The sequence below is a fragment of the Monodelphis domestica genome, chromosome 2 (genome assembly GCF_027887165.1).
Source record: "Monodelphis domestica isolate mMonDom1 chromosome 2, mMonDom1.pri, whole genome shotgun sequence".
NCBI classification, from domain to species: domain Eukaryota; kingdom Metazoa; phylum Chordata; class Mammalia; order Didelphimorphia; family Didelphidae; genus Monodelphis; species Monodelphis domestica.
In genome coordinates, this window is record NC_077228.1 from 10154187 (window position 1) to 10226275 (window position 72089).

The window sequence follows — 72089 nt, forward strand, 5'->3', positions numbered from 1 at the left end:
GGTGATACCTCAGAGTTGTTTTGATTTGCATTTCTCTTAATTATAAGAGATTTAGAACATTTTTTCATGTGCTTATTAATAATTTTGATTTCTTTGACTGAAAATTACCTATTCATGTCCCTTGCTCATTTATCAATTGGAGAATGGCTTGATTTTTTTGTACCATTAGTTTAGCTCTTTATAAATTTGAGTAATTAGATCTTTTTTAGAGGTTTTTGTAATGAAGATTGTTTCCCAATTTGTTGCTTCCGTTCTAATTTTGGATGCATTAGTTTTGTTTGTACAAAACCTTTTTAATTTGATGTAATCAAAATCATTGATTTTACATTTTGTGGTTTTTTTTCTAGCTCTTGCTTGGTTTTAAAGTCTTTCCTTTCTCAAAGATCTAACAAGTATACTATTCTGTGTTTGCCTAATTTGCTTATATTTTCCTTGTTTATATTCAGGTCATTCACCCATTCTGAATTCATCTTGGTATAGGGTGTGAGATGTTGATCCAAACCTAATCTCTCCCATACCGTCTTCCAATTTTCCCAGCAGTTTTTATCAAATAGTGGGTTTTGGTCCCCAAAACTGGGATCTTTGGGTTTATCATAGACTGTCTTGCTGAGGTAATTTACCCCAAGTCTATTCCACTGATGCTCCTTTCTGTCTCTTAGCAAGTACTAAATAAGACATTATTTTCTTGAGGGAGTTTTGTATTTCCTTTTTTATTTGCTTAATTCAACTTTTTAAAGACTTCTTTTCCTCAGTGAATATTTGTACCTCTTTTTCCATATGTCCAATTCTGCCTTTAAAGGAGTTCTTCTCTTCAGTCCATTTTTGTTTCTCTAACCAATTGGTATATTCTATTTTTAAGGTTTTAATTTCTTTAGTATTAATGTTGATTTTACCAAGATGCTGACTCTTTTTTCATGATTTCTCTGTATCACTCATTTTTTTAACCAATTTTTCTTCTATCTATCTTCCTGAATTTTTATATCCTTTTTTGAGCTCCTCCATGAATTCCTTTTGGGCTTGAGACCAATTCTTTGGAGGCAGGAGTACTTACTTTGTTGTCTTCTGAGTTTGTGTTTTAATCTTCCCTGTGACTAAAATATCTTTGTATATTGAATTCTTTTTGGTATTTTGTTCATTTTCTAACCTTTTTCTTTTTTTAATAATAAAAAAGCCTGTGAAAGGTGGGTCCTGTAATGATGGGGCAGGGAGGGTTGTTCCAAGCTTCAGGTTCTTTATGTAGCTACCTTCAGAGCTAGTTCTGGGGGGTCTGTGTGATTTTAGTTCTTCCAAAGTGGTACGATGAAAAGAGAGGTGTTTTTAATACTCTTCTGGCCTGTGCTCTGGTTTGAAAGTAATCACAAATAATCTTTTCTATATTGGAAATTTGACCAAGGTTCCCTGGTCCTTTGGGGCTTTTATGTGCTAATGCTTCTTCTTATCTGTGATTGAGACCCAGACTGTGACCTAAGTCTACGTATGGTCAATGTAACAAGAGTCTTGCACCCACAGTCAGCCAAGGGATCCCTCTAATCTGGTTCTGAGCAGTTGTCCAACCCCACCTGTCCCTTACTATCTGTGCCTGAGAGCCTGAATAGTCTTTGCTGAATCTCAAGGTCTGTTGCCAGGGTTGGAGTTTTGTGTTCCACTTCTGCTCTGGTGCAATAGACCTTTTGTGCTGGACTTTTAAGTTGTTTGGGCTGAAAAATTATTTTACCCCATCTATGCTACTGCAAAATTAGTTTTGAGGCATTGTATCATAGATGTGAGGAGGGTAATTTGGTAGAAATAAAATGGGTCTGTGTACCTTCATCATCTTGGCTGGACCCTTTGGTATCAGTTCTAAGACAGAAGAATGGCAAGGGCTGGGCAATTGGGGTTAAGTGACTTGCCCAAGGTCAACTTAGGTAGGAAGTGTCTGAGGCCAGATTTGATCTCAGGTCCTCCTGATTCTAGGTCTGACACTCCTAACTGAGCCACCCACCTGCTCCAAAGTTAACATCCTTTCACAAAAGGTCATGCCAGGCTCCACATTTTACCATGTTCTTCTCTTTCCTATCTTCTCAACACCCTCCTCCCCAAAGTCAATCATCATATTTGCTTAATGCCAAGATGTCTAACATATCAAACATCTTCAGAAACATAGCACATTTACTAAGTCATTAATAAATATTTTCTGAGGTTAGCATTCACCTCTTCTGAGGAAGTTTAATACCTATCAGGTATCTGATCTTCCTGGCATTAGATGCAAGCATCAAATGTTCATTAAAACAAATTCTGCTCAAGACTTTTGTCAATTAAACCCCAAAGGAAACCTACATTTATTTTCTTTTAAGGTATTTTTTCCTAATTACATGTAATAACAATTTTAATATACATTTCTGAAATCGTAAGATACTAATCATCTCCCTTCCCTCTCCCATTTCATACAGGGTAAGCAATTTGTTCTGGGTTATACATGTATTATGGTGCAAAGCATATTGGTCATTGTTGTAAGAGAATGCTCATATGAAACCGTATGCCCCAAATAAAAACAGAAATAAATGAAATTGGAAAATAGTAGGCTTTGATCTGCATTCTGACTCCTCCAGTTCTTTCTCTGGAGATAAAAAGAATTCTTTGGCATAAGTCACTCAGAATTGTGCTGGATCGTTTTATTGCCGAGAGTAGGTAAATCTTTCTCAGTTGATCATCTTGCAATATTGGTACTACTATGTACAATGTTCTCCTGGTCCTGCTTATTTCACTCTGCATCAGTTCATGTAAGTCTTTCCAGCCCTTCTTGAAATCACTCTGCTAATCATTTCTTACAGAATGGGAATATTCCATCACCATCATATACCATAGTTTGTTCAACCAATTCCCAGTTGATGGACATCTCAATTTTCAATTCTTTGCCATCACAAAAAAGAGCTGCTATAAGTATTTTTGTACAAGCAGGTCCTTCCCCTCAACCTTTTTATGTCTTTGGAATACAGCCCTAATAGTTGTATTAATGGATCAAAGGGTATACACAGCTTTATAGCCCTTTGGACATAGTTCCAAATTGCTTTCCAGAGTGGTTGGATCAATTCACAATTACACCAACGATGCATTAGTGTCTCAATTTTGCCACAACCCCTTCAAAATTTATCACTTTACTGTGATAATGGCCAATATGATAGGTATGAGGTGGTATCTCAAAGCTGTTTTAAATTTGCACTCTCTAATCAAGAGTGATTTAGAAAGTTTTTTTTTTTCATATCATTATTGACAGCTTTGATTTCTTCATCTGAAAACTGCTTGTTCATATCCTTTGACTTTGTCCATTGGAGAATGGCTAATTTTCTTGTAAATTTGATTTATTTCTCTATAGATTTGAGAAATGAGACCTTTATCAGAAAAAATCTGTTATAAATTTCCTGCCCCCCACCAAGTTTGTTGTTTCCCTTCTAATTCTGGTAAAATTGGCTTTGGTTATACAAAATCTTTTAAATTTAATAGAGTCAAAATTATTTATTTTATATTTTGGGATGTTCTTGTCTCTTCTTTGGGCATAGATTCTTTCCTCCTTCATATATATGACAGGTAAACTATTCAATGTTCCTCTAATTTGCTTCAGGTACCATCCTTTATGTCTAAATCATATACCCATTTTGACCTTATTTTGGTATAAAGTGTGAGATATTTGTGCTAGTTTCTGCCATACTGTTTACAAGTTTTCCTTTGTTAAATAGTGAGCTCTTATCCCCAAATCTTGGATTTGGGGGTTTATTAAATACTAGATTACTAAGGTCATTTACCCCTGTGAATTGTGTATCTTGTCTATTCCACTGATCCACCATTCCATTTCATAACCAGTACCAGATTGTTTTGATGATTATTGCTTTACAGGATAATTTAAAATCTGGTACTCCTAGGCCACCTTACTTCACATTTTTTTATGCATTCCCTTGATATTCTTGAACTTTTGTTTTTCCAAATGAATTTTGCTATTATTTTTTTCTAGTTCCATATAATAATTATTTGGTAGTTTAATTGGTATGGCACTGAATAAGCAAATTAACTTCAGTTGAATTGCCATTTTTATTATATTAGCTTAGCCTAGTATGAGCAATAAACATTTTCCCAATTTTTAAAATTTGACTTTATTTGTGTGAAGTGTTTTATAATTGTGTTTATATAATTCCTATGTTTGTCTTGACAAGTACTTAATTTTGTTTAGCGTTATTTTAAATGAAATATTTCTATTTATTGCTGCTTGACTTTGTTGGTAAAATATAGAAATGCTAATGATTTATATGGATTTATTTTGTATCCTGTGACTTTATTAAAGTTATTATTTCTACTAGTTTTTTAGTTGATTCTCTAGGATTCTCTAAGTATACTATCCTATCATCTGTAAAAGTGATAGTTTTATTTGTTCATTGCTCACTTTATTCCTTTAATTTCTTTTTCTTCTCTTATTGCTAGAATTAGCTTATATAAATTTTTATTCATCTCTTTGGCTTCTTTATTATTTATTTTTGGTTAGATTTATATTGTTCTGAGAGAGGAAGGCAAAAATCTCCCATTATTATAGTTTTGTTATCTGTTTTCACCTGTAACTCCTTTAGTTTCCTTTTTTAATTTGGAAAATTTTATTTAATTAATTTAGAAAAATTTTCCATGGTTACAAGATTCAAGTTCTTTCCCTCCTCTCTTCCCAACCCCCTCCCATAGCCGATGTGCAATTCCACTTGGTTTTATGTGTGTCATGGATCAAGACCTATTTCCATATTATTGATATTTGCATTAGGGTGATTGTTTAGAATCTATATTCCCAACCATATCCCCATCAACCCAAGTGATCAAGGAGTTGTTTTTCTTCTGTGTTTCCATTTCTACAATTTCTTCTCTGGGTGTGGATAGTGTTCTTTTTCATAAGTTCTCAGAATTGTCCTGGGTCTTTGCATTGCCACTGGTGGAGAAGTCCATTACATTCGATTGTATTACAGTGTATCTGTTTCTGTGTAAAATGTTCTCCTGGTTCTGCTCCTTTCACTCTGCATCCACTCCTGGAGGTCTTTTCAGTTCACATGGAATCCCTCCAGTTTATTATTATTTTGAGCACAATAGTATTCCATCACCAACAGATACCACAATTTGTTCAGCCATTCCCCAATTGATGGGCATCCCCTCATTTTCCAGCTTTTTACCACCACAAAGAGGGCAGTTATGAATATTCTTGTACAAGTTTTTTTCCTTATTATCTCTTTGGGGTACAAACCCAGCAGTGCTATAGCTGGATCAAAGGGAAGACAGTCTTTTAGCACCCTTTGGGCATAGTTCCAAATTGCCATCCAGAATAGTTGGATTATTTCCCAACTCCACCAGCAATGTATTAATGTCCCAATTTTGCCACATCCCCTCCAGCATTCATTACTTTCCATAGCTGTCATGTTAGCCAATCTGCTAGGTGTGAGGTGATACCTCAGAGTTGTTTTGACTTGCATCTCTCTGATTATAAGAGATTTAGAACACTTTTTTCATGTGCCTATTGATAGTTTTGATTTCTTTATCTGAAAATGCCTATTCATGTCCCTTGCCCATTTATCAACTGGGGAATGGCTTGATTTTTTTTTTGTACAATTGATTTAGCTCCTTATAAATTTGAGTAATTAGACCTTTGTCAGAGGTTTTTGTTATGAAGATTTTTTCCCAAGTTGTTGCTTCCCTTCTAATTTTAATTGCATTGGTTTTGTTTATACAACACCTTTTTAATTTAATGTAATAAAAATTATTTATTTTAAATTTTGTAATTTTTTCTAACCCTTGCTTGGTCTTAAAAACTTTCCTTTCCGAAAGATCTGACAAGTATACTATTCTGTATTCACCTAAGTTTCCTTGTTTGTATTCAAGTCATTCACCCATTCTGAGTTTATCTTTGGGTAGGTGTAGGGTGTGAGATGTTGATCTAATAATTTCTCCCATGCTGTCTTCCAATTTTCCCAGCAGTTTTTGTCAAATAGTGAGGATTTGTCCCCAAAGATGGGATCTTTGGGCTTATCATAGACTGTCTTGCTGAGGTCACTTGCCCCAAGACTATTCCACTGATCCTCCTTTCTGTCTCTTAGCCAGTACCATATTGTTTTGATGACCACTGCTCTATAGTATAGCTTAAGAACTGGTACTGTTTGGCCACTTCCTTACATTTTTATTTTCATGATTTCCCTGGATATCCTTGATCTTTTGTTCTTCCAGGTGATCTTTGTTATGTTTTTTTTTTCTAATTCAGTAAAAAAGTTTTTTGGTAGTTCAATGGGTATAGCACTAAATAAGTGAATTAGTTTGGGTAGGATTGTCATTTTTATGTTAGCTCGTCCTACCCATGTAGTTTTTCTTTTTCAAATCTGGATGGTATAACATTTGGTGTATATAGGTTTAGTATTGATCATGTTTCATTATCTATGGTACCTTTTAACATAGAGAGTTCTGAATCTTGACTGTCTCTTACAAATTCTATAATCTTTGATTTCACATCTCTATTCCTGTTTCCTTATTTGTAAAATTAGGGAGTTGGGTTGGATGACTTCTAAGAACCCTTCTAGCTCTATGGTTAGGATTCTAGGATCTAGGAATGTCACTGAATTGTGAATGACTTAGCCATATGGGTCAATCACCCTTTCATAGTTCTAAAAAGAATGATGGTCACCAGAAAAGTGCTGAAAGTTTCTGGCTCCTTGACCTTTTCTTTTTTTATCTGTGACCAGAAGGAGCATGACAGAGAGTGAACCACAAAGTCAGGGTGTCCTGGGTTTCCAAGCTGTCCTTGATAGTGACAGGATCTGTGATTGTAGGCAAGTCATTTAAATTGTCATTGCCCCCGGGCATCTCTCCTAGCTACCAGGAGGGTCCTTTCTGATCTATGTTTGTAGAAGGAGTTCCTTATAGATGACAACACTCACACATGTGCATGTGGACACACACACACACACACACACACATACAGAAAATCCTTGAGATCTTATCCAGTTGTCAAATTGTCCTTTTAAGATTAATAAAAAGTTGGGGAACTAAATTATGATCCAGATACAGTCTTTTCTAACAGAGAAATGACTATTGGACCTTGCCCATTAGGAGAAATAAAAATGACTTTAAAATCACAGCAGACAGCAAGGGAGCAATCAGAATTCATACATTTCTGATTGTATATTGCCCTGCAGCCCTGCACAAATCCTTGGAGTTATAAGTGCATCTTTCCATTTGTGGAGCTCTTTGGGCTTAGATGCTATTTTCCCAACATCAACCCTTGCCTGATTTCCTACTCCTGGTGTGCTGTCTGTTTTTGACCTTCAACATCTCCTCACCCCAGAGCAACGACCCCCGGTGCATCCCTAGACACAAGCAGGGAGTTGAAAGCCCCATAAAAGAAATGATCCAGAGCCCACAAATAACAAGGCACTTTAGCACTATAAATGCTCAGGGCCAGGCTTTCAAAAGCACCCGGGTCACCTGGGGAGAGAAGCACACATGCTGTATTTATTAAAGTCACAACGACATGTTTGCTTTAAAAGCCATTTGGGCTGGTAAGTCAACTCAAAAATGCCTCGGAGCATGGCTCTTTTAGAGCTCAATAGGCGGTTTTATGTGCTAGAAACGTATTTACTGCTTAGTGCTATGTATATTTAATGCCCCGGCTTTACTTTAGTGCCTTGCAAAGCTACTGATGGATTCCATTATGGAAGAGCCGCCACCAGCAATCATAAGATTTCGTCCACTGCATGCAGCTCCTGAGAGTTTCTGGTGGAAGCCCGATGACCCAAGGGAGTCCGCAGGCCGGCTGTCATGAATCTCACCCCAGTGCTCGGGTCTGTCCCGTGTGTAACGCCAGACTTAGTAAAGGATGGCAATGTGGAAGCCGGCACCATCACCGACGGGCACTGAGGTGTGCTCACTTTGTCCCCAAGGTTAATGTTCCCAACGGCCCCTGGCTGGGTGTTTGCTGGCCCCTGAGAAGGACCATCTTCCCAGGCTCTGCCTTCAAACCAGATTGGGATGAGTGCTCTCAGAGTTTAGGGAATACTGAAAGTCGTCTGGTTTTTAACAGCTTTTTCTGGTAGGAACCGCCGTCTGTGAAAGACGTAAAACTAGCCATCCAGCCAAAGCCAGACGTTTAGAAACAGGAGTCAAGCCCATCTTCCCTGTTCCTGTCTGGCACCACCGCCCCCCCCCCCCCCAAAGGGATGGCAAAAACAGAGACCTGAAGCTCGGTTCATTCATTCATTCATTCATTCATTCATTCATTCCTTTTCTGAAGGCAGCACGGCAGGGTGGGAAAGACGCTGCATTTGATAGCAAAGATTCTGTCTTTGGCTCCGCTCATTTACTGTGTGATCTTGGGTGACTTTCGAGGGAGGAATAAAAAAAGGCAAACAAATAGATGTAAATCGAGTTATGTACAGGATAAATAGGAGGTCATTAAACGAGGGAAAGCACTGGAACTGGAATAAGCAAACTTTAGGATGGGGCAGGGCATCAGGCTAAATGGCTTCTAAGCTCTTTCCCAACCCTCTATCCAGAATCCTGGGAGCCTTTCATGACCAAGCAAGCATTTATTAAGCTCCTGCTACATTCAAGGCTCTGTCCTTGGTGCTGAGCATACGAAAAGAAAGAGTTGCCATCCACAGAGAACTCCCGTTCTACTAGGGCACAGGTTTTAAACTGAGATCGCCACAGAAGTCCATAAATAGGTTTTAGAGTGTTTATGAACTTCAACGGGAAAAAGAATATCTTTATTTTCATTTGGCTTCTAACTAAAATCGGGCATTTTCTTGAACTATTTTAATGATTCTGAGAAGGGTCCCATAGAACCCCGGAGACTACTAAAGGAGTGTATGATCTAACAAAGGATAAAGAATTCTTTTATTGGGGAGATATGATATCTAAACATATAAATCAATACAAGAGAGAAAGCATTAACATCTAGGGGAACTGGGAAAGATTCCCTGTTGGAGGAAGAAGCTAGGGATTCTGAGATCTATTTGAAATACGAATTATACAAATGGAGATTGTGAACCTTTGGACTTCATCCCCCAGAAATCCCTTTGTATTTCCCAAAATTCTCTTTAATCTTTCCTGCGCCTCCATGTTTGTGTGGTCACATTATTGTTTTATAAGTTCTGTAGCTCTTTCCTCTTTCTTTCCATGCCATCCAAGCTGAGTTAGTTAGTTCTTTTATTTTAGTTATTATTAATAAAACTTTAAAATATAATACTTAGTTATTGAATATTAATTTAAAAACCCATAGAACATTGACCTGGAGATGGGAGGACCTGAGTTTAAAATCTGGCCTCAGACACTAGCTAGCTCTGTGAACCTGGGAAAGTCATTGAATCCGTATCTGCTTCAGTTTCTTCAACTGTAAAATGGTAATAATAATAGCACCTACATCCTAGGGTTTTGTCGTGAGCACCAAATGAGATCTATTTCTAAAGCACTATGTAAATAACAGTTCTTCTGTTATTATTATTTCTCAGCTTCCCTCTTCCCCAAATGCAAGCTTTTTGAGGAAAGGTATTTTTTGGGGGGGCAGGCTGGGTGCTTTGTATCAATGCCTAGCACAGAGTCCAAAGTCCAGTGGAATTGGTGATCTCATTAATGTGGCTATTTCCTCTCATGATGCAGATTGCAACTCTCATTCCATATCCTCCCATAAGTCCATCACAGTAAGATCAAGCTAAGTCCTAGAGGCCATTTTCAGTTTCTTCTGGCATCATAAGAATTCCTGGGGAAGGCCTCTAGCCATCACTGTGTGACCAGCCCATCTTCTCTTCATACTGGATGGGGTCTTACGTTGGAGTTCCTTGTTGGTTATGTGCTACTGCCTGTGCCCATGGGTGTCTTTTCATTGTTCTGGGCACAATATTACAGTTCTACTTTTTGGAGATTGTTGTACCCAAAGATCTTAATCCAGGATCAAAGAAGCACACAGTCAGTGCTCAATAAATGTTTGCTGAATGGAATGGAAGGCTGTATAGACCCAAAGCATGCATATATCTCTTCATTGAAAAGGGCCACTTGAAGTCTGTTCTTCATTCATGAAGAGATCTCTTTCAGTCATTCGAGATAAATAGCATAGACAGTGGCTAGAGCAAACAGAGAGGTGTTTCTGAAGGTGAAGGAGGCAAAGGTGTCATTTGCTTCATCCCAGAGACATCGGCTCCCGATGTGTAGGCTCTGATTATTCAATTGTCCAATGTGGATAATCACGATGAGTTTGTACCTTGGAATCATGAGATCTTTTACTCTGGCTTTAACAACCTAGAAGCAAATACAAAAAGCAATCATGGAGCTGCTGGCAAATTTGCAAAGCTTAGACCCTTTCTGACACTGGGAAACCAAAGGGACTTAAGCGCCATTGTTACAGGGAGGATGACAACCTGTAGAGATGTTAGTAATGCCATACAAAGAACTTTATCTCCTTGAACTCTTTCTAGTCACAGAACTGCCCTTTAAGGCAAGCCTCACCACAGGCTCCAGAACCTGTGATTTTATCTGCAACTGACCACAGATCACAGCCTTGTGTTAAAATGTAGTAGATTGGTTTTGAGAATTCTGTTTGAAAAGATGCACCTCCCTGAGACTCTCAACTTGGGGAAGGTGGACAACATGGAAAACAGTGTCACAATAATGAGAACAGAGAGGCAGTGAAGCCTAGTGGATAGTGTGAATCTTAAAAACTACTCAGACTATTCTTTAGAAGATTTGGTCTAGCTATTCCCTTATTATAACAATGGAGATACTTGGTCTAACAAGAATCAGGAATGTATTGGGAACTTTTAAAATTACTCCACCCTACTCAGACAGTGCCTTAGGGGAAGATAATGTTGTAAACCCTTGATTGAACAATGAAGGTACTTAACTCATACCTTATAGTAAAGCTAGAACCTTAAGATAGGTCTGTTTTTAGATCTAATACAAAAAGGTATTAAGTACCTGTAAAAGTTAAATTAGTGCCTAAAAAGGTCAAGTAACTTACAAAAGGCAAGCTTAACAAAGAGGTGTGAAGTACTCAGAAGATATAATCTAACCAGAGAAGGTGAGAACCAAAGAAGGTGAGAACTAAGAATGGGCAGTCCTGGAAAAAAGGGTCTACTGTGATTGGTAGACGTGGAAATTTAGGGGAGGTTACATAAGAGAAAATTTCTTTAAAAGGAAGGGATAAAAAGTCAGTTGGAAGAATTGAGTTTGGAATTGAGTTAGATTCTGAACTGAGATCAGGAGATTCAGTGGAGGACTGGAGCTTGCTTGGAGATGGTCTTGTGGTGAGTAATAAGACTGACTCCCTCTCCATTAGGCTCAGGGAGACCACTTTGGCCTAGGTTTTTAACTACTTCTTGGCTCAGCCTGAGCCAGAGCAGTTTAAATTAATTCTTTCTTTCTCTCTCTCTTTCCCTTAATTCCTTCTCTCTTTATTAATTAAAATCTCCATAAATACCCAGCTGACTTAGGTATTTTCATATTTGGGAATTTCCCATGGCAACCACTTATTTAGATTTTAAGTCAAAACACTAAAAATTATCCTTACAGTTTTGGCGTTTACAATAGAGAACCAGTCTCTGAATCAGGAAGGCTGCAGTTCATGTTTTAATTTGGAAACATATCCTTTTGTTTTCCTAGGCAAAGAACTTAAGCATAAGCCTTTGGAGATAAACATAGAAAATACAGCACATCATCATAGAGGAATTCACAATGAGTTGAGGAAACTCAGAGGTTGTCTAGTCTAATTAATCAGTCAATTAACATTTATGAAGTGCCTACTTTGTGTCAGGCACTGCATTAAGTCCTGAGGATATATAGAGGCAAGACAGTCCTTGCCCTTCGATTGTAAGAGAACTTACAGTCTAACGGAGGAACAAAATGTAAACAAATGTATAACAAATGATGAGGGTCTGCACCAGGGTAGGGGCAATGTCAAAGCAGAGAAGGGGACATATTTGAGAGAGGCTGCAGGGATGAAGTAGATGGACCTTGGCCACCATGTTGGATATGAAGAGTGAGAGAATGAGGAGTTCAGGGTGACTCCTAGGTTGTGAACCTGAGGGACTGGGAAGATGTTGGTGCCATTGACAATAATAGGAAAATTAAGAGGGGGAGGGAAAGTGTAGGGGGAAGATAGTAAAAATAAAAAGATATCTATCTGGTATCCAGTTCAAAATGTCTGAAATGCAGCTGAAAATGCAAATTTGTATGCCCTCTGAGTAAAGAAGGACAGGTAGATTTGAGAATCATCAGGATAGAAATGGTAATATAGAGGAAGAAGAGAACAGGACGCAGGACATAATTCTGAGGGCCACCTTCGATTAGAAGGCAGGATCTGGAGGAGAGTCAGGCAAAGGAGACAGGGAAGGAGCAGTCAGAGAGGTAGGAAGAGAACCAGAGATGATCATGTCCTAAAAACTAAAGAGAGGAAATAATCAACAAGGGTGTGTGTGTGGGGGTAATCCATAGTGTCAAAGGCTGCAGAGAGATCAAGGAGAATGGGTATTTTTAAACCCTTACCTTCTGCCTTAGAATCAGTACTAGATATTGACTCTAAGGCAGAAGAGTGGTAAGGGCTAGGCCATGGAGGTTAAGTGATTTGCTCAGGGTCGAGCAGCTAGGAAGGGTCTGAGGTCAAATTTGAACCCAGGACCTACCATCTCTAGGCCTGGCTCTCTATCTACTGAGTCACCCATTTGTCCCCTGAGAATGGGTATTGAGAAAAGAACAATGGATTTGGCAACTAAGAGATCACTGGCAAGTTTGGAGAGAATATGTTTGATGAAATGATGAGGGTTATAAGGGTTTTTTTTAATTTATTTTATTTTATTTTTATTTAATAAATTAATTTAGAATATTTTTTCATGGTTACATGATTCATGTTCTTTCCCTCCCCTCCTCTCCCCCATAGCCAATGAGCAGTTCCCCTGGGTTTTACATGTGCCATTGATCAAGACCTATTTCCATATATAAGGAGTTAGGAAGAGAGTAGGAGGGAGAACATGGAGGCCCCTATTGTATATTCCTTTTCAAAGAGTTTAGCTACAAGGACAGAAAAGATATAGGATAATAATTAGTGAATAAGGAAGGATTGAATGAGGACTCTTTGAAAATAAGAGCGAGATGGGCATGCCTGTTGGCAGTAGGGAATGCACCAACAGAAAATCAGAGAGATCGAAAATTAGTGAGAATTTGGGGAGGACAGAGAGGGCAAGCTGGAGGAGATAATATGGAAGAGGATGACTTGGACAAGTAGAGGGGCTAACCCAAATAAGATGTAAGGCCACAACATCGTATGAAGCAATAGTAAAGGTGGAGAGAGCCGTCGAAGGTACTTGAATGATAGGAGATGAGGAAGAGGAGAGAAGAAGGAGCTCACAGGAAATGCTCTCAATTCTTTCTAAAAAAAATGGAAGCATGATTCTTAGCTGAGAGTGTGGGGGAAGTGGAGCCATGGCACGTTTGAGGAGGGATTAAAAGGTTGTCAGAGCTGGTGTGGAGAGGGAGAGGGAGAGGTGAGAAGGGAGTTATAGGAGGATTGCCTAGCAGCAGTTGAGGTTGGGCAACACAGACTTGTAGTGGACTCAGTCAGAAAGATTGTGTGACTTTCTCCACCTTTGTTCAACAGCACATGTGTAGGCACGAAGATGATGAATGATGGGACTGATCTAAGACTGCGGCTTGGCTGGGTGCAAGTGGTGATACCATAAGGGGGCAAGAGATTGAAGAGAGGAGCATAGCGTCAGGTTGAGTTTGTTCACCAAGGAGCCCAGATGGGGAGAAGAGGAGAGAGGGGCTAGTGCAGGGGAGATGGCCTGCGAGAGTTGAGGGATTGAAGGATGGGACATCACAGGGTGGATGAAAAGTGGGGTTGTGTAAGGAAAGGCAGAGGAGGAGGTGAAAAGGCCAGAGATTATGGTTGAATGAAGGGATTTCAGAAGTTTTGAATGTGGTATTGGTACATTTGGGAGTGATGGCAAGAACAGGGGTAGGACTATTATTGTGTGTGATTGAGCTGGGGTAGACTAGTTCATGGGAAGTGAGGAGACTGAGGAATCGAGTGGATAGGATGCTTGAAGGGGATTTTTTTAGTACCCCTAGTATGAGCGCAGGAGTTGGGGAAGAGAAAAAAGTTGTGAACCATGTACTGTACTCATTGAGCAGGAAGACAGGGAAGTGACCTGGGGATCTGATGAGAATCTTAACTGAGTGATGGAGAGGAGTTATATGAATCTCAAATGATGGAGGTAGGGGGAGAACTTGGGAGCAGCAATGGGGAGCGAGGAGTACTCCAACTCCCCTATCTCAACCAAAATGCTGAGGAGAATGAGTGGAGGTGCAGCCAGTATTGGAAAGGGTGTCACCAGGGCCAGGGAGCCAGGTGTCCATGATTGCTAAAAGATGGAAGGAGTGAGAAAGGAGAGAGTTAGGAAGAAAGAAAGTTTATTGCCTGTGAAACAGGCATTCCAGATGGCATAGTAGAAGTTATTGTGGTGAGAAAATTGAAGGAGATGAAAATAAGGAAGCATCCATTCCAAATTATTCAGTAAAGGACAATCTATTCTCTCTCATTTTACAGATGAAGAAACTGAGGTCTGGAGCATTACGTGACTCTCCCAAAGTCATACAAACAATAAGTATCAGTAGAATTTGAACACAGGTCCTCCAGTTTTAAAACTCTGCTTTCTCCAGGGTATCATTCTGAGACCGCTAGATGGATAGAGCTTTCAACCTGAACTCAGGAAGGCCCTAATACAAATCTGCCCTCCAACTACTAACTCTGTCATCCAGGGCAAATCACTTAACCTCTGCCTACCTCAGCTTCCTCATCTGAAAAATTAGACCAATTAGTACCTACCTCTCAAGGTTGTTTTATGATCAACTGAGATCTAAAAAGTTACTTGAAAGCCTTAAAGCACTATTAAAGCACTAGCTATTATCATCACAATTTAAACATTTGATGATTGCATTTCAGTATCAATGGTTTCCTTTGTAATCCTCTGTTAGTTTATGCATTCAAATATTATTCTGAGAAGGGATACACAGATCTCATTAGATTGCTCAGTGGGTCTGACACACACAAAAGGACAAGACCTCCCATCCGTAAATCATAGACAAGTTGCTAATTTGCTTAAGTAGAGGGGATTTTCATGTTGGCAATTCCTTTTGTGGATGAAGTCACAGGTCTAAACAAGAAAAATAGTATTTTACATACATGATTTCATTTGATCCTTCCAATAGCCTGAAGAGTATTGTTATTGTTTTATAGATGAAGAAATCGTATCTCAAAGAGGCCGAGTGGATTCTCCAGAATCATATAGTAAATCTAAGTGTCCAAGGTGGGATTAGAACCCAGGTCTCTCCTGACTTCCAATATAGCATTCTCCTTACTGTAAACTATTTTATAATCAGAACTTTTAAAAAGCCTTTTCTCTATAGGAGCCAATATTTAGGGTTTAAATAATTCTTTTTCAATAGACAAAAAAATTACATCCAGAATACTCACCTTGAAGATCTGTGATGAGGCATCATCAGTGCCAATAGTGTTAGCATTGTGCTATTGCCTTGTTCATAATGAACTAGACTTCCTACAGAACGTCTGGAGCTATCTAGGGCATCGCTAATGCAGGAAAGATGGCTTAGTGAAGAGTTTATTTTAATGACAAAAGCAGGAATTTTCTGGGGCTCAGTGAAGTCTATAAATCATGGAAAGCCTTCAACTGTGCCAGCACCTTCATGAGTTGTTAAGAACTAAAAATATGTTAAAAATAAGCCCAAATGCTTCAGCTCCTTTGCTTACAGAAGAGTTTTTCTTTTTGTTTTAGAAATGCTCTAAATCAGTCTACCAATGATTTAGATAAAAGCATAAGCAACATCCTCATTAAATTTTCAGGTGGCACAAAGATAGGTGGGGCAGCCAACATCCTGGAGAAAAGAATCAGGGTTCAAAAAACCCCCAACAGGGCTAAATACACATTCTTATACTTGAGTTCAAGAAGTTGATTTTGTGAGAATAATATGGGCGATGCATAGGTAAGGAGTAATTTGTCTGAAAAAGATCTGGGGGTTTTAGTGGCCAGCCAGGCCAATATAAGTCAACAGGTAACATGGGAACCAAGAAGGTGAATGTGAGCACAGAATAACATGCTTCCAGGTACGAGAAGGCGATGGTTTCACTAGAACCGGAAGGACATTGGTAAGATGGAGAGCTTTCAGAGGAGGGCAGTTGGAATGATGCCCTGTGAAGAAGGGTGGAAGAAACTGAGGCTGTTAAGTGGAGGGAACAGAAGGCTGGGGAGGGACAGGGACTTGATTTGTTGTTGACTAATTCTTTGAGCCCTTGTTTAGGGTTTTCTTGGCAAAGATACTGAAATGGGAGGCCATTGCTTTTTGCAGCTCTTCATTTTACAGATGAAAAATCTGGGGCAAACAGGGTTAAGTGATTTGCTCAGGGTCACATAACCACAAGTGTCTGAGGTTGGATTTGAACTCATGAAGATGACCCTTCTGGGCTCCAGGCTGAGCACTGTATCCAGCAGGCCACCTCATTGCCCTGAAGATTTCAGTCATCACTAAGTATGTTATAAGATGTCAGGCAGAGGAAGGATCAGTCTTCTTCAGCTCGACTCCAGAGGGAATATCCAGAAGCAATGGATATTGTTGCAGATATAGAGATGTTGGTTTTAAGCAGCTGAGCCAAAGTGGGGTGGCCTGCCAGGGGGCAGCGTGGGCTCTCCCTCCTCGGGTGCCTTCAAGCAGAGGTCGGATGACCAGCCAGGGCAGTTGGGTTAGAGAAGGGATACAGGTTGCCCTTGACAATTCTGAAATAACTTCCAACTGAGCAAGTCTGTGATTTGGTGATTTTGATCCATTTTAACAGCTCATATGGCAGACTCATCATCTCAGAAAATGGTCCATTGAAAAACGATCTTCAGAGAACTGTTTAATAATGAGGGATGACAAGTGACCATAGGGGTGAGTGCAGTTGGGAGAGGCCCAAGGAATGCAGTGCTGTCACAGAGATGAACCGTGTGCATTCCACAAAGGTCCTTACAGCCAACCTAGCAATCCTCTTTTGACATATTCTTACTATATAACCCAGGACACGTCCCTGAGCTCAATCTCAGGGTTCCTGGCAACTCTCTAGAACTGTAAGTTGCAGAGAAAGGGCAGCCCTGCTTTAGCCAAAGGCATTTCTTCTCTTGGGAGTTCTCAACACCAGTTATAGTGTCATCCAGCTTCCCTTAGGAGCCATCAGTCCTTTCTGCCTCTCTTCTACTTTACAGGCTGGGGTTTGGCATGAGCTCAATTTAATTTTAGCCCAGGGGATTGACCAGCCCAACTGGTCGGCTGCTCTGTCCTATACTTTGGGATCTGAGTCCCTGGACACGTTAAGATATATGTGAGTTGTGACCACTACAGTAATAATGATGGCTGAAGTAGTAACACTACCAGTGCTAGTGGTGATAGAGCTGGTGTAGTGATGAGAGTAGGTAATAGAAGGAGTGACAGCAGGAGTACCGTAGGGGATAGTAGGCTGACTCCAGCAGATCCAGAGCCCTGAATTTCTAGTGTGATACTGTTCCACCGTGGAATCCACACATATAAGTGCATGTTTATGGTTACATACACATACACTCACATGTATGACTTTGTAGGTCTTATAGCAGAAACAGGAAGAAGAGAAATGGCAGCCAGGGAGTGCTTAGATTCAAGGTGTCCTTCCAAAGAAGACAAGATTTTTGCTTAGGAAATTAGCAACCATGCCTGGATCACCATTCAACTGGTACCCTTAGGGAAGTCAGTGCCATGTATCAGGCTCTGGGGACACAAAGATGAATGTTAGTGGACAGAGTGCCAGACCTGGAGTCAGGAAGACCCCGAGTTCAAAAGCCACCTCAGACACTTACTTAGTAGCTGGGTGACCCTAGGCAAGTCTCTTAGCTCTTTTGGCCTCAGTTTCCTCACTTGTAAAATGAGCCAGAGAAGGAAATGGCAAGCCACTCCAGTACCTTTGCCAAGAAAACCCCAAATAGGAAGAGTCAGACAACTGAAATGACTGAACAATAACAAATAGGAGCCAGAGTAGGTTTAGTAATGTAGTAATGGCAATAATGGCCCAGGAATAGAATTAGTGGCAATATTCTAGCTATTGGATGTGTGGATTGTGTAGAAACTATGTGTAGCTGGCATTGACAGAGTGCTTTAAAGTTTGGAAGACCCTTGATAAATATGATTTCATTGATGTGTTTGTGTTTTCTCTTATTACGACTGGGGGCAGGACCAGGTTTGCTTTCTCTGGGCGCATTTGGCTCAGAGTAGGCACTTTATAAAATACTTGCTAATTGTTCTTTGAGCCCATGCCCATTCTGAAGCAGTACTCTCTCAGAGAAGTTGTGCAAAATTCAATTACTCAAGTCTTTCTATTGAGCACCCACTAAATGCCAGGCTCTTCCCTTGGCACAGGGCTTATGAACTAGCTCCTGCCCATCAGAAACTTGTTTTATAGTGGGAGAGGGACACGTGGACACCCAAGTTATATGTCAAGTGCATAGAAAAGGTAATGTGGAGAAGCTCTAAAAGCTGGGGGAGGAGGAAGACAGGTCAAAGAAATGTGTTTTCTGGACTCTGAAGGAAACTAGTGATTCTTTCATTGGTGGCCACAGGCAATCTTCTTAACAAACTCATTTTCTTCCTCACTTGTAAAATGTTTGCCATTTAAATATCATTCAGTGTTCTATAGGATTTGCCACCCAAGCCAGTAGCAATCTTATAGTTTAATGATATCTAATACATTGTTTCCCCAAGAGACATTGGGAAAGCTCCTTGAGGTGAGGTGTGCATCTTTGTATCCCCAGAGCCTAAGCCATGGCATTGGCTTCTCCCATGGTACCCACTGATTAGTGATTCTGGAATGGCTGTTAATTCCCTAAACAAAAGTCTTGTCTTCTTTGGAAGGGCACCGTAAATCATGCATGCAGTTCAGCTAAACCGGCAACCTACCTCAGCTATTGTTTTAGTCATCTGTCTACACAATTCAGGTTCATATTTTTCTTCTTGTAGATAATTAGTTAGTACATCCTTCAAAATGTGTTTGACAGCATCCACAGGAAAACATTTGCTAGGACCTGGAAGGAGAAACGCTGTATTAGTAGCACCCTGAGTACATTATTTTCTCACCATCATTTCAAGAACATTTTGAACATTTTCTTCCCTTCTGCACAGTAAGCAAAGGCATAATAACACCTGATTAGCAGTGAGGACCTTGAGCCTTTGGGGCATTCTCCCACCAAGGAGAGGATCTCCTTTGCTCTCAAAAATCCAAGCTTTAATATGAGTCAAACTGAAGGTAGAGGAGGAGGAGGAAGACCGAGTGTGCTCACACATTGAAATAATCAGTCATCTGTCTATTAAGCTTCCTGGGTGCCAGGAACTATGCTAGGCAATGCAGATATGAATGTAAAATTGAAGCCAGCTTGGTCACATTGCAGGTAAAGTGCTGGGATAGGAGTCAGAAAGTCCTATCTTTGGAATTCATTTCATTTCCCTGAGCCTCAGATTTCTCATCTACTCAACGAGCAATAAATTAACTTGTTTGAAACCTCAAAAGTAGTAAGTAGTAGGGCTAAAATTAGAACTCAGGTCCTTGAACTCCAAATCCAGTTCTCTTTCCTACTGTATCAAGTCCCTTCAGCTCTAAAATCTGAGATTTAGGAGGTTTTGATGCAGGTCTGGGCTCCGTCAATTGTCTAAGTAATGCTGTTCCTAATATATGTATGGAATCTCTATTTGTTCCTCAGAGGCTCTTTATCTTTGTCAAAATACTCCTGAAACTAATATGTCTCTTCCCCATGAGCTACCTTACTATACAAATGCATTGGACACAGATGAAGCCTGTTTGCAGGAAGAATTGATCACAAACTTACAGTGAGCCAGAAATTTAGCTTATTTCCAGACACCTTCGGCTGTTTGCTGGCTGACCCTGCTGAACTGTCCATCATAAACCCTACCTCTAGCCATTCAAGCTGGCTTAAACAAGCCTTTGCTCTGCAGATGCTACCAAAATCACTTGAGCCATTCTGCTTCTGTGTTCCACCTGTTCCTGGAAGAGCCTGCCCATTCTCCACCCCAATTCCACCCCAGACCACCCTCAGGGGATTGTAAGCATCAGTGTCCTTTCCCCTCTTGATCTGGGACACTTCATTCTGAATGTCACTGGCATTCATGTCTAGTTATTTTCCATTTTAATAAATAATCATTTCAACTCAACCAATTCCTTCTATTTGAGAGATTTTTTTTTCTTAATGCTTGACACCTTGCTGAGAGATGGGATTATAATGAATGGAATGGATTCCTTGAGAACTTCTATTTCCTGTGTTTGTTCATGCCTGCTTTTGGGTCTTATGCAAGTCCTGTGGGGGGGGGGGGGGAAATAAGTAGCTGTCCTATCTAACATACCGATATTGAGTATCTTTTTTTTGAGAGTATTCTGTTACCCATATTTGGGGGAGATCTTAGACATGAATTATACCCAAGTGTAGCTTTAAAGATTTCCCTTAAGTGTTATTCTAGATTGAGAGCAGAGCTAGAGGGACCTTCTTTGCCTCAATCTCAACCCCAATACATGATCCTGAGTCCATGGGAGTCTAGAGGCCCTTGCTGAGTCTTTGGAGTCTTGGGGTTGCCTCTATAATGAGAAGGTTGGACAAAATGACTGAACTAGCTCTCAACTTGGGATATGAAAGTCTTTAATAAGTATTTTTATGCCTGTATATAATCAATATAATTGTATTTTATCCTATGTATTTAGTCTTATACATTTAAAAATATTATTCTCAGAAGGCAAACAGAAGTTTCATCAAAAAAAAGAAGTTTCATCAAACTGCCTAAGGGTTAATGGGACACAAACAGATGAACTTTTACTCTTCTGTTCCATCTAGTTCTGAATCAATGTTCCTGGCATCTAATGAATGCTCAGTGTCTGAAAAATGGCCACCTACATGACCAGAAGTGTTCCTTTCTCATTTGGGACTCTATGGACACAACAGAAACTCTTTCAACAGAGAATTTGTGTTTATGTAGGGATAACTCAAATTATTGGAGAGCAAATGATTTCATTTGATAATTGTTCTCAGTTTTCCCTTACACAACAAATACCTAATTAGATTGATTTTCTTTTCATCAAATTGACGAGCTGTCTCCACACCAGGAAGATGGAGCACCAAACTCCTTGAGAACCTTTCTGATAGGCAGATCATGGCAGAAGCAAGGAAGCACGTGTAAAACAAAAATAGAGATGTGTGGATATGTGGAAATACAAGATCGAATTTGGTAACAAAAAGATGGCTGAGCAAACACTTAAAATAACCAACCAAACTAAAAACTTAGCTCTCAAAAAAGGATTGATTCAGGAGAAATTTCTTGTAAGAGGTGATGGAAAAAATTTCTAAATGTTTTATCTCATTTAGTTTACTCCACAGACAGACTTCTCAAATGGATAAGAGATCTCTTTGGCTTCTTATCTTCCATTTGTCTTTTAAGAGAATGCAGTTTAAAGGATACACATAAAAGGCACAGTCTAAACCAGAAATGTGAGTTTCTTTCTGACTGCTTTTGATAATTTATTAAGTGATTATCATTGAACCTCAATATAAGCAACCTGATTTGTCTAGTAACTATCTTATATTTAAATTAATTAATTCTAAAGCATAAAGTTTGAACCACTTCCTCTGGCTCCTTTTCAGGATTCATTCTCTTCCCTGGGTATTCTTTTCCCAGAGGAACCTTGAAATCAGATTCCAAAACCTTTCAGGTTGGCTCTAAGCATTGGACACTCAAGAGGACCAGGGGTTTAGAGGGGGAAAGGTGGCTATCCCACCATGATCCGGGACTATTCTTTGTGGAAAGGACATGTTATAGAATTTCATCGACCCCCCCCCCCCCCCCAGCCCCTGGATTATTTCACCTGTTCACCAGAGGTTGCTGGCCCAAGAATGCTGACATTTCAAAATAAAAACTTACAAATCCAAATGGGGAGAGGGAGGGTGGTGAAACATACCCAGCTGATAGGTGTTCTCCATCTGAACTGCCAAGTGGGAAGCATCATCCCGGTGGCTGGGCTCATCCATGTAAGACACAGTACTCATTGAACTAAGGACAACAGTGGAAGAGAATTTCTCTTGTTATCCTGACAGAAGGAAGCATCTCCAAAAGTTTCAAAGGTCCAGCTTTTGTTAAGAAAGTTTTAAGCAAGAACAGCTCATGTTTCCAATCTGCCTTATGACTTTCCCCACCCAAAACTCACGTATGACTTGTCATGGCTTATTCCATTTCCATGAAATAAACAAGATCATAAATCCTTCTTTAAGCTTTGTTTCCCCATTAGAATATGAACTCCTTAAAACAGGGACTGGATTATCTTTCTACTTATAACTTAAGTGCTCCAAGCAGTGCTCTGCCCATGGCAAGCTCACAAATAAATCCTCTTCTGTTGCATTTGTATAAAGATCCATCATTTATTGCAAAAAAAAAAGGATGATGGTAAAGGATGTCATCAGAGAAATATCTGATAGAAAAAGAAGACAGGTTTTTCCTATGGTAAGAGTAAGAGATAACTACTGGACAGCCTGCATGCTCCCATGATGTTATTAAATGTCAGGAGAAATTGAGAAGAGTTCCTAGTGCATTGGGTGGATTCCCTATGACAAATACATGGGAAGGTCCAAATGAGAGTCCCTCCGGGTGGGCAAAGCATGAAGAGCTTGTGATTTACCCATCCATATTGGGCACATCTATATTGATGAGGTCACAGATCTAGTGTATTATTTGAATATTTTTATTGTTTACAAAACAAATGAGTTAATAGATTGCAAGTGCTTTGTAAACTTTAAGGAAGGGCTGCATAAATGCTAAGTGTGTTGTTAATTGTTCTTATTATTTTTAAACCCTTACCTTCTGCCTTAGAATCAATACTGTGTATTGGTTCCACAACAGAAGAGTGGTGAGGTCTAAGCAGTGGAGGTTAAGTGACTTGCTCAGGGTCACACAGCCAAGAAGAGTCTGAGATCAAATTTGAACCCAGCACCTCCCATCTCTAGATCTCGCTATCAGTCCACTGAGCCATTTAGTTGCCCCCTATTGTTAATTATTAAATATAAAGGACTTTAATTACAGAGACCCAGAAAAATAGTCAAAATATCATTATCCCCATTTTACTGATGGGGAAGTCAAGGATTAGAGAGTGTATGTGACTTGGCTATGGCCACATCATTAGGAAATGGGCCATAATTTGAAGCTAGGGCTCTTAGCCTCCTAGTCCAATATCCTTTCCAATATATTTTTCTATGTAAGGCTATGTTTGTTCCCAAATTATATTTCATACTAACCAGCTTTCAGAAAGTAAATGAGGGTAATTATGTAAAAAAGAAAAAAAATATTATTTCATCAAGTAAATTAGAAATGACCTGAATTCTCTAGCTGAGAGATAACATCTAGTAGATAGATGAAGAGTTGGTTTTGGAGACAGAAGACCTGGTTTTGAGTCATGCCTAACACACATTGGCTCTAGGACCTTGGCCAAACCCCTCAAACTCCTATGATTGAAAAGCTCTCTAATATTAAAAATAGCAGAGAATGTGCCAATCTGTGTTAGTAGAGGATATTTCTTTACCCAGAAGTTTCCTAAACCAGTTAAATCCCAAATCCACTTCCTGCTCTATAGCAAAAAGTTTTCCTTTCTTCTACCTTCTGATAAAATAAATCAGCTTTAGAATTTATACATTTTCAGTTGGAAGGAACCTCAGAGAACATCTAGTTACAAAATCCCCTTTCCTACATGGCCCAAGGAAAGGTCATTTCTCCTCTGCCTGGAGGATGGGAACATTCTCTCTCCTGAGGCAGCTCATGATATTAGTGGCAGTGTGGTCAAATGGAAAGCACTAGTTGTGGAATCAGAGGATCTGAGTTCACAATCCTGCCTTAGATGTTTACCACCAATGTGGTGTTTTTCAAGTCACTTAACTTCCCAAGGCCTTGGTTTCCTCTGCAAAATGAGAAGGTTGGAGGATGGCCTCTGTGTTCCCTTCTAGGTTTAAATCTATGTTCTGCAGTTGGTAGGAAGTCCCCCCTTTCCCATACAGAGCTGAAACTGGTCCTTCTACTTCCATCTAGAGGCAACCAGAATAAACTGTATCCCTCTTTGAAGAGCCCTTCAAGGACTTCAAGATAGCTCTCGTGCTGTCCTGTCCCAAGTCTTCTCTTTTCCAGGCTGAACATCCCCAGTTCCTTCAACCAATCCCCAGATGGTGTGGACTCCAGCTCCTTCAATGACTGCACCCTCCCTGCACCCCAGAAGGCATTAACGGTGCTTTGGGCTGAGATCAACAATAGCATTAGGAGATATAACTGGAAGCACAAAGTAGCTCAGAACCATCACCTGGTGAACAGGGGAGGAATTAAGGTGATTACAACAAATCCTTTGCAAAAACTCTTTGGTGCTGAAAGAATCAGAAACGCCCCCAAAGAGAAGCCACAATTCAACCTAAATCAATAAACATCCAAGACCCCTTTCATCCTCCTATTCATCACCAAGAAAGGCCAATTGCTTGGGCAAAGGGAGGCAATATGAGCTCTCCCAGGTGCTGACCTGGAAGAGGAGATCCAAGGATGGAGGCACTGAGTGGGTTTCCCAAGCTCCACCCTAGTTCAGGTGAGCCCCAACGGACACTGCTTCATGGCAGCCTCCATATGGGCCCTACTGACCCTGCTCCACCTGTGAGGCAATCTAGGGTGTCACTTCAAAGGGGGGTGAGATAATGGAGAGGGGGATGGGGAAAAAAGGCTTTTCAAGATTGGAAAGACCTGTGCTTTCATTAAGTAGGAGGTGGGGAAGATTGTTCTCTGTTATGCTCATGGGCACCCCCCTTCCTATGGGGATGCAAAAGACTTGTTGGTCCTTTACTTCTTCATATTGAGTAAGTTGATTTTGAGTGAAAAATTTAAAAGCTTCAGTTATATACACATATGATCTATAAACACATCTGTGCAAATATGTATACATGTGTATAAGTATATCTAGCTATACATATGCATATATAAAATTAATCCATTGAGAATTAGCAAGCATCTATTAAACACCTGCTGCATGCCAGCTGAGCACCCCAGAACCCAAGTTGGTGAACTGTGGAGCTGGAGAAGACTTCTGAAGGTCTCTTGGACAACAAGGAGATCAAACCAGTACTTAGAGAAATTAATTCAGACTAATAACTGGAAGGTTCACTACTATGGGATTTGCCCCAGCTTTAATCTTTTGGCCACATAATGAGAAGACGGGCCTCATTGGAAAAGACCCTGATGTTGAGAAAGGCTGAAGGCAAAAGCCAAGGGGATGGTAGAGAATGAGATGGAGAGATGGCATCATGGATCCAATGAACACTAACTTGGAGAGACTTCAAGAGACAGAGTGGAGAATAGGAGGGTCTGGTGTGCTACAGTCCATGGGATCCTGAAGAGCTGGACACGATATTAACGACTGCACAACAACAACAAAATGGGCCAGTCTCCATGCTGGCCACTGGAGATAAAAGCACAAGAACAAAATTGCTCTTGCTCTCCAACTTTCCTTGTACACAGATAAACCTCATCACAAAAACATTCGTATACATACACAATTGTTGTTATTGTTCAGTTGTTTCAGCTGTGTCCCACTCTTTGTGACTCCATTTGAGGTTTTCTTGGCAGAGATTCTGGACACTTTTGCCCTTTCCTTCTTCAACTCATTTTACAGATGAAAAGACTGCAGCAAATAGGGTTTAAGTGATTTGCCCAAGGTCACATAGCTAGGGAGTATCTGAGGCTGAATTTAAACTCAGGAGGATAAGTCTTCCCAACTCCAGACCCAGCATTCTATCCACTATACCACCTAGGTGCTCACATACAACACTATGTACATACATAATATACACAGGTACACATAAATTGCAAACATACATGTGTTTATGCCCATGCCTAGCCATAATACAATACGCATGTGACACATACATGCACATTCATGTAGCAGCCCAGCCCTAGACGTTGTGGGGAAGCAAGGAATGTGAGTGAGCACATGGCCATTATGTGCATGGCAATGAGCTTTATTGCCAGCATGGCTGAAGTTTAGGCGCGAAACCTTGCTTTCCTGTGTCCCACTCACCTGAGGAGTAAAACCCCACCTTCACCTTGTCATAGGTTGTATTATCCAATAGGGGTACCCCAGATAACTCATCCATATGTATTGAGGTATCATATAACTGTTCAATATGTATTGAGCTGGCATGACTATAAATAAACCAGCTCCTCTAAGCTCCGCCCACTGGTTCAGGATTCCTGGGTCTGGCAAGTAGCAACTTCTCCCCTGTCCCTCTTCTCTATCTTTCTTACTAAGGCCTGGTCCTTAGACCAGGCCTGCCTTACTAAGGCATGGTCATTAGTCCAGGCCTGCCTTACTTCCTCTCTTTCTCCTAATGCTATCTAGCATTATCTACCTCTTGTAGTTCCTAGTCTCCTTTCCATCTGCACTAGCTTTATCCTCTGACCGGTACGGTGTTAAAAGAGGATCATTGGGTGGTTTCAGCCTGAATATTCACACCCAGTGGTCGGAGCTTAGCTGTGGCTCATACAAATAATATTCGCCTACTGACTCGGTTACTCACATCTCTAAAGTCGGCCCGTTCACGCCCTTCGCGGGTAAAAACTTCTTCTCTATCTCTATCCTCTCAATTCTTCCCCCCATTGCAGCCTCTTGCAGGCCGGGAGGTTGCAATTCATGTATGCCATTTAAATCCACACACACATGAATAGATAAATGTTTAAATTCTTGAATATATATATTTCTATGTAGTATAATACAGAGAATTTGGGATCAGAGGAGTGGGATTCTAATCCTGTCCTATTTACTACAGGTATGATCTTGGGCAAGTCATCTAACTGTCAGAGCCATATCTATGATCCTTTGACACACTGATGGAACTGTGTGTGGGTCCTTTAAGTACTGAAATGTCATTCATTATCTTTCATGGTGGTGAATGTTTGGAACCTGAGGTAGATGTGTATGTATGTATACTAAACCTTTATTTCCCAATGCACAACTAACAAAAATAAAATAGTGGCTGTGACTACTTAAAGAAGACAGACTTGCCATTGTGGAATATGCCTCAAAGGATGGATTGGGTGGAGGAAACTTTGGGCTCCAACCCCAGCTTGGCCACTTAGTGACTCATGAATCTCTCGGCAAGCCACAGCATTTCTCTGGGCCTCAGTTCTCTCATCTGTAAAAAGAGGAGATTGGCCTCAATGACTTCTAAGATCCTCCCAGCTCCCAATTTTTCCTCCTATGAAATACCATTAATTGCCAGTCGTTCTCTGTCCAGAATGCTCTTTGCCTTATCTCTCCTTCAGCATTTTTGACTTCCTGAAACAAATTGTCCCTTGGGTTCTTGAGAGACAGCCTGGCATGGTGGAGAGAGATGGACTTGGTGTCTAAGTCTTGAATTCACTTCCTGGCTCTGCTAATTTTTAAATGGAAGAACCTTAGGCAAGTTTTGCCCCATCTCTGGGCCTTGATTTCTTCATTTGTAAACTAAAAAGCTGAGACTAGGTAATCTCAAGGTTCCTTCTAGGTCTCAATTACCTCCTGAGGCAGCCCCTGTCACTTGGGGTCAGTGCTATTGTTAGGAAGCCTTTCAGGGTCCCCTAGATATTACCACCTTGCTCTCTAAGGTCACCACCCACTGTGTATGGATCTTGTATCTACCACTTTAGGTGCATGTTCCATTCCCCATTCAAAGCTCTGTGAGGAAAAGGGCAATTTTACTTAGGGATACAGGCAGATTTATTTTTAGTGAAGCAGTTAATCAGGAAGACTTGTGTTCAGATCCAGGATGGCCCCAGGCAAACTACTTATCCTCCCTAAACTTCAGTTTTGAATTCTGTAAAATGGGAATAAGTAATATCTTAACCTACCACCCAGCATTATATGGAGATCAAGTGAGATAGCAAAGGTACAATGCTTTGTTAACTAAAAAAAGATATAGAAAGATTGGCTATAATTCCACCAGCTAAAGTGTTGGGTAAAATAAACAGGATATCCTCCTGTCAACCTTTTCCATAAAATACCATTCACTGTCTCTTTCCAAATGGTAGCCTTGAAGACTTTGGACATTGGTTATAGCTACCAGAGAGATGCTGCCATCCAGTGGACTCACTAAAGCCATCACAACTCCTCAGGGAAAATGAAATCTGGCCATCCAGGGGGAATAGTCAAGCACTCTGAAGACTTTGTTCCTGGATATAGTAAGAAGGTTTTGGATTTCTGTTTTCAAACTTGGACAGCAAATAACTTTCTGCTAAATTAATTATGTTGAGAATTACATCCATACCTTCCTCTAAGCTCAACAGAATATCCCTGATTTGCCACCAACTACTAATGTTCTCCTCCCTAAACATATTTATATCATATATATTCTCTTGATATTTATTTTTCACATGCTTATATTTGTCTTTGATTCTACAATTGAAGATTCTCTCATATGTGCATTATTTCATTCTTTGTTGTTGTGCCACCAGTACCTAGTATGAAATTAACAAATGCTAATTAATTAGTTCTTGATTAATTGATTGATTTGAGTTAATCTGGAGCAGTCTTAGTCCTAGGAAAGTCTTCTCTGGGAATTTTATTGTAGTTTTACTGGCAAAGTGAAGAATCCTTACCCCTGACCTCTCTTTATGCCCAATCTCCCATTGGAAAGTGAATGAGAAAGAAGCAAGTTTTGCAAAAATAATTTTAGCAGTATGTTATGAGACATTATATCGGGGGCAGTGAGGTGGGCTCAGTGGATTGAGAGCCAAGCCCAGAGATGGGAGGTTCTAGGCTCAAATGTGGCCTCAGACACTTCTTAACTATGGGCAAATCCTTTATCCCAATTAATCATATTCCTTACTGCTCTCTTGCCTTGAAACCTGTGCTTTGTATCCTTTCTAAGACAGAGAATAAAGACTGAAAAAAAGAGACATTTTGAGTTTCACAAGTAGACGCAGTGTCAGGAGGATATGGGTTCAAATTTCATCTCTAACACTCAACTAGGTGAGTGACCCTGGGCAAATCACTTCACCCCTTAGTACTCTGGGCAGCTCTCAAAGGGTCTAAGTTATAAGTGAGTTTCTGATCTGTCTTGCTGGAGGGGGATTTCTCCACTGGAGAGTTCTGTAAAATGAAGAAATCACAAGTCCAGGTAATAAATATGGAGTACCTCCTTCACAAGGATCAATGGAGACTCAAAGGAGATAATATATAATGGGCTTTGAAATTGGGAAAGAGTTCTGGAAGTCTTTGCAGCATTGGCATAGCATCTCCCACACAAAGTATCTATGAGTCTTAGGGAAAGTTTAGAGAACCATAGGCAACAGATGAATAGAACCTCAAAAAAACCTTGCCTAAGTGCTTTTCTGCCGAGCTCCATTCAAAGACATCTTGTCCTATCCTCTAGGAAAGTGTTAGGAGTGCCTGGTTGTTCTTTTTGGGACCCAACTTTATTTTCTTTGATCGTTAAGATTTATAGCTAGCAGGCTTTCAGAGGCGGAGTCTAGACCTTTCCTGAATTAAAGGGAAGTCCTCTTTTTCCCATGCTTACTCCTTCTCAAGAGAGGTATTATTATTCCACCCTTAGAGATATGAATGACTAACAGTGAAACAGGTTGGGTAGTGATCAGGCCCTAATGGAAAGAACTTTGGATTTAGGGTCATAGTATCTAGGTATAGATCCCATGCTTGGTATTTTTGTGATCTGGGACCAGTCCCTTCATCTCTGTTGGCCTCAGTTGACCTAAATGACTTCTAACTTTCCTTCTAGCTTTAAGTCAGGAGAATCAAATCAACAAGCATTAATTTAGCACCTACTGTATGCCAAGCACCATGTTAATCACAGTCTATGCCCTCAAGTGGCTCTTATTTGTAGGGGAGACAATATGCAAACAACTATAACCAAATAAATTACATGTAGTATCCCAAAAGATAGTGCAGTTTTAAAACTTTAAAACTTAAAAGTATACTAAGTCAAGGACCAGATAGGTGGTTCAGTGGATTGAGAGCCAGACTTATATAACTAGTAATCTCATCTACCACCTGGCATTATATGGGGATCCTGGGAGGTCCTGGGTTAAAATCTGGACTCAAGTACTTCCTAGCTCTGTGACCCTGAACAAGTCACTTAACCTTCACTGCTCAGCCCTTACCACTCTACTGCCTTGGAACCAAGACACAATATTGATTCTAAGATGGAAGGTAAGATTTTAAACAAATAGAAAGTCTTTGGGGACATCCTACATATGCAGGCTAAATTGGAGATTATCCCAGGGAGTGATATCACTATGATCCTAATTCCCCAAAGCCAACTGAATAACCCAAGACTTGCCCAAGGATTCTGTTTCCTCTGCCCTTCCCCTGTTGGACTGGATGTTGTCAGAGTACAGACAGGGGCAGTTCTAAGGAGCCACACTCTTTGTTATAGTTGTGTGACATTCTTGAACAATCCTCCTGGTCTGGGGCCAGACTCAACTGACCATATATGTTTACAGTCATTCATCTGTAGCCTAACCTTGTGGTCAACCCTCTGGGTAAACTTAGGAAGCATTCTCTGACTCCCTACAGATTCATCTTGGGTTACTCTCTGAAGGTAACCTAACCTCTATGTTTCAGATTCCATTCAAGACTATGACAATACCATGGACAGTTCCTGCAGTGTAGGATCTAATACTCAACATTGGCCAAAGACTGAACTCTGCTTCTGTAAAAGGGGTGGGAAATAGGATAGCCCACTTAACAACAACAGCAGCAGCAACAGCAACGACAGCTAGCATTTAAACAGCACTTTCATCTTTGCAAACTGACCCTTACAACAACTCTGGGAGCTAAGTGCTATTATTGTTCTCATTTTACAGTTGAGTAAACTGAGGCATAGAGAGGTTGTGACTTTGACTTTCTCATTGTCATTCAGCTGGTAAGTGCCAGAGCAGGTCTACAAATCTAGATTCTTTAATTCTTAAGTTTTCATTTCCCCCTTCCCATAGCATGTCCCCCACCCCAATTTCTAAATAAACCAAATTGCAATAAAATATACTTCATGCTGAAAATGTACTAAACCTAACTGAATACTTATCTAGTTCGGACCTCCCTTTAGGCTCTATGTTCTGGCATAGAAACATTGCTGTGAATAGCAGTTACATCAATTGTTCTGTTTTAAAGACAGTAACTTGAAAACAGGGCTGCTGTTGGACTGTAACCACCTGATGAGATATCTTGGAAGCTACTTTTCCATGTAATCCATTTTATCAGACTGTTCATTTGGAATTTGTCTATCTTAAAGAAATTAGAAGCAAATCCCTGGCCCTCCGTCCCCAAATTGTGGGTATCTGAGCTTTTCAGTTATATGAATTTTGTGTAAAAGGATACTTAATGCGTTCCACTCCTAGTTAGGGACCTTTGTTTTTCACCTCCTACACTAGTGGTGTCAAACTTGCAACACTGAGGCTTGCAACACTTTTGAGAGCAGCTAGATTAAAATGCAATTGGGAAATATTTAACAAAACAAATAATAATACAATACAACATAGATACTATTATTATGTGGTTTTCCAAGTCAATACACAGCCAGTGCGGGGAAGGAGTATCTTTCTATTTGAATTTGACTCCACTGATCTCTATTACATCACTGCTAAATTGATATTCTTAAAGCTCAGTTCTAACCATGCTATTCCACTGCTTAAGAAGTTTCTGTGGTTCCCTTTTGCTTCCTAGGATCAAATACAAACTCCTCAGCTTGGCATTTCACAACCTAACTCTAACCTTTCTTTAAAGATTGCTCTGGTATCACACTCAATCATAATCTCGTTTTTCCATACTCAGCATGATCGAATTATAGAAGGAAATATATTTTAATCAATACTCTGACTTTGTTTACCTAAAACTGGAAATGGAGCAATTAGAGACATGGATACTCACTCTTTGGCTCTTCCATAGATCTCCTTCATCTTGATGTCAGGGCTGTTCACTGATGACATACTGCCTCTTTTCTTCAGTAACCGAAAAGCCTTGTCTTTGGCGATCTCAGACATCTTGATCAGAAACTAAAAAAGGAAACATCTAACATAGTGTGATAGAAATATGGAAACAGGTGGGTTTGAACCTTGTTGGGGTTGCAAGTGATGGTGGTGATGCTAATTGACATTTCTATGGTGCTTTAATATATTATCTCATTTGATTTTTGCAACAGCCCTGGGAGGTAGGAGAGAAGTTGGTGCTACTATTCCCATGACTTTTCCGATGAAGAAACTGAGGTTTAGGTGATGTGCCTAGGGTCACATACCTAATAATAAGTATCTGAAGCCAGAGAGTACACCATTAACATCCATATCACTTCAATATCTATTCAGTAGTCATCAGGAGATCCTTAGGGCTTCTAGGATAAAATAGAAACTTTCATCTGCTTAGCTCTTCAAGTGCATCACAATTGGCCCCCAAACTATCTTTCTAGACTCATTATTTATCATTTCCCTTCCTGCTCTCCAGGGTTCAGCAAACTGGTTTTCTCTCAGTTTTTTACCCATGATACTCTATCTCTCATCTCTTTACCTTTTGCCTTGGCTTTCCCCTCCACCCCTGGAATGTACTTTCTTCAGTACTACCCTCAGCTCATGGAATCCCACTTGTCCTTTAAGGCAATGACCCTCTCTGAACAAATATTAGCAGCCTCTCCTCTCCTATTTAACTACCTTGAAATTATTCTGCACATGCTTATATGGGCACTTCTTGTCTCTCTCACTGGGATGTAAACTTCCCATGAGTTGGACTTCTTTCACTTTTGGTACTTGTATCCCCAAGGCCTGGAATATAGTAGGAACTTTTAATGAATGCATGTGGACTGTTTGATCTGTAAGTGAAAACACAAGTTGGACATGACTTCAGCGGTCAAATCCAACTTGAAGCTCCTTCATCTATAGCATTTTTGACAGAGAGCCATCCAGCCTCTGCTGGGATCCCCTGCCTCCATCCCAGAGGACTTCCATTTGAGGAAGAATCCACAAAGCCACACTTATTTCAAATTTGACTCAACCCAAGACTGTCTAAACTGCTCCCTCCCTGCCATCTCTCCTCCATCTTAGATTTCTGGTCTCAGAAGGTAAGCTCCTTGAGGGCATCTTTGCTTGTATTTGCATTTCCAGAATTTAGCATAGTGCTTGGCCCATAGGAAGTACTTAATAAATTCTCTCCGCAAATCTGTTTATCTCTCTGTATCTCTCAGTCTCTGTCTCTGTCTGCCTCTCTTTGCCTCTCTATGTCTGTCTGTCCTTTCACAGTGAGGGGAAACCTGTTACCTTCCAAAATAGTCCATTCTACTTTTATCTATTGTTGTTCAGTCATTTTCAGTCTTTTTTGACTCTTTGTGATCCGATTTAGGGTTTTCTTGGCAGAGATACTGGAGTGGTTTGTCATTTCCTTCTCTAGCACATTTAGCAGATGAGGAAACTGAGGCAAGTAGGATTAAGGGTCTTGTTCAGGGTCACACAGTAAGTATCTGAAGTCAGATCTGAACTCAGGAAGATGGGCTTCCTGACTCCATGCCTGGCATTCTTTCCACTGCACCATTTACTTAGTTCTGATTGCTAGAGTCCCCTCTTCCTCATCTCATGAAGTATCAATCTGCAGTCTCAGTCTGTTTCTCTTCATCTTTCACCCAGTCCTACTGATATTGCTTTTGGTTCTGCCCTTGGGTGATGGACAGATTAAGTCTGAGCCCTCTTCCAAATGACAGCCCTTCTAATATTTGAAGATATCTCTGGTACTTCCTGCCATCTTTTCTTCAGCAGGCTCAACATCTCCATTTCCTCACATTTATCCTTGAATGGCATGAACTCAAAGTCCTTCATTAATCTGGTTGCCTTTCTCTGGCTACTCTCTGGTGTAGTTTATCATCCAAAGATATTCTCAATTACTTCATCATAGTAGCAAAAAAATCACCCCATTTCTCAAAAGGAAAATAGACATTTATAAAAATGCCCAGGATTTGAGTAGCTGAGTACATTCTAAAGTCATGGGATTTAAGAGCTTAAAGGATCCTTCGAGATATATCTAGATAACTCCTTATTTTATAAAGAAAGAAAATGACACCTTATAGAAGCAAAGTGATGTGGCCGACACCATACTATTTCTTAATGGCAGAATCAGGCAGAATTAGAACCCTTATCTTTGGACTCCAGGTTGTGTATCTTTCTATTTTTCCACACTGAATGAATGAAAAATGAGAAAGCATTTGTTTTGAGCTTACTAACTTTACAAACTTTACAAGTGGGGTTACCTTAGATGTGCTTCCTTTAAGGAGAGGTAGCCCAGAGTAGTGAGGAACACCAGGTCAAAAGACCAGAGTTAACATTCTGACTATATTATTTATTTGCAGTGTGATCTTTGGCCACTTACCTTAACTTTGTGACCACATGCAGGTAATACCATTTTTGACACTCAGTTTCCTTACCTGTAAAGTGGTGACAACACTTGTTTTTACCTACCCCATGTTTGTTTTAAGAAAAGTGATTTTGACCCATGAAAAAGATTTAATAATGTGAGTGATTATTTAAAATATATGGGATTATTCTGGCTATAGCAAATTAAAAACTGTTTTAAAGTTAAAAATAGAACTGATGCCTCCTAATTCCTCTCAACTACAAGATGAAGAACAGATGCTGTTACTGGCTAGATAACTTGTAGCTTCTTATATTGGTGAGCATTCATATGGAGCTTACATTTCTCTCATTGAGCCTCAGTTTCTTCATCTATAAAATGAGGAAGTTTGACTAAATGACCTCTGAGGATGCCTCCAGCTCTAAATCTTTGATACCATGATTGTTTTCAAATTATATAGTTTTCCATTGTAGAATGAATGTGAATATTCCCATTTTTTACAGTGATGGAGCAGCTACAACAAATAGAAGTTAAATGATTTACTCAAGGACATGCAGCAAAGACAGAATTTGAACCCAAGACTTCTGACTGATTCTAGAGCTCACATGATTTCTGAATGGAAGAAGAAGCCATAGAGTTTGTAAATTTTGTCCCAAGGTCTCCATAAATTCCCAAAATGTGCTCTGAAAGAGAGAAGAATTAGACTCTGATTGCCATTCAATTTCCTCTTTTTGTCCTGTTTTTGTATCTTTGTGATGGTGGAGGGCCCTATTTCCAAGGGGAGGGGATTGCTCTACTTATCATGTTACTTAGGACTCCAGTGTCCAGACCATTAGGGTCCTTTCCCAGAATACCAGAGGATGCAAATGATCTTTTATAATTTCAAGGGATGACACCATTTAAAACTTTCTTATATTAAGTGTTGACAACACATTCGCTTCTTCAACAGTATAAAAATAATTGAATTTAGCACCTACTTAGCAAGAATAATTAGCAAAGAGAGGAAGTTCCCAGATGGTCTGAATTGTTAGTAACACCCCCCTCTATGAGCTACTCTAGGAACCATTCTCTGTCCCTCTCAACTAAATGTGTGTTCATTATCTCTTGTATTATGTGCACATCATGAATTACAAAGTTGATTTGAGGTGTTTGAGGGATGCTTGCTTTAGGGAACTAAGAGGACTAGTTAGTTAATGGATCTATGAATGCCCATTCATTCTGCCATGGTCCCAGTTCTGGCAGGCAGATGTACCTGCTAGTTGGGGAATCCTGGCACACCTCAGAGCACAGGTGCCCCCTATTGGGGAAAGGAAAGACTTAAACATCCCTCAGATGATTGCTGTTACTTCTCTCCTTAGAAGGCTTGTAGCAAATCACATTATATACTGTACAACTCATTAGCCTGATGAGCTCTGAAGCATATTTTCACAGACTCTCAGAAACAAAAGGGATCCCAATAGGTGGTCTTGTCTAATTTGTAAGAGTCCAATGATTCCTACCATAGTATTATTGATAAGTAAGTAGTCACCCAGTTTCTCTCTGAAGACCTCCATGGCTTCTTGAGGTAGCTTGGTCTTCTTCTGGAGACTTCTAATTGGAGGGAAGCTTTTGTTGACATCAAACTGAAATGTACTTATGCAATATTTCTCTTTGTTCTGCTCTCTGGGGCCAAGCAGAAGAAATCTCCTCCCTTTTCCATCCAGAGGACTCTTCAGGGACTCGAAGAAGGTTATTATGAGAACTCCAAATTTTCTTTTTTCCCACAGAAACATCTCAAATTCCTTCAGCTCATCTTCTTATCACATGATTTTGATGTTCTTTATGGCCCTAGTTACTCCACTCTGGAATCCTCCATTTTATCGATGTTTTTTTCCAAAATGTGGCACCCAGAAGTGAACATAATTGTTATATAAATGCCAAAACTGTAAGGATAATTTTTAGTATTTTGAGTTAAAATCTAAAATAAGTGGTCGCCATGGGAAATTCCCAAATATGAAAATACCCAAGTCAGCTGGGGATTTATGGAGATTTTAATTAATAAAGAGAGAAGGAATTAAAGGAAGGAGAGAGAGAGAGAGAGAGAGAGAGAGAGAGAGAGAGAGAGAGAGAGAGAGAGAGAGAGAGAGAGAGAAAGAGAGAGAGAGAGAGAGACGGAGACAGAGAGACAGAGAGAGAGACAGAGAGAGAGACAGAGAGAGTTAATTTAAACTGCTCTGGCTCAGGCTGAGCCAAGCAGTAGTTAAAGGCCTAGGCCAAAGTGGCCTCCCTGAGCCTAAGGGAGAGAGAGTCAGTCTTATTACTCACCACAAGACCATCTCCAAGCAAGCTCCAGTCCTCCACTGAATCTCCTGAACTCTAATTTACCTGAACTCACTTTTTACTCTTCCTTTTAAAGAAAATTTTCTCTTATGTCACCTCCCCTAAATTTTCACATCTACCAATAATAGTAGACACTTTTTTTCTAGGACTGCCCATTCTTAGTTTTCACCACTCTATAGTTCACACCTTCTCTGGTTAGATTAAATCTTCTGAGTACTTCACACCTCTTTGTCAAGCTGACCTTTTTGTAAGTTACTTGACCTTTTTGTGATTAATTTAACCTTTACAGGTACTTAACACCTTTTTGTATTAGATCTAAAAATAGACCTAACTTAAGGTTCTAGCTTTATTATAAGGTATGAGTTAGGGACTTTCATTGTTCAAACAGGAGTTTACAATTTTATCTTCCCCTAAGGCACTATCTAAGTAGGGTGGAGTAATTTTAAAAGTTCCCAATACATTCCTGATTGCCTATGACAGATATGTGCTAACAAATGACAAATCAGAAATAACTGACAGACCCCTGGGCTGTCCTAAGTCAAGCTTAAGCTACCATTGGTACAGATGAGATGCAAGAAAGTGATTTAAAACCTTCTAAATATTTCACGTCACTTCCTCTCTCCGGCCTCTTTGGTGGTGGAGAGGTGGCTGGCAGAGCATGCTGAGAATTTCAGCATCTTGGGTGGCGGCCGCTATTGTCTGGGTTTGGCGGTGAGTTTTCCTTGATACCATATTGGAGGAAACTGAGTAGCCTAGTTCAGGTGAGGCATCTTACTGAGCCCTCTTGGAGTTTAGGCTGATTCTTTCTCCTTTACCTTCCAAACACTATCCTCTTAGAAAGCCATTAATCTTCTTCAGAGATCTTATAGCGGATGACTTTGAACTCCCCCTGGCACAGGCCAGGCAGGAGAAATCCTACACCTTTCCCCTCTCCCTTCCCCTTAATTCATTCCCTCTATATTAATTAAACCACCATAAATTTGCAAACTGACTTGGGTATTTTAGTTGGGATATTTCCTGGCGACCAAAATTAATTTAGATTAGGTCACAACCCTAAAATTATCCTTACAAGGGCCAGGCCTCAAGTTGGGAAGTCCTAGGTTCAAATTTGGCCTCTGATACTTCTTAGCTGTGTGATCCTGGGCAAGTCACTTGACCCCATTGCCTAGCCCTTCCCACTCTTCTGGCTTGGAGTCAATACACAGTATTCATTCTAAGATGGAAGGTGAGGGTTTAAAAAAAGTCTGAAGCAAAGATCACTGGGCTTATCCTTTTTCATCTTTTAGATGAGGAAAGTGACTTGACCAAAGTCCCAGCGAATTTCTATCAGAGTTGGAACTCCTAGAATACAGGCTTGCTCATTCCAGGCAGAGTGCTTTTGTGGGGTGCTGCTGCTGAATTATGGAACAATTCAACCCAGCTTCTTAATAATCTAGAGGGAATGTGGCATAATGGAGATCCAGAGAGAAAGTCAGGAAAACTGGGCTCAAATCTTGTCTCTAAGATATTAGCTGTATGTCCCTGGGCAAGTCACTCTTAGTAGCCCATAGGTCAAGATAGAAGGAAATGACCAACAGTTCCAGTTTCTTTGCCAAAAAAACCTCACATGGGGTCATGAAGAGTCAGACAAGACTGAAAATGACTGAACCACAAATTCTCTAAGACTAAATTATAGAGCAGGCATTAACATGCATTGATGGGTGGAATGTCCTCATTGGGAGCTCCTTGTACTTCATAACATCACAGATTTGATTCAGTTTTGGTACAGATAGAGAGATATCTTCTGTATTCATGTGTGACCTTGTGAATGTGGCCTGGCAGTGATTAGAATCCTCCACGGTCTATGGATTTCAGTGGACACATCAGAGTCAGAGTGGCAAAAGCATGGCACCTGGAGCAGACCTAGTGGCTGAAAGCCTTGGATCAAATTATGTCACATGCTATTGGTGAGGCATTGAAATAAATTAAAAACCCCATTGATTGATTATGGGTCTAGTATATGCCAGGCATAGTGTCAGGTCAGAGATATAATAGCAAATGAAACAGTCCCTGCTCTCAAGGAGTTTATATTCTATTGGATAAATAAAACATGTATACAAGTAAACGAAGATGAGGGTGGCTAGGTGATGCAGTGGAAAGAGCACTGAACTTGAAGTCAGGAAGATCTGAGTTCAAATCTGGTCTCCCTTACTGTGTGTCCTCAAACAAGTCACTTAACCCAATTTGCCTCAGTTTCTTCATTTGTATAGATGGAAATGATAAACCACCCAGGATCTTTGCCAAGAAAATCCCAAATGGGGTCACAAAGGGTTGGATGTGGCTGGATGGCAATCATTCTCATCACCATCTTGTGAGACTGATACAATCATTATTCCAGCTTTACAGATGGGGAAACTGAGGTTAAGTGATTAAGTGACTTGCCGAGCTATTAGTATCTGGACAGGATTCATACCTGAGTCTTCTTGCTACTAAGTCCAGCCTTCTCTCCACTTGACAAGGTTAAACATTTAGCAGCTCTCTTGCTGTATTGTTGAGGTCTAGAAAAGTGAAATCCAGTGTCATGTAGGTCATAGGTGTCAGGGCTGGGACTTGAACTCGGGTCCCCAGATTCCAAATACAGTACCCTTCCTAACATACTATGTGGGTTCATGAACAATTGAGTCTTCAGGCATTTCTGGGCATCCAGATAGTATGTTCTCTTTATTTACCACACCCACCCCAAAGCTCTACAGCTATCTTTAGACTCAGTGTTCTGCAGATTCCACATCCCTGGAGATGCAAAAAGATAACAATCACTCCATCATAGGCTTATCAATTTGGGGCCAGAAGGAAACTTTAGAGATTGAGTCCAATTCCCTCATTTTATAAATGAGGAAATTAATTTTGGTAGGGAAGCTCATAGAACTCTGGACCTGAAGTCAGGAAGACTTAAGTTCAAATATATTCTCCGACACTTCCTAGTTTGTGGCCCTGGACAAGTCACTTCTCTCAGCCTCAGTTTCCTCACTTGTAAAGTGGGAGGAGAATAGCTTATCTTCCAGGGCTCAAGTGAAGATCAATTATCTCGTTTGATTAAGATTTTAAATATTTAAAACTATTTTGAAATGCTATCTAAATGCTTTTTATTATTAAGGGGAATGGCCAGGGTTCTCAGTCTCCAGCCTTAAGGCTCTCCCGGGGTCAGGCTCCACTCCAGGGGTGCTGGGCAGAGGTTCCGCTCAGCTCAGGTTCTCTACTCCCTGACTGGAGCAGACTGGAAGTAAGAGCATCTTTGCTGACTCCCCCCACCCTCTACTGGGGTCAGTGCTCTTCATTTCGGAAGGTGGGGGGCAGGCGGGGGCCCCTGCTTGGGGGTCCAAGCTGGGGGGAATCGATCTCGCCCTAAGGGTCGGGGGTGCCCCACTCCATCCCGACTGGGCCCTCCATGCTGTTCTCCCGGTCGTGCCCTCTTCCCTTCCCCCCATCCCGCTTGGCGATGCGATGAATCCCCGTCTCCAGCCAGTCCTTCCCGCTCCCTCCCTCTTCCCCTCCATTCCAAGGCGAAAATCCTTTCCCAAACGCGTCCTTCCCTCCCTGCCCGTCTGCCAGAAGCGCCGGGTGAGGTGAGGACCTGCGCGGCACACAACGCACCCCTTGCAGCAGCGCCGACTCCTAAGCGCGGGGATGCGGGCTCCCAGGGCCACCCGGAGCCGGCCGGCCGGTGGGTGGGCGGTCGCTCCAAACTTCCCGGTTCCTCCCGAGCCGGGCACTTCCAGCTAAGAGCTTAGCTGCTGTCCAGCGTCTCCAGGGCTACCCGGCCAAACAAGGGGGCCGCAGCCCATCCCGGACCCGCCCGCTGCAGTCAGGTGGTCTGTCTTGGGAGCCTCCCCCTGGCAGCTCACACCGCCCACCCCGAGTCCTGGGACACCCTAAGTACCGCCCAGGCGCCTCTGTTTGGGGAAGGGAGTCCAGAAGCTCTCCTTCTTGGAGCCTCCCCACCCAGCGAGATGCCCGGGGTTGAGCAGGAGAGAGGGTAACTGGACGTCTTAATCTGCCCGGGGCAACTCCCTCAGACCCCCAAATGGTTCAAGGATTTGGATCAAGAGGGTCTGAATTCAAATCCCACCCTGTGGACCTTGGGCAAGCAGCTTGATCTCTGCCTTTCTTTTTCTTAATCATTAACACAACCCAGTCGGTCAACCACCTTTTATCAAGCAACGTGCTGGCTCTACAAAGAAAGGCTAGAGGCTCCCGACTCTCAACCAGCTTCCAGTCTCATGGGGGAGACAACGTGCAAAGAACTGTTCAAATAAGCTACAGACAGCGGAAGGGCTTCTTAGAGGAAGGTCCTGAGATCAAGGAGGACTTCTCGCTGAGACTGGAAGGAAGTCAGAGAAGCCAGGAGGTGGAGATGAGGAGGGAGAGAGTGATTTCAGGTCAGGGAGAAACGGTGGGGTGTTGGTGGATGGGAGACAGTTCAAGGAACCCCAAGGAGGCCAGTGTAAGGCATAAGAAGATTTCAAAAGTGGAAAAAGCCAGGCAGAGGATTATCTCTTTGGGCTTGGAGTTTATGAGCTGGGAGGGTCAGATGGCCAGACCTGGCCTTTAGGAAGATTACTTGGATGGCTGAGAGGAGAATGGCCTGGAGTGGGGAGAGACTGGAGACAGGGAACCCCTCAGCAGGCTCTTGCAGTAGTCTAGAGGCCAGGAAACAAGGATCTACATTTGGGTGATGGCAGTTTCAGAGAGAAGCAGGCTTGTCATAGGAGACATGTTAAGAAGATGGAAAAGGCCAGGGCTTGACAACTGTAGTGTGAAAGGGACAAGAGAGAGGCAATATTAGGAGCCCCGGGGGACTAGCATCTTTACTTTGGCTACATCATACATCCTCCTGGCTGAGAGTGGTCTCCTCTGTAGAATGTAACCTCCTTGAGGGCAGCACCTATTTCACTGTGCCTGGCACAAGAGATGCTTTTATTGGTTAATCTAGTTAACATCCTTGTATGATAACCTGAGGAAGACTGAAGACCTTGGGCTTGTATCCTGCTGCCACAACTGGAGTCTCCTCTCTTTCCTTTGGGAGATGTAGAGGATTACCTCCATAGAAAGAATGTTCAATTTGGAGCCAAGACATCTAGAATGAATGTTAGCTCTGCTGCTTTACAAGTTATGGGATCCTAGCCCAGTTATTTCATTTCTCTAAGGCCTCAGTTTCTTTATTTGTAAAAGGAGGCAATTGAACTCTGGGACTCTTAAGTCCCTTTCAGCTCTTAGTATATGATACTATGATCTGTGAATAAATAGATTAAATTCCAAAAAAAACATTTTTTGGTTAAACTTTTTTCTTTCTTTTTTTTAAACATTATTTTATTTGGTCATTTTCAAACATTATTCCTTGGAAACAAAGATCATTTTCTTTTCCTCCCACCCTCCCACCACCCCTCCCATAGCCGACATGCGATTCCACTGGGTATCACATGTGTCCTTGATTTGAACCCATTTCCATGTTGTTGGTATTTGCATTAGAGTGTTCATTTAGAGTCTCTCCTCAGTCATATCCCCTCAACCCCTGTAGTCAGGCAGTTGCTTTTCCTCAGTGTTTTTTACTCCCACAGTTTATCCTCTGCTTGTGGATAGTGTTTTTTTCTCCTAGATCCCTGCAGATTGTTCAGGGACATTGCATTGATGCTAATGGAGAGGTCCATTACCTTCAATTGTACCACAGTGTATCAGTCTCCGTGTACAATGTTCTCCTGGTTCTGCTCCTTTTGCTCTGCATCACTTCTTGGAGGTTGTTCCAGTCTCCATGGAATTCCTCCACTTTATTATTCCTTTTAGAACAATAGTATTCCATCACCAACATATACCACAATGTGTTCAGCCATTCCCCAATTGATGGGCATCCCCTCGTTTTCCAATTTTTGGCCACCACAAAGAGGGCTGCTATGAATATTCTTGTACAAGTCTTTTTCCTTATGATCTCTTTGGGGTACAAACCCAGCAGTGCTATGGCTGGATCAAAGGGCAGACATTCTTTTATCTCCCTTTGGGCATAGTTCCAAATTGCCCTCCTGAATGGTTGGTTCAATTCACAACCCCACCAGCAGTGGATTAGTGTCCCTACTTTGCCGCATCCCCTCCAGCATTCACTGCTTTCCTCTGCTGTCCTGTTAGCCAATCTGCTGGGTGTGAGGTGATACCTCAGAGTTGTTTTGATTTGCATCTCTCTGATTATCAGAGTGAACTAGCCCCCAAAAGACCAAAGATGGAAAAATTACCCCTGTCCCATTCTTAGGGTATAGACCTGGCTTCCCTTTGGCCAGGAGATCAAACTGTTTATATAGATCATAATCTGGTAGGAGACAAGGAGGAATTTCAGGAATATCAAAGAGTCAGGGAACTGTACAACCCCTGGGATGAACTTCTGGTCTCCAACATAAAATTCCTGCATTAAGGTCTGTTTATTGTCAGATAAGAACCTGTATGTGTAACTTGTATCTGGGAAACCTATATAACCTGTTCCCTAATGCCAAACCTGTGCAGTTTTCCACTAGGGAATTCTGTCCCAGCTGGTAGATTCTTTCTTTCTCTCTTTTATTAATAAATTATGGTTCCAATAATCAATATTCTAGGTGTTTGAACTCATTTGTGAAGTGTCCTGCTTCAAGAGATTTAGAAATCATTTGTTAATTGGTCTAAAGTAACAGACACTTTAATCTAATAAAGAGAAGCTGGGTTGTATAGTGGTTAGAGCCAGAGTCCCATCTTCCTGAGTTAAAAATCTGGTGTTAGACATTTACTGTGTGACATTGGGCAAGCCACTTAACCTTTTCTTTTTTTACCTCAGTTTTCTCATCTACAAAATGAGCTGGAGAAGGAAATGGCAACCACTCTAAGTATCTTTGCCACAAAAATCCCAAATGGGGTCATTGAGAGTTGGCTATAACTGAACACACATCTGTAGTATGAGCAATGATAAATTAAGGGGATTTCTTCTTTTTCATTCAAAATTATTATATATTTGGTAACCACAACCACCAAATATTCAAATAAACAAAAATGCATGAAAAATTATGTGCTAAACCATAAATACTACATTATATATAATTTGTATTAAAATATGTGAATTATATATGTGTGCTAGTATAAAAATCCTCTGCTTTTGAGTTCCCCTTTTGATTTGCTGTATTTTGATATTTTTTCTCTTGATTTTTGTGGCTATAATTTTAAAAAATTTAATCATAGTATGTATTATTCTTGTTCTCTTTTCATTTCTTCACATGTTTCACTTTCTTTATATTTCCAGTATTTGTCATTTCTAATAACATAATACAATCCGTTACATTCCAATATCACAATCTATTCAGTCATTTCTCCCAATCATTGCATTTGTATTATTTCGTTATTTTATAATTACAAAGCTTCCATGAATATTTTCATACATACACAGCTTTTTACCCTCTCAATAATGCCCTTAAAGCCTAATCCTAGTAATGTGATTCCTAGGTCATTGAGCAGAAAAAGCTTTACAACTCTTAATATATATTTCCATCTTGTTTTTTTAAAAAAAAACCAAACCAATTCACAGCTGCGCTAGCAATATGTTAGATCTCTTCTCTGTACTTATCAGGGTTTAATTTGATTGACTTAACCCATCTGGTTCTCAGTTAACATTCATTACCAGGGCCTATTTAGCTGGATTGGTCCTTTTGGCAGCAGACACAATCTCTTGCTAGGACCATACTCTTTCCAAAAGCAAATCTTTCCAGTTTGATCATACTCAGTAGAGCTTTTATTGCAATGTCAGAACTCCTTAGGAATGCAGGATTACCTCCATAGTATGATGAGTTTAAAAGTAAGATTTTTGCAGAATATTTATGCTCTCTAAACCATTTTTATGCCACCAGATATTATGCTTAGCTTATGTATTTGCTCTGGCTTAAATATATTACTGACCCCATACAGTTGTGTGGGGACTCTTCAGGTATCTATCATATTTAACTTATCTAAGGTTCTATTCATTTCCTTAATTTCTTTCTTATTTATGGTTCTGGGAACAGATTGTCTCTATTAGATACATGGAGAAACAGGTCTAACATTATATTGCTAGAGCAGATGTGAATTGTTTTTTAGAAAACAAGATGGAACATATACCTTAAAAACCATAAAGCTATTCATGCTCAATGCCTTAGGGAGATTTTGGAAGAGCACTAGCTGTGTGTTTCCATCTACTCTGTTCCTCCTCACTGTTTATCCCCTTCTGTCCATCATATACCTCCTTGGATGTCCAGTACCTTTCCAATTCATACCCTTTCCTGTAAGTCCTCCCTTATCCTCTCCCTTTGACCTCCTAATTTAAAATTGCCCCATCTTTCCAAAAGTCCTTCCCTTGTCTCTTTTCCCTTACCTCTTAATTCTTATTTTGTTCCCCTTTCCAAAAATCCCTTCCTTATCCCCCCAATTGAGCCCTCCTAGTATTCTTTTAGTCCTTCAAGGGGATTCCCAGTCCCTTATCCTGTTTATTTTTATGTTAAGAACATTTTTACTCTTCTAATTGTGCATGTTGCTCTCTCTTTATCCCAGGTCTGATTAGAGTAGGATTCTAGTATTACCAGCCCTCTACCCCCTATTTCACTTCTCTATGGCAATTCCTCTATTCATTTCTCAATGAGATAGTCATTCTACTCTACCTCCTCCTGATCCATTCCACTACCATCTTGCCTTATTCTACTTCATTTACCTTGACCTTGAGTCTTCCATCCATCCATCCATCCATCCATCCATCCATCCATATCCCTTCAAAGTACCCTGGCAGGGATGCCATTTCCAGGGGTCATAGATACCATTTTCCTATATGGAATCAAACAATTTGATTTTGGAGGTGCTTATTATTAGTCTTTCGTTACCTTGTGTGTGACTTATAAACCAACTTTCCCATTGACTTCTGCCTTTTCCCCACAGGAATAGTTGAAACACCTTTAGTTTGTTAAATATCCATTTTTTTTGCCTTTTATAATTATGCTTATCTTTGTTGGCTAAACCTTCTGAGTCAAGGCAGCAGCAGACACAGATGCTCTCTGCCAGAGAATTCCAATAGTTTCCTGTGGATACAAGCTCCCAGGCTCATCAAACAAGGTGAGGTTGCTAATCTTGCCCTCCAGGGATGCCCTGTAGATTCCATCCTGTTTGCTCTGTGCCTGCCCTCACACAGAGTTGTTTGGAGAATCAAATAAGATAATATATGTGAAATGTGAAATATGCTTTGCAAGGCTTCAAGTGATATAGAAGTAGAAGCTATTATTATTCCTCCCAAGGATAAGGTGCCCTCCTAATACATGCCTCTTACCTGTTCAAGTCCTACTCTCCAAAGTGCTTTCCAAACACTGCCCCCTTACAATACTCATTCCCTGGAAAACATAATCTGCTTTAATTAATTCAGACTGCTATATGAATGATTAAGTGGAATCACACAACTTCTCTTCCCTTAGATGAATTAACACTTAAGAAGTGGGGAAATCCTTTTCCCTAAATGATCTTTAGGTTTAGTGCATTTCAAGGTATTAAAAATGGAAAGAAAAATTTAGGCTAAGTGATTAGAATAACTTTGGGCCAGGGGTCCTGGGAGTATGCAGCCAGGTCAACACCGCTAATTTGTTTCTTATTTTCCCATCTTCTTGACTTTCCTCCAAGCCCCATTCCCTTCTCCCATCCCTCTCCATCCCAACCATAGCTCTCTTGGGAATGGAAATTGGGGATGAGGGGAGTATGTATGCTCAGGACAATGTTCCCCAACCCCTGATCCCACATGCCCTTTCCTCCCTTGTTCCATAGACCCCACATTCACCTAGTTCTGCCTCTCTAACTGTTCTTTTAATTTTTTCATCCTTTCCCTGACTCTTCCATGTGGGACTTTCCCAGGAGTCTGACCTTGAACTTCTTACCCTTTTCCTTGTCTGCGTTATTCACTCCTCCAGTGTCAACTAGCACTTCTGGGCAGGACGCGCTCAGGCTTTCTCTCCAAACTTGATCTTTTTGGAGGGACAGAGCTGCATCTGGAAAGCATGAGGGAAGTCCAGAGGAAGGAGCCTGGGATTTGGAGTCAGAGCATCCATACTTACATCCTTGCTCTGACATTTAACTACATATGTGTGCTCAGTCATGTCTGACTCTGTGACTCCATTTGAAGTTCTCTGGGCAAAGCTATTGGAGAGGTTTGCCCAATCCTTCCCCAGCTCATTGTGTAGTATGTATCTGAAATCAGATTTGAACTCAGAAAGAAGTCTTCCTGACTTCAGGCCCAACACCAAATCTACTGTGCTACCTAGGAGCCCAGATAAATACATTTGTTGTTGTTCAGTCATGCCTGGCTCTGTGACCCCATTTGGGTTTTCTTGGCAAAGATCCTGGAGTGGTTTGTGATTTCCTTCTCCAGGTCACTTTCAAGATGAGGAAACTGAAGCAAACAAGGTCAAATGACTTGCTCAGGGTCACATAGCTAGTAAATATTTTAGGTTACATTTGAACTCAGATCTTCTTGACTCCAGGCCCAGCACTCTAACCATTGAACCACCTAGCTGTCCCACTATCTATGTGATCTTGAACAAATCATGTAAGCTCTTTGGCCTTCAATTTTATTGTTTATATGTTGTGGGAGTCAAACGGAATATTTCCTCATCCCCAAAATGCTCTTTCCTCCCAGCAATGTTCCCCACTCCCCACCTCAGGCTTGCTCAATGGAATGTGTTGTGAATCTCCCTTAACTATACGTCAGATCAGGGAATTGCATTATATCATCAACTTTAAATCTATGACCCCATGATCAATCTCAAGACCTTTGTCCGTATATACCTATACAGGGATACCTATATGGGACCTCACTACACCTGGGAAGCATTTAAAAAAACCTACTTACCTTATATCTTAAAATTGATATTAAGCATTGCTTTCCAGACAGAAGAGTTTTAAGGGTTAGGCAATGGAGATTAAGTGACCTGCCCAGGGTCACACAGGTAGGAAGTATCTGAGGCCATATTTGAACCCAGAACCTCCCATCTCTATCCACTGAGCCATCTGGCTGCCCCTCTCAGAAGCACTCCTCCTTGGTGCTTCACACCCCATGTTTCCCAAGCAAAGTTCAAAAGACACCATTCCCCGAATTTCCATCTGACTGTCAGCATCACAATTTACTCACACTCATGGAGGCTATCTTTGAACCTACTCTGTCTCCCTCACCTCCTCTCAAGCCTCTTGCCAAGTCTTCTTGCATCCCTCGGCACGCTTCCCCATCTCTCCCATCCTTTGGTTTCCCACCCTGGAGGACAAGCAAGTCTTCGGTAGCCTGTGCTAGACCTGTGGGTCTCTTTAGCAGTATTTCCTGTGTCCCACTCTTGGCCAACTCAGCTGGTTTTTCCGGGCTTTAGTTTTTTATGGGTAAAATGGGGAGGCTGAAGTTTTATTCTCTAAACCTCTGGTCCTCCGGGATGGAAAGAGGCCCGGACTCTACTCTTGAAAACATGACTTTCCCTTTGCTGTAATGACCAGGTGATGCTCATGAAGGAAGGTGCCCACAGACTGAACAGGGCATCTTCTTGCCTTGTAGCGAATGGTATTTGGGGCCAGATGTCCCTCGTCCAGCACCATCGTGCTTCTGGCCATTGTCTCTATCGCTTCCGAAATCCAGCTACTTGGTCCAGTCGTCCTATCATTATTCTATGCCGATATAAAGATACACAACGCCAAGTTTCCCTTTTTGAGAAAAAAGTCCAGAGCCCAGATACACTGTTCTCATAGTTTTCATTTATTTTCCAGGAAAAAAAATCACATTTCAATGACAACTGATTTGGACAGTTCCTCTTGTTCTTCGGCATACAATGAGTCAACTTTGCTCTGAAATGGAAACCCTCCCGCAGTAAGGAATCGGTCATGGTCAAGAATTGCATAATCAGTATTTTGTGACATGAGTGAGAGGGGTGGGTGCGAACATGGCAGAACACATTTATAAAAACCATTATTTACCCCCCAAAGTGACACCCCCAGATCTGTCTCCTCCTCTATAAGGCAAGTCGCATTCAACTCTGTTGTCTGGCGATGGTCCTCAACAACTCAATACCACACTTTCATTTCACCGGGGTCCATCTGTAGCCAATCAGATGCCTCTGGGGCTGCGGGGGGTGGGGGGGCTGGATGGAACACCCCCTGCTCTTGCGTGGGGTTTTCTCTGAGAACATTGGCTACCCAGTAAAGCTTTCATTACAGACCAAGCAGTCCACGGGCTATCAGAATAAATTGCACACAGAGGCGAAAAGGCCAGGCATTTAACTTAAACTTGAAAAATATACTTATGTGTATTTTCATCCACAATTCTTATAAACAGTTTATACACAAAGTATCTTAGAAAATGATAGAACGACTTGATATGGGACCAGGAAGGGAGAGATCCACCCCACTTCTGCTCCAAGGGGGCAGGGGACAGAACCCCAAAGGAATCCCTGCCATCCCAGATCAGAAAGTGCCCTGGACTCCCAAGCTGCCAGCGGGCCCTCGCTTCCCCTTTGCTCAAAGGCCCTGGCATTCATTAGGGAGCTCTTTTTCCTGGAAACACCCCAGTTGAATCTCATGACTTTTAAGACACATTTTTGCAGACACTTTCCATGATTCTTTTCTTGGGAAGTAAGATATGTTTAAAAAGTGGGGTGTAGGGTCACCTACTGGGGCCCACGCTAAACTCAACCATCTGATTTCTATTTTCTGTGCAAAGTAAAAACAAGATAAACAATAGTAACAAGAACAACAAGAACTCTCTTCCATACAAACACAAGAACAGACCTCAACCCCCTTGCAAGCAGCGGGTCCCAGCTATCACAGGTAAAATTCGCAGCATCCCAGAATTTTCAGAGTTGGAAGAGACCTCGGGGGCCCTCTGGTCCAACTCATACCTGAAGAAGAAACCCCTTGACAGAAGCTCTAATGAGTGTCACCTCATCTTTGCCTGAAGACCTCCAGCAAAGGGGAACTCGCTACCTTTTGGGGCAGCCCCTTTGCCTTTGGGGCAGCCCTCTTGGAATCGAAATCTGCCTCTCTGCCCCTGCCCTCCATCGCACCTCGCTTTGGTCTCAGGAGAGAAGAAAGCTAACCCCGCTCCCAATTTCGGATGCTTGAAGGCAGCTCTGGCCACACTTAGGGGTAGGAGGCTACCTATTCTTCAGTAGTGTTTCCATCTTTCCTGGGATACGAGAGTCACATCCAAATTCAATCACACCACGATTAAAATACTGACTAGCAAAGCCGGCTCCAGTCTACATAAGAATCCAATTATCAGCCTGGCAACCTACCAGGAAAGGAAAGAATCTGGCTTTGGACTTGGGGCAGAACTGTCACATGGCCCTAGTTATTGGCTGGGTTACGAAAAGGAATCTGCAAGGATGATACATTAGTAACAGGAGGAATTAATTTAGGCAACAAAATCAATGAAAAATTGCCAGTGATGCGTATATAAGAAGGAGAGAGCCGAGACGACATTCCCATTTGAATCCTCCTTGTGCTAAAATAAGAAAACATTTAGATGCTTTGCTTATTCTATAACAATTACAAACTCTGGATGAGAGGAAAATGTCAGCCGTTTGTAGAAATGCCAAGGAGTTGTTTTGCTAAAACTGAAAACATAGGAATTGTCTAGGAAACCTTTAGCAGACCCTGGACTTTAGATCCTCTGGGAGGCACCCGGAGGTGAGCACCCAGGAAGAAAGGGAGGTAGCCTTGGTGTGGCATAGGATGGCATCCCAGCCCCATCCATTACGAGAGGTGGGACCGTCGGTATGGTCACTACTTGTCTGAGCCTCAGTGTGCTGAACTGTAAAATGGGGAGGCAGCCTTGGTGTGGCATAGGATCGCATCCCAGCCCCATCCATTACGAGAGGTGGGACCGTCGGTATGGTCACTACTTGTCTGAGCCTCAGTGTGCTGAACTGTAAAATGGGGAGGCAGCCTTGGTGTGGCATAGGATCGCATCCCAGCCCCATCCATTACGAGAGGTGGGACCGTCGGTATGGTCACTACTTGTCTGAGCCTCAGTGTGCTGAACTGTAAAATGGGGAGGCAGCCTTGGTGTGGCATAGGATAGCATCCCAGACCCATCCATTACGAGAGGTGGGACCGTCGGTATGGTCACTACTTGTCTGAGCCTCAGTGTGCTGAACTGTAAAATGGGGATGATAATACTTGACCAACCTACCTCATGAGTTTATGGTGAATCAAGAGCTTCACAAGACCAAAAGAACTATGGAAACATCAGTTTTTCTCATTCTCAGGTAGCCGAATCCAGACCCAATTCAGGGCTCTTTTCACAACACCAAACGCTGCCAATTTCCCCGTAAAACTTGGAAAGCCCAAATACAGTGAAACGGAACTAGGAAGTGCCGGGAGGATACTGACTTTTCACCATGCGACTACTCACTGGTTTACTTTTTACCTTTACTACATTTTTGCTTTTTCATACAGTACTGGGAGGAAGTGGTTACAAATGGTTAAATCATCACCTCGCAAACACGATTCAGTAAACGAAAGGCATACTTCACCCAGACCTCGTGACTGATTGCTTATTGGCATGAGCTCTAAGCTATAAAAACTTCAAAGCTAGGGGAAGAGCTGAGGATATTTTTCCAAGTGCAAGACTTCAAATAAATACTTTTACAGAGTTCCATAACTTTGTGTTGCCACAATTTTTGGACTGGGGGGGTGGGGGATGAGTGTTAGAAATTTGAAATGAGTAATAGAGGGCAGCTAGATGGTGCAGTGGTTAGAATGCTGGGTCTGGAAACAGGAAGACCCAGCTTGGTGAGTTCAAGTCTGGCCTCAGACACATACTGGCTGTGTGAACTTGGGCAAGTCACTTGAGCTTGTTCCTCATCTGTAAAATGAGCTGGAGAAGGAAATGGCAAATTGCACCAGTATCTCTGCCAAGAAAACTCCAAATGGGGGCATAAAGAGTTGAACACAGCAAAGAACAGTATTTTTTAGAGGGGACTGGCAGAGTGAACTCAGAAGAACTTGGGTTCAAACCCTACAACCAACTTATATTAAGTATGCGACAATGGGCAAGTTTACTAGGCAACTCTCTGAGGCTATAGTCTGCTCAGGTCACTCTTCTGCTGAGAAAGCTTCAGTAGTTCCTTGTTGTCCAAGGGATAATGGGAATATGGCCCCAGGCAATTCCTTTGGCACTTAGTATCCTTCCCCATCCTTTCAGTCTCCCTTTCCAGACTGACATCACCATTGCTCTCCCTCACATCCTTTATATTTCTAACAATTTGGTTTACTTGATGATCCTTGGCCTCAACTTGCTGGACATCCCCTGGGACCCTACACCTTGCTCAGGCTATTCCTCCATTCTTGGGATGGGCTCCATGTTTCTTTCTGACTCTCAAAATGCTGAAGAGCCTCCAAAGATCAGCTCAAATGCCAGCTTGTACCAGGCATTTCCCGATTCCCCTGGTTGTCAGCGATTAACGCCTCCCCTCTCCACTCCAATTATTCTGAACCTCTTTGGTATTTACCTCTCTGTGTGTGAGCTCCTTGGGAGTAGGCACTCTTAAATGGATGAGACCTTTTATCCTCAGCACTTAGCTTGGATGTGCCTGAAAGCACATAGTAGGTGCTTGCTGAGCAACTCCAGGTCTCATCTCTCTCATCGTAACTGAGCTGAAGTTCAACTCTTTGACGCTAGAGGCTGTATCGTTTTTTCATCCTCGCATCCTTAGTACCTAGTGTAATATCAGGCCTATAGTTGGGGTTTACAAACTGCTTTTTGAATGAATGAATCTCGGTTTCCTCCACAGGTCATCTAAAGATGGTGGAGCAATTTCATTCTGTTCATGAATGCAGAAAGGCTTCCTCTTGCTATTATTTTCTAAGGTGACACGGGAATGGAGCAAAGAAGTGAAGGATAGTGTCAAGTCTTAAGAGGAAATGCCATGGATTATAGAGGGAAAAAAAAAGACATATGGCCATTTTGTTGCAAGTGACTCATTAAGGAAAGACACCTAATAGGCATCCCCAGAATTCTGGAGTTTTATTTTTGGATGATTATATTCACTCTGGTTTCTAGTTCATTCCAAGCTGATCTATTTGGAGGAAACAATCTGTGTATTTTGTTCTTTTCTGAGCCATTCTCACAGGTGTCCATTCATCTCATTCATCTGGAGCAAAAACAGGAGTTCTTAACCTTTTCTGGTGCCCTGGACCCCCCTGGCAGTCTGGTGAAGCCTAGGGACCCCTTCTTTGAATGATGCTTATAAATACATACAGTAAAATGTTTGGGATTACAAGGAAATCAATCATATTAAACAGTTACCAAAATGTATTTTTAAAAAGGCCTCCAATCCACAACCCTGACAAACTCATTTGAGCTTTTCTTGCAGATTTCTGCCCTGGAAACTGTCAAGCAAAATAGTCGTTTGAGGGCTGGACAGTTTTGCTTTTGTCTCCGAAGCTCTCCCTGCCCACTCCCACATAGTAAGTGGTACAAAGTGGTGACTAATAAATGCTTATTGAATGAGTGCCCAAATGAATGAAGTACAGCCAGGCTGCATGGAATTCTGCTTGGGGGAAGACAAGACGTCAGTCTGGGAAGGGAGAAGGTCTAGGTCTTTTTCAGGAACAATCTATGGATGTGCTGCACTACCGCTGGGCCAATTTGCCTTAAAGTGCTTGGATTTAGTTGGGCAGTGCTGAAATGGGAATGGGGATTGGGACTCTCTCCTTGCAGCCCCTTCTCATGCTTCATGACCCCCCCAAACTGTTGCTTTTAAAGTCTTCAATGCTCCATTGCAGGGATGTACAGAGCCTCCATCTGGAACCCCCTGTGCTAAAAACCTGCTGCCCAGTTATGTCCCATCATCCCCAATCGAGCGGACAGCGGACAGCTTCGAGGTTTTGAAGAAGACTTTTCCAAAGAAAAGAACCTGAGTGAAATGAATCGACAGACTGCAGTCTGCATTTGGGGCCAAGCCTGAGGAGCTGAGAGTTTCTGTTGAGACAGAAAAATGGACAAAAGGACTTTCTTTCCTTTTTTTCTTTTTGAAGAGGGAAAAGAGTTAATTAAATAGACAGGAAACCTAGAGCTGCTGATCCGAGGTACATTGATTTGGGGGGCTTTTCGGTGTCCAAGACAAAGCTAGCAGAATGTCCGAGCTGGAAGGGCATCTTAGGGGAGCAGCTAGCTCATCCTAAGTCTTTCTGCTGAGAGTGGGTCATGCCATGTAATTTTTCAGGGCACTTTGAGCTTGGTATTCTCAGGAGAGATGTGGACATTTATTGTCCCATTATCATCCTCTTACCCAGGAAGCAGAAAAGGAAATTGGTCCATTTGGGCAGGGCTTCCTGGTTCTTATTAACAGTCCCAAACATCTACTTAACAAAATGTATTCAAAACAATAGTAGAAATCTCAAAGAATCCTAGAATTTTAGAGCTGGGAGGGGCCTCTGAGATTCTTCAGATCTCTATATTATTTAAATTATTTATTGAAATGTAATTACATACATTTCAGTAACCTAACCTTATACTCCAAATTTTTCCAAGGAAGAAATGAGGAAATTCAGAAATGACTTTCCCAGGGTTACTTAGCAAGAGTTAGCAGCAGAGCAAACTAAAGCAGTTTGGAGACTCTAAATATTCCACACAACAAATGTGTGTGTGTGCATTTATAGCAGATAGGGAAAAAAGACTGGACCTGAGATTTCCTCAGCATGGGAATCTCCTGGGTAAAGAAATTCCCTCTAACACTGCAGGTTGGCACCTTTCCTTAGCCTTAGAGCTTTTTCTAGGATAGTAAGTTAAGTGACTTGCCCAAGCTCACAAATCCAGTAGGAATTAGAGACAGGACTTGAACTCAAATCCTTGTCTCCAAAGCCAGCTCTTTATTCATGACTACACGGTATTGCCTTCCATGTATGTTTGTAAACATACCTGTATGTCCCTGTCCTAAATAGAAATGTCTATATACTTAAAGATTAATTTATCTGAATTGCTACATAATTATACTAATTGACTTTGAGCACAGATCTTTTTTTCCTCTTTAATCAGCTCAATATTATAATGCAAAAAATAATGCAGTAAGTTTATCTTTGGGCCAACTGCAACTCTGGTCAGACTTGAAAAATATCTATCTCACTATATGAAAAACTTATTAGATGAAAATGATAGTCATTACTGAGATTAACTGTATTCTAATACGTAACCAGAATCCATTTCCAAAAGCATTTCTCATGGAAACGTGGGATGTACTTGAATAAAGAAGAAAACTTTTGAATGTGATCGAGGGAAGACAAGATTTTTATCCCATTCAAATGTCATTCCTTGTCCATATCAAGCAGGGTGACGTCTCCGTGAATGAGGATGTTTGGAGCAATAGGGTGATCTGGTTGACACTGACTGAAACTCTTCTGGGAATAGTCCCCAGAGCCCCCAGCAATGGCTGAACTATTCTTTCATGGCTGAGGACCACTGCCATGTCTCTCGAGCTTATTATTTTGGACATGGATTCCCATTTTACACCAGTAGAATTAAAGTTGTGGAGAATTGGATGACATGTTTACTAAGGCCAAGGCCAAGCTTGAAAGCAAAAATAAAAAGCCAAACAACTAGAAATAAATATACACAAATATGCAAACACACACACACACATACACACACACACACAGACTTCAGTCCCTGATATGAACTTGTTTTGCTGCTATTTGTCTCTTTTTCCTGCAAGCTGAATTCAAGTAGAATGCAAGCTACTTGAGGGCAAGGGCCATTTTTAGTTTCGTCTTTGTACCCCCAGTGCCCAAGCACAGTGCCTGGCACAGAGTAACTAGTGCTTAATAAATGTTTGAGGAAGGAAAGAGAGGAAGGAAGGAGGGAAGGAAGGAAGGAAAGAAAAAAGAATGGGGAAAGAAAGAAAAGAAGGAAGAAAAGGAAGGAAAAAAGTATAAGAAGGAAGGAAGGAAGGGTGGGTGGGGAGGAGGGTTTGTCTAGTTAAATGAGGTTTTCATGTATTTAGAAGCCTATGAGTCCCATTCTCTGGTACAGGGATTGTAGGCAATAATAAGTCTTTAAAATTTCTTAACTAGTGATGTCTGAATCACATTAGGGATCCTTGTCATATATATTTTTAAAATTACATTTTTACAATATCAACAAAAGAAGGCATCCTTTTAAAGAGCTACCATATGTTTATATGACTTAAGTAATAGAGCTGTATAAAGCAAAATATAAAGAGTAAGACATGAGAACCAGAAAGAAATATTTACACGTGTTTTGTTCTCTGAGTGACTACTCAGTCAACTCCCTTCTGTGGAGGGGTTATTCCAGACACTCTTGATAGTTCCATTCCTCACACATATCTTATTTTCTGATCCATGTCTCTTTTTAGTTTCAATCTTTCATCTTTTAAGTGTGATGTCCCCCTTTTTCTTTTCACTCCTACATTTGGGGTTCCCCAACATCTCTGAGCTCCTTAATTCATTGTGGGTTTCATTTGTCAAAATGGACAAGGAGCCTCCAAGTAACTAGTGTCTTTACCAGGAAGGAAAGAAGGATGGGTGAATGAACCTTCTTGACGATGATGAGTAGGGCGGCCGTGATTCTTCCCCAGTGAAACCCACTGTCCATTCCCACATTCACATAGGTTAAAACACTTGCCAAAGTCTACATGTACAAACAAAACAATGCTCAAATTTTTCCTCTAGTGGTTTTAGGTTAAAGATGGTCTTCTCAATATATTTTAACCCCTGGCCCCCCCAATTTGTAGGTGCCAAAGATCACTGCAATGAATGGTAAAAAGAACGATTTATGGGTATAATAATAAACTTAGACTAGAACAGGAGACTGCTCAAGAACAGAACTCCCATAATTTCAAGGTGGGTAAGGAGGGGATCAGGATCTAAGACAAGTATACTGGAGAGAGCACTGGCCACAAGGACAGGAAGATTTGGGTTCAGGCCCTCTGACTTGTCTTGGCTGGGTGACCCTGGCAAAGTCCCTTAACTTCTCAGTATCCCAGGCAACCTTTTAAAATGAGAAATTTCAAAGCAGGTGCAGATTAGCTCTGGTGGAGGGAGTTTCTTTACTGGTTGTCCATTATACTGATAGAATCACATCTGGTTAAAATGATGTGTGTTATATATACACATAAACCCATATATGTATGTATCCAAGAGAGGCAGTGTAATCATTGGAGAGAAGGCTGGCCTTGGAGTCAAGATGATCTTGGTTTAAGTCCTGTTTTTGATGTATACTGGCTATCTGACCACAGTCTTAAAGTCTCAGTGCTCTCGGCAAATCCTAAAAATGATTAATTTCTGAGACATTGTTATCCGTGAAGGGAATCTCCACATAGGGAATACTCTTCACCAATGAACGAACATAGAGTCCCCCCACCTCTCCGAAAAAGTACCTAAATGCTAGCGGGGTGGTGTGCCAAGAGGCTGGAGGGCAGGTTCTTCCATAGAAAGACTGGACAATCATTGTGCATCTCCCCCCCCCCCACGCCCCCCCAAAATATTTGTCCTCTGTGAACCTGCATTCTGCTGGTCAGGATGAGAGGACTCCATTTTCCCCTTCTGCCTTGTGGCAATGGAGATCAATGAGAGGAGCTGTGGATTGCACCCATTTTGTTGGTTCCAAAGGAATGATGGCCAGTGTTTCTAGTTTACAGTAATTCCGATTTTTAAGGAACATTTTGCTCATTGGACAGAACATTTATTGCAGAGAACTTTTCTCATACAGCCTAAATTGGTTTTTCCCATTCCCCAAATGACTCTCAGATCAAAATCTCCTGTCAGATGGATACAGGGGGGCTCCCAGCCACCTCCCTCAAAGATGGGCAGCCTACATGTAGGGGAAGGGGCTAGAGGATGCAGTTCATTCAGCCTGCAGAGTTTCAGAAATAGCGACATCCCCAATCGGGTAGCAATAAAGTTCTTAATAAAGATCTTGAAAAATTCTCATCATCTCACAATCCCAATAAAAGCGCCTGGCTATTCAGGAATCTCCATATTTGCCCAGTTTGGGGGAGAGGTGGTGAGCACAGGGAAATGATTTGGATCCCAGAATCCTCTGGAATCTGAATCATAATTTCATAATTTTAACGTTAAATATCCCCTTTTTATACATTATAAAAATAAGAGGCCCTGTTTATATGGCGTGCATTTTTATGAAATTTGCCGTTTGAAAAAAAAGCGGTTAAAAAGTGGTACGTCTTGCCTTCTTTAAATACGGTATAACCTTAGAATTGAATGAAAAGTCTTGAAATTTAACCCCACGAAATGTTGGAAGGTAGAACTCTTAATTTCACACTCTAGAATAAGACATAGGAAGGACTGGAGGAGGAAAGGAAAGCGTTTTCTTATTTCTGCCAATCCTTCTTTGCATGAGGCACCCCCTTTGAAAGCCGCTACCGATATCGTATTTCAACTTTATATATTGACAAAATGCAATCTATCTCTGTAAGCCTTGTGCCAGTCAACAGGACTACTAATAAATTTATATACTAGAGTTTAAATTACACCCATTTCATGAATGGTCAAATGCTAAAACTCAAGTTTGTCTAATCGCCTGAAATACAGTCTTACGGGAATGAGTACAATTTACAAATACAATAATTACATTTTAAAACCATTAACAATGTTACACCTAGAAGTAAATACTGTGGGACTGGTCTCAACACGGTGTTGTCCACGGAGGGAGAAAGGTCGCTGAAAGCAATGGATACTTTCAGCAGGAATGTCCCAAGGGCAGGTTTTACTTTGTTTTCATTAAAACCCCAAAACAAAAACCTGTTCCATGTACGACAGAGTCCTCTGCGATTTGGGTTCTCCATATGTTTGCAAAAGGTTTTCTTAGTTATCTGCCAGGTATTTGCCTGAAAAACAGAAGGTTGGGAGGCTCGGTTACCAAACACCGTCTATATGGGGAGGGTCTGTGCGGTGGGACATGGACAGAGTGGCTTTTAGGTGACCACATCCCCATTCCTTCTCACTATTGAAATAGAAGAAGTAAACTAAGAGAAAGTGTTTCTTCTTGAAATGGAGAAGTGAACTGTTCTCTGGCTGTGACTAGAGAGAGCTGTTACGGGAACCTGAGGCTGCTTATTTGTAATGGAGGTAGGAATAAGAAATGCTGAGGGATGCTGGTACACAGAGGACTGCTCTGGGGTTTACTCTGGGGTTCTGCCTATTGATCCCTACTGATGGTTGATGAATCAATCTATTTCCTAACCTCCTTCCTCCTTCGCTCCCTCCCTTTTCCAAACCTCTCCACCCAGTTCTTCTTGAAGCCTTTGGCTCCTTCCTTCCCCACTTGAGTAAACTACAAAGATTCTCTTTTCTTTTCCTTTTTCAAGTCAAGGGATTTATTGGGATAACAGGATAGGAAACTGAGGTAAGAGGGATAAGGATTTCCCTAATCTAAAGGAGGGTTTGAGAAAGTATTCCAGTCACAAACTGTGACTCTAAGACAGTTAGGGAGATGGAGGACAGCAGTTTGAATCTTCTTTTTTCTACTTCACAAAATCAGCCTGGCTTGTCTCCTTTCTCAGCTTCAACCCCAGAGAAAAACAAAGTTCAAAGTTTCTAAGTTTCTCCTGGCCAGCTCAACTCTCAAATAGACCACCAACTCAAAAGCTTCTCCCCTGGTCAGGTTCCACTGCTCAGAGCTAGAGAGACAGAGACCCAGTCCCAAAAGCCAAGTTTCTCTTCTCAGTGTCAACTTCAACTGCTCAGAGCCAGAGAAACCCCCCAAAACCAAGTCAGTCTCACAAAGGTCTTTCAGCCAGCTTCAAAACTCCAGGGAGAAAGAGTGACTTCCAGTCAGAGACCAAGTCCCCTCCTCGCTGTCAGCTCAAACTGCCAACAACTGGGAACATTCCGTTGGAACCCTGGTTCTTGCATCTTGGTCCACAAGTCCTGCAAAACCTCTCTTTCTCTTTATGTCTCTCACACTATAGGCAACTAGACACCATTGTCATTATATGGAAGCTTTTCCTCCATCACACCATTGATCTAGTGTTCAGTTCTCTAGAATAACTATTCTATTTGCCTTGGCTCTCTCTCTCCAACCAGAGATGAGGAAGAGCTCAGACTAGATTTAGGGTTCAGGGGATGTCCTCAATTCACCTTTTAAAGACAAAGACACTTGGGATATTGGGACCTGGGAAACAATGACCCGCTGAAGGAAAGACTTATTTCATGATAGGGAAGACAGAGACCCTGAGAGCCTGTGCTCCAGGTTGGAGACCTTGAGATACGATGAAGCTCTTGCTCATGGGTCATTGTGGGAGGGCCACTGGGGGTTTGGGCTTAAGAGGAACTTAATTGGGATGCAGCAGGGAGTGCACCAACTGGAAGCTTCCTTTCTTAAACCAATTATTCTTGCTCACTTAGTGCCCTGCTCAGTGGTTTATACACAGTGAACAAGAGCATAGAAGGGCTGCCAGTGCCCTGTAAAACGCAGGCATCCTGGCTGTCTCATCATAGTTACAACTTTGAGTTTAGCTCAATAAGCACTTAGTACTTGTTGGAGATATAAGGAAAGGCAGAAACAACAACAACAAAAAAACAAACAAAAAAAAACCCTCCCGCTCCTCATGCCTGCCCTCATACTTCCCTTGCTTTCAAGGAGCTCACAGTTGAAGGGGGTGAGATCATATGTAAATAGCTAGGCATAAAGAATATACTTATAGGATAAGCTGGAGAGAATCATTGAGTCTGAGAAATCCTGTCTGGACAGAGAGTTCTTCCAGTGTTGATGGCCAGAACTGGATATTGGTCAACTAGGGACACCAGGTCTAATTGAGTGTTACCTACAGGACTTCATAGTGGACCAAGAATGGCCTCAGGATCTTTTTATTCTCTTAAACCAACCTGACTTTTCTTGGGCTCTCAAGAAATAAGGAAAGGAAAGCAGAGACCTCTCAGGATTTTCAGTGATTCTGCTACACAACCCTATGGGATCCCACTGAGGCTACAAAAATGCCAGTCAGTGCCAAATCCTTGCATAGCACCCAGCACAAAGAAGGATGGGGATGGAGTTTAGACTAAGGTTTCATTAATGGGGAGAACCAAACTCCCATGACCAAAGAAGGCCAGAACCTTTTCTTCAGCTTCTGTCTTAGTGAATTGGGTAGAACACTGAATGTTTAAGAGACTGAGTCAAGGACACATAGGCAGTATGTGTCAGAAATGAGACAACCTAGCTATCCCTGGCTTTGAGGCTGGATCTCCATGAACTCTACTGCACTACCTCTTAGAGGAAGTGCTTATTAACTTATTATTGTGTTAATTAATGTATTGATTGAAAATCTTTTCTTTGAGAGGCAACTAGATAGCTCAGTGGATTGAGAGGCAGGCTCAGAGATAAAAAGTCCTGGATTCAAATCTGACTTCAAATAGACTTCCTAGCTGGGTGACCCTGGGCAAGTCATTTAACCCCCATTGTCTATCTCTTACCACTCTTCTACTTTGGAACCAATACATAGTATTGATTCTAAGATGGAAGGTAAGGTTTTTTTTTTTTTAAGAACATTCTTGCTATTTAATTGGACTCAGACTAGCTTGGTACTTATAGCAAGTTGAAAGACCACTTCACTTGTATTTTATACACTTGACCATTAATACAAAGAGGATTTGGGCTGAATCAGCCACATTCTGTGATCCACAAAATGAGAATAAATGTGGTTGGCCATTAGAACACAAGATAAGTGTCAGTACAGGTCCCCAGGGTTTCCTGAATATCAGTCTGTTGTCTTAGATCTTCTGCCTTCTTGAACTATAGCTTGCCTCTCCTGGTCTCCTTAAACTCTGGACACAAATGTTTCCCTCTACACTGTCTCCCTTTACTGGACTTTATTTTCTCCCTTTCCATCCCCTTTGGACATCTTTGGTATCCTTCAAGATTCAGCTTAAACAACTCCTTTATTAAGCCTCTCCTGATCTCCTTAACTATAGACATACCATCTCCCAAACTTCCTTGCGTCCATTTCTTACAAATTATGTATATTTTGTAGATGTACACGTTGTTCCTACCTTCTCCATTAGAATATAAGCTCCTTGAGAGGAAACTGTTTCAAAGAAGCAGCCAGGTGGTGCCATAGTGCACAGAGCATGAGACTTGGAGATTGGAAGACTTGAGTTAAAATCCAGTCTCAGACATTAACTAGCTATGGGACCCTGTGCAAGCCATTTAACCTCTGTCTGCCTCCATTTCCCTCATCTGCAAAATGGGCATAATAATAACATGTCCTTTTTAAGGGTTGCTTGTGAATATACAATGAGATAATATTTGTAAAAAGCATTTAGCATGGTTCCTGGCACATAGTAGGAGTTATCTTAATGCGTATTTCCTCCTTCTCTTCTTCCTTGTGTACCTAGTGCTTAGTTTAGCTACTGGGATATAATAGGCATTTAATAAATGTTTGTTGGGTTGAATGATCTTTGTTCTGCTACCTCCTACTCTGTCTCTGCCAGTATGATATAAGCTCCTTAAGGGAAGGAAATGTTTCATTTTCATTTCAGTATCTACAATGTTCAGAGCAGGACCTGGCACATAGTAGGTGCTTAATAAATGTGTATTGACTAACTGGTTATCTCCCTAATAGCATAAGTTTTGAGATCTAGAGCTAGAAATGGACCTGAGCAGCAATCTAGTCCAGTGTTCTCATATCACAGATGAGGAAACTGAGGAGTGGGAGCTAAATAACTTTCTTGCACAAGATTATTTAGGCAGTAAACATGAGAGGTAGGAGCCAAGTCCAATGCTTCTGGTTCCAGTTATGGTTTTGCCTATGACCTCTGGAGAAAGGAGGGACAACATGGTGTAGAGGTATGCCACCTTCCCAAACACAAAGTGGTCAGAACTACCCTTCCCACTTACCTGCTGCAAACCTTTTTTTAATGAGTGAAAACCGATACCCTGCTCCCACGAGTTCAATGTCACAGCCAGAAAGGGTGCTTCCCTCACTGGTAAACTGCACAACCAATGGGGAAGGTTTGCTAGGACCTTCGGATAACTGGAATCTTGCCAGCAAAGAACCAACCCCTCCAAGAGAAAAATAAGAATCCATCATTAGGGGAAAGTAATAATACAGTGATTACACTGACAAGACAAGAAAGCTGAGGGTTAACTCAGCAGTTAAAATGCAAGACGTGACTCGTTGGGAAAATGGTGTATTTCACTTGTAAGATTAATGATGAAGAACGTTTATCATTAAAGATTCCTAGTCACCGCAGGGTGAGTGTCTGCATGACGCACAAAAGTCACACTGCAGAATTTGGGGCAAGCAGGCTATTTTAGAGCAGTTTATTTTTTTCTTGCCACTGGGTGATTTAAGTTAGATGAAAGATTAAAAATATCAGAATGATCCAGGAGTATACAGGTGTCTGAACATGGGAGAGCCACGTTCTCTGCTTAGAAAATTGTCTGTTTGACTGTTTGACTCTCTCTCTCTCTCTCTCTCTCTCTCTCTCTCTCTCTCTCTCTCTCTCTCTCTCTCTCTCTCTCTCTCTCTCTCTCTCTCTCTGTTGGGGAAGCAGTAGAAAGGACTGCCTGGGATGAGAGGAATTCATTAAAGAAACAAGCTAAAAGATTAGCAAGATGGGCTTTTTGTTTGCTGACATAGATGATCAGGAGGTAAGACCTCACATCTGGTGATAGATATTTTTAGGTAATAAATTATTATTTAAACAGTTATTATTTCAGGTTTTATTGGGGGGGGCAGAGATGAGATATGGGAGGGCGTTCAAATCTGTAATTCCCTATGATTGGAAGAGAAGATGGCAGACCAGAAAGAGAGATCCTAGGACCATGGTTATAGAGTTAGTAGAGGCCATCAAATCCAAATGCTTCATTTTACAGATGAGGAAACTGAGGCATAAGGAGAGGAAGTGATTTTTCCCTATGTCATATATAAGGTTATGGATCTAGACCTAGAAAGGACCTCAGAGGATAAGTAAACCAATCCCCTTATTTTACAAGTGGTGAAACTGAGGTCCAGGGAGAGACCCAGTTCTAAGGTATATAATATCAGAGGTGGGATTTTTAACCTGGCTCCTCATATTCTGGAGTTATGGCACATGGACAATTGGTATCCATGCTATGTTGAGGGAAATAATTGAAGGAAAGGAAAGCCCCAAGCTCCTTGGTGCCCGCCCCCTCTTTGTGTCAAATTTATGGGATGACACAGGTAAGAGTCTCATTAATGACTGATTCAGATACAGATATCCAGTCCAACCCTGAACTTGTTGCTTAAACTCTATGAGCTGACTCAGTTAAAAAGTTCCTATTTCCTATAGTTTTGAGAGTCAAAAGAATTAATGGATACAAAATATGTTGCAAACCTTAAAGTGCCATCTAGCTATCCATCCATCCATCCATCCATCCATCCATCCATCCATCCATCCATCTGTCTGTCTGTCTCCCTGTCCATCTGTCCATCCATTTATCCAAATGTGCTATTATTATTGAATAAACAAATGAATTACCTCCATTTTCTGATTTTTGAGAGATATCAGGGATTTTCCACAGTATTCTTTGCTGTTCAGCATTCCTTAAAACAAAATAGGAAACATTACCATGTAAATCACATCTAGAAGAAATCTAAAATTCAACACGTTTAACAGTGGACTCATTATTTTCCGCCCTAAACCCTTCCTTCTTCCAAATGTCTGTTTCCTTCTGCTAAAGACTCCACCAGCCGGATAGTGTCTCAGGTTATAATCTTGGTGACTGGCTCATAGAGACTCTGGATTCTCTCTTATCCAATCTGCTGCCAAAGCTTACCATTTCTCCTTTCTCATCTGACCTGTTCTTCTATGCTCCCAGTCACTAACTTAGCTCTGGCCCTCATCACCGCTCACTTAGATATTGCAACAGACTCTTCATTGGCCTCCCTTCCTGAGTCTTTCTTCTTTGGTCCATTCTACATAGAGCTGACAGTAAATTTTTTTTAACCCTGGCCTTCTATCTTAGAATCAATACTGTGTATTAATTCTAAGGCAGGAGAGAAATAAGGGCAAGGCAAGGAGGATTAAGTGACTTGCCCAGGGTCACACAGCTTGGAAGTGTCTGAGGTCAGATTTGATCCCAGGATCTTTTGTCTTCGGATCTGGCTCTCCATCCACTGAGCCGACTAGCTACTTTGACAAAGTCATTTTTTTTTAAAGGACAAATCTGATCATGTAATTCCCCTATTCCATCAAGACCAGTGGCTTCCTATTGCTTGAGAAAAAAGAATTCCTGCTTGGATTTTAAAGCCCTTCAAAAGCAGCCCAACAAAGCTTTCCAGCCTCAATGTACCCCACTTCCCTTCCTGTCGTCGTTGGTTCGACTAAACTGGCTTTCTGTCTTCCTCACTCCCAGACAGGAATGGACTTCCCCAGGCCCTCGCCTCTCAGAGCCCCCCTTTTCCTAGAAGATGCCCATCAGACTCCACGTTCTACAAGGAAACCTTTTGGATCCCCTGCTAATGGCCTCCCTGCCAAGCCCCCTTGCGTTTCACCGCTCTGTCTCTCTGTGTGTAGACATGCATGTTAACTTCCTACGCAGGCACATTTGTCTGCTTGTCATTTCTCTCATTGGAGCATACGTTCACTGCGAATGGGGACGCCTCCTTCTTTGTATTTTTTTCCTAGCTTCTCAATTGGCCAAAGATTGGAACTCCGCTGCTGTGGGCGCCCCCTGCCCATTAAAGCCGATCACAATCTCCACCTAGAAGATGGTCTTGGGTAGCTGGGTGGCACAATGGGGAGAGTGCTGGGTCTGGAGTCAGGAAGACTCCTCATCCTGCATTCAAATCTGGCCTCAGACACTTATTAGCTGTGCCACTCTGGGCAAGTCACTTAATCCTATTTGTCTCAGTCTTTTCATCTGTGAAATGGAATGGCAAACCATTCCATTATATCTGCCAAGGAAAGGCCAAATGGGTCACCAGTGTAGATTTGGGGTAACAAACAGGATCTAGCCCTGGGCTAGTACCTAAAGCCTTTCTAGTACTACTCTCAGTCTTTAAGAAATGAAGAGAAATAAATTTCCCCCTGTGGCACGTCTGCAGCCCAAAGGGGTTATGTGACTTCCCCAGGGTCACAGAGCTAGTGTCAGGGATGGAGACAGATTCCAACCCACTAAAAGCATGAGACATTTATTGGGCATCTGCTAGGTGTCAGGAACCCATCTTTTTTCAATGGTTTCCTGATGCTTTTGTTAAAAAAAAAAAAAGGACTAGCCTTGGGATTGCCTCGGTGTGAGGCCCTCTCGTGGATCACATGCCCTTCTATGACCTGGATGGGCATTGGCTTCCAAGCAGATGCCAATCTGAATCCATCAGAGGCTGGTCTCCGATGGGGACTGACTCAGAGGACGCCTCCCTCCCCCATATCATGCTACTGTTCTACCTCGGCAATACTCTGGAAGGAAGCACCTGTCTTGGCACCGGTCAGCGGAAGGTGGTCTAATTCGGGAGGATGAAGCTAAGGCAGATGCACAAATTCTCAGAAAGCTCTATCTGCTCTGTGTTTATTACAACTGGGTCGGGAACAGGAATGCTCTTCCTGGCCAGAGTCTAGGTGGCAGGGTCCTAGCCTTTCTAGCACAAAGCGGCGCTTTCCTTTCCTGGACCACCGCGCTCTCTTAGCCCAGAGGGAAGGCAGAAAACTGGGCAGAATGAATGGACCTTGGAAAGGGCCCATGGGACCTGGTCCTTCCCTACCAAACAGCAGGGGGCAGCACCGCTTGAAGTTTGGTCACTCCGCCATCAATGGGGATGAGGAACTGGACATTGTTGAGGGCGACTGGGGTGGTCATTGCATCTGTGTTATACTTGTAGTCGATGCGCAGATCGGTGCTCGCTGGCTCACACCTCCAGTTCACTGCCAAGTTCAGTGGAGTGGACTGAATACCCTGGGCAGATACCTGGGCCAGAAACAAACAAATCAAGAAAAAGAGGATGAAGCTTCCTCTGCATCCCCCACATCACACGGCTCCGCGATGGACAATTCACTGATTCCATGATTTTGTTTAGAAAAAACTCCCTGGATGAAAATCATTAGAGGATCATAGATGGAGCGGCAACAGGCAACTCGGCTGCCATCTTGTCCAGGCTATGCCTAGAAGGAATCTTTGCTAGATAACATACTAGACAAGTAGCCCTCCAGCCTGTCTGCACACCTCTGTGGAAGGGGCGTCCACTGCCTCTCAAGGCATCCCATTCCACTTTGGGACAAATCTCCTAGGAAACTCTTCCTCTCTCTGAGCCCAAATTCTCCTGTTTGTACCTGCCACCTTCCACCCATTGATTCTGGCTCTGTCCTCTGGATCAAGGAGAACAAATCTCATCTCTTTCATTATTGAGTAGTTTCAGTCATGCCTGATTCTTTGTGACCCCATTTGGGGTTTTCTTGGCAAAGCTACTGGAGAGGTCTGTCTTTTTCTTCTCCAGCTCATTTTACAGATGAAGAAACTGAGGCTAACAGAGTTAAGTGACTTGCTCAGGGTCACACAGCCAGTATTATATGTCTGAGACTGGAGACCTGAAGCCAGCTATGCTATCTACCTAGGCTTCTCTTCTTCAGCACATATCTTTAGTCCTTTCAACCAGTCTTCATATGACATGGCTTAAAACCTTTCATCATTCTGGTTACCAAAATCTGGATGTATCTAGCTCATCAATATAATTTTTTAAAATGAAAAACCCTAAATTTAAAAGCTCTTCTACCATTCATCTTAGAATCAATATTGGTTCCAAGGAAAAAGAGGGGTAAGAGCTAGGCAATGAGGGTTAAGTGACATGCCCAGGATCACACAGCTGGGAAGTGTCTGAGGCTAGATTTGAACCTAGGACTTCCCATCTCTAGGGCCTGGATCTCATCCACTGAACCAGCTAGTTGCCCCCTCAATATATTTTTAAAATTGTGGCTCTGAGAAGTGAATAAACTATTTCAGACGAGTGTTGTCTGCTTGTTCCTGGAAGCCACACCTCACGTCACACTATCCAAGGTCACATGAGTTTTTTTGGCTTCCATACCTCATTCTCAGTCCAACAAAACCCAGAGCTCTCTTTCAAAAAAAAACCTGGCATCCAACCACACTTTTTCCATCCTGTATGGAGCAAGTTCATTAAAAAAAATCTCAGTGTAAGATTTTGCATTTTTCTTGGCTGAATTTGACCAAAATCCATCAAAGTATATGTGTAACTTAGAAAAACAGTGTTGCCTAGTGGGTAGAATATCAGCCTTGATGTCAGGAAGACTTGTGTTCAAATCCTGATTCAGGTGTTATGTGACTCTGGCAAGTCACTTAAGCCCTTGCAGCCTCAATTTTCTATCTGCAAAATGGGGATAATTAGAATATAATTCTATTTACAAAGCACTTTGTAAACATTAAATTGGTGCATAACAAGTATTATTATTATTATAATTATTATTATTATGCAAACCCCAAAAAGTCAAGGAGATCTTTGATGGCCTTAAAGGATTCTGGGAGGGGCAAAGCTTTCTGTTATCTGTCCTGAATCTTTTTCTCGGTTCTGGGCACCAAGAGTTAAGATAGACATCGATAACCTGGAGAGTGTCTGGAGGAGAGCAAAGGGCTTTGAGTCCATGTCATCTGAAGAGCATGAAAAGGAACTGGGGAACTGTAGACTGGGAGTGGTGGTGGGGATGGGGATGTGTGGACGAAACAGTCATCTTATTCTGTTTGACCCTCAAGGGCTGAACTAGGAGCAACGAGGAGAAGTTGCCAATGGGAAAAACTTCCTGACAATCAGAGGCGACCCCAAGTGGAATGGCTTGCCTTGAGGGCTGGCACGTGAAGGTCTTCCACCAGGGACTGGATGCCCCTTTATCAGGCATACTATGGAGAGGCTGAGGGGTTGGCTGGGACATTCCAGTTCTGATAGGATGTGTTGCTTCACTTCATATTCTGTGCTTTGGGACAAGTTTGAATTGGCAACTTGAAAAAGGCATCTTTAGCTTGACAAGAGTGATCTTACCTGATATTTGAGCATGTCCACGTTATAATACGTTGCCTGTGGTTTTTGCTCAGACACTTTCTTTAGGTGAGTCATCAGATTTGGCATGTTTACCCAGAATTCCTTGGTGTTGGCATCAGATTGGGCATCATCACTATTCAAAGAATGAGAAAAGCTGGAGTTTCTGGTTACGCAAAAGAAAAGCATCACACCATCCATATGTACACACATGCAATACACAAAGAAACATACACGTGTTTGACTTTTCTGCTTATTTTCGGAAATTCTCAGTTTCCCCATCTGCAAAATGAGGATCAGAACGCATGGTGTCTGACTTGCCTTCTAGGTTTGGGATTCTCTGGATCCAGAGCAAAAGCTTCCCTTGGCTCCTCCACATGAGGATTTTAGTACCTCCGGAACAATACACAGATTCATCTAGTAAAGCTTTCTATCATCAGACTTTCACCTCCCTTCTCAATCTCTTCGAATGGACTTTCTTCTTCAGTCAAACAGGCTGGTCCCCATACTGCCATTCCATCTCCTGTATCCAGAGTCTCAGCCCAGGCTCTGGTCCCCCTGTGCCTCCAGGGTGCTCACCACTCACATCTGCCTCTTGCAACCTCCAGCTTCTTTCCAAGCCCAGTTCCATGCCACCTCCTGCATGATCCTTCTGGATTACCTTTTTAAACCCCCTTACTTTCTGGCCCTGTAACAACTCTAGGCAGAAGGACAAGGGCTAGGGAAAGGGGAGTGTGTAAGATCACACAGCTAGGAAGTGTGTAATTAGAAATCTCTTTGGACTCCATCTCCCAGAATTGTTTTTCATTACCCAGCATCCCTTTCCTTTTTGTCCCCAAGTTGTTAGTATATAAGTTTCTGTAACTCTGTCCACTCTCTCTCTTTTCTCGTGACTCTAGCTCCCTTTTTACTCTAGCTTTTTAAATTTTTAGTTTTTATTAATGAATCTTAATTAATATAATACTTGGAGTATTTTGGATATTAATTTTTAATCTACATAGATGTATCTGAGGCCAGATATGAACCAAGGTCTTCTCAACTTCAGACCTCATGCTCTATCCACTGAGCCACCTCCCTGCCTCTGTTCTATCACTTAAAATCATTTTTTGTTTCTCTGTGTATACTTTACTTCCCCTTATCTGTAGACATTTGGTATGGCTCCCAGTAGAATGTTTCCTTTTTGCCTTGTATCCCAGCACCTAATGAAGTGCTTGGCACATAGTAGATGCTTAGGAAGTGTTTGCTTGAACAGAATAATGAGGCCAGTACCATAACGGCTGTTTCCCAAACTGACACAGGCTTCTGGGTTTGTCCAGTGAGTCTCAGTCCTCTCTTCATGGCACCATGTTCCCCAAAGAAGAGAAGGGTAATAGGGACCATTCTCGGTCCATTGAGATTCTACATTTTGGGGTCTTTTAATTTAGAAAGTCTAGAATGAGGGAAAGAAGGAAAAATAGTGGTGAGAACCCGAGAGAGTAGAGACTCCCAGAGAGGGCAGTCCAGTCCCCAGCTGGCCTCGATTTCACATTCAGAGACTCTCCATTGATTTAGTAGAAGGAAGGGAGCTTGGAAGTCTTTTGGTCTAAGCCTCCCATTGCACAGCTGAGGACACAGAGAGATTAGGAGATCTTCTGGGGACCACAAAGAGAGTGAATGGCAAGACAGGATCTCATCACCCATCTTACACTGTCTCTTTCAATGGGGGTGGTAGGAACACCTATTCCCTAGGGTTGGGGTGGTGATCTGATGGCATAAGAGATGTAATTATTAGCGCTATAGAAATCTGGGTTATCATGATCATCCTTAATACTGTTATACACATTGATTCCCTAATGTGCCTCTACACAGGTATTAGCAATAAGAAAGTACAGTCAAATGTCATTAAACACATCTACGTATAATGTGGAATAAAATAAGCAGATTTCGATTTAGCCTAAGGCAGGCGAAGCTGTCAGAAAAAGTGTCAATTATAATTTACATTTTCAAAGGAATGCAATTTGGATTATCTTTAAACATCATAGTGCAAAAATAGAACCCAAGCAAAAGAAGTATTGTCTAGTGGAGGTCCTTTCGAGGTCCGCTTTAATGATGGTTATCTGCAAATGCTTTGAAACAGATCTCCACTAATGGCATTTTCTAAAGTGTTTGAGCTTTGTTTGACTGTCAGCTCCTCGAGAGTTGGACATTGTTGGCCTAGGTTATTGAGAGATGAAGTAGCTTGCCGTGAGAGATATATCCAGCATTTGTTAGAGGCAAATCTTGGATCTATATTTTGCTGGCTCTAAGTCTAACCCTTTTGGAAGTTTGGCACTCTGTCCTTGGGTAAGTAAGTTCTCTGTCTCTGTCTCTGTCTCTCACTGTCTCTTTCTTTCTCTGTCTCTGTCTCTCTGACTGTCTCTGTCTGTCTCTGTCTCTCTCTCACTCTCTCTCTCTTTCTCTGTCTCTATCTCTCTGTCTCCGTCTGTCTGTCTGTCTGTCTGTCTGTCTCTCTCTCTCTGTCTCTGTCTCTCTCCTCTCTCTCCCCACCAATATGGCCTCTGTCTCTCTATCAAACTCTATCAAAATACTTTTAATAACAAAAAAGAAAATATTTGTATTATCGCTCCTAGATTGTAAGATGGATGAGGGCAGGGACCAGACCTTATTTCCATGCTACTTCCACAATGCTTTGCATGGCTACATTTGGTACTTAATATTTTCTGTTGGTTAAATTGACTTGCCTGGTCCCTTTTCACCTGAGCCCTTTCACTCACCATCTTTAACTATAGAAACATCATTGCTCCCTCTGGTGCCTCAGTAAATCGAGGGGCCTGTGTGTGATGACTGTTAAGGTCCTTCACATCTCTAAGTCTGTGACTTGCAGCCTAGAATTTGAACCACATCCAGCAGCATTTTCAAGAGCTCTTTTCTATTTGAATAAATACAACCTGCTTGGCGGCTGATTCATTTGTTTCAGTTGTGTTAGCTTTCCAGGAAAAAGCAGAAGACTGCTGAAGCACACACACACCCAAACACATACACACACACGCACACGCCGCTAAACCTTTCCCCCTGATCCGGATGCACCCATGTCAGATGCTGCGCTCTCGACAAGGTCTGCTGTCTACAATGTCGCCCCCTTCCCACCCCCACCCTGCTCCCCAGCACCAGGCCACACCCATCTTGGAAGAGCTTGTAGAAAATGGTATTTACCAGCAGAGAAGTTGGGGGTTTGGCAGGACGTGTTCTAACCTGTTGAAATTCACCACTCGGAAGGTCAGGGTGGCCGGGGAGGGATTGTTGGCAAAGTGTCG

General features: G+C 41.7%; 2 protein-coding genes across 14 annotated transcripts in view; both read right to left on the reverse strand.

Moving 5' to 3' along the window:
* Positions 1-8864: 8864 nt before the first annotated feature.
* DYNLT5 (dynein light chain Tctex-type family member 5) lies at positions 8865-40584 on the reverse strand. Its single transcript, XM_007480435.3, has 6 exons — positions 40433-40584; positions 39255-39339; positions 32030-32154; positions 22058-22149; positions 19003-19127; positions 8865-10278 (listed from the first exon to the last, which is right to left on the reverse strand). The coding sequence occupies exons 3-6, from the start codon at positions 32140-32142 to the stop codon at positions 10075-10077; spliced, it is 534 nt and encodes a 177-aa protein (XP_007480497.2). The 5' UTR covers positions 32143-32154; positions 39255-39339; positions 40433-40584; the 3' UTR covers positions 8865-10074.
* Positions 40585-48557: 7973 nt separating this feature from the next.
* SGIP1 (SH3GL interacting endocytic adaptor 1) overlaps positions 48558-72089 on the reverse strand; it is a 275163-nt gene continuing 251631 nt past the window's right edge. For 12 of the 13 annotated variants that reach the window (XM_056815004.1, XM_056815003.1, XM_056815002.1 and 9 more), the window contains 6 exons: positions 71989-72089; positions 68800-68932; positions 66520-66722; positions 64298-64362; positions 62691-62855; positions 48558-58683 (listed from right to left, as the gene is read on the reverse strand). The exon at positions 71989-72089 is cut by the window's right edge and continues 55 nt beyond it. In XM_056815004.1, coding sequence (XP_056670982.1) covers positions 58661-58683; positions 62691-62855; positions 64298-64362; positions 66520-66722; positions 68800-68932; positions 71989-72089 — 690 coding nt within the window. In that variant the 3' untranslated portion in view covers positions 48558-58660. The remainder of the gene's footprint in view (positions 58684-62690; positions 62856-64297; positions 64363-66519; positions 66723-68799; positions 68933-71988) is intronic. The other variant, XM_056814994.1, reaches the window with a different exon arrangement.

What these genes read in the sequence shown, in the direction of transcription:
- DYNLT5 (XM_007480435.3), bottom strand. Translation starts at nt 32,142, where the DNA reads ATGTCTGAGATCGCCAAAGACAAGGCTTTTCGGTTACTGAAGAAAAGA. An exon ending in GGAGAACACCTATCAGCTGG is followed by an intron (nt 19,128 to 22,057) that starts GTATGTTTCACC and finishes TTCTCCTTCCAG; the next exon opens with GTCCTAGCAAATGTTTTCCT. An exon ending in TGACTAAAACAATAGCTGAG is followed by an intron (nt 10,279 to 19,002) that starts GTAGGTTGCCGG and finishes ATTTGCTTCTAG; the next exon opens with GTTGTTAAAGCCAGAGTAAA.